Here is a 71,768-nt window from a genome sequence, read left to right as displayed (position 1 = left end):
CGGATTTGACTTGAAGAGCTGCAAAGGTGGCCTCATTAATTAAAGAGCGCCCGCAGCCGGAATCTATGAGAGCTTTGACCCGTAACTGGGGCCCCTTTTATAGTGTTGTAACACTACGTCCACATATACAGTATTTTCGACTTCACTCACCATGACCGGAGCCTTGGGTGTTGCAGGGAAATCTGCAAGGGTCTGTGGGGATGCTCCACTCACCACAGACCGTGTCCATTTTTTGACAGGTCGAGAGGAGATTCCAGATTCAGAGCTGGGGAATTCCAATGACAGTCTTCGTCTGAAGAAGGAGAGCTGTCCCCCAATGGGGCACTTGTAATCCGGGACCCTACGGGGTCGATAGGTGCAGGGAGACTAGATGGTTCCCCGGCATGAAGTCCAGAGGGTGTGGGTCGTCCCGGCACTGCACTGCGGGTGGCCGCGGTGCCTCTGCGTTGAGGTCATCCCCGGGCTCGAGGCGGTACATCGGGTCGAGCAAATTCTGGATGTTGAGGACAAGCTGCTGCAAAGTGGCCCATAACACTGCAAACGAGACAGGCTCCCCTCTGGAATCGGGGCTCGCGATCCAGAGGGAGCCGGGTTGGTCTCCGTGGGTTGGGAGTTGAAGGTTTGGGGGGAGGTTTCTGACCGCCCCTCTCTTTGGTCCGACTCCGGACTAGGGACACGAATCACCGGCGGCTTTCTACTTCCTCGGCCAGTAAAATCCAATCCTCAAGGGTATCTGGGTCGCCTCGCATATAAGACCAGTTCAAAATGTCCGGGTGCAAAGCTTCTAGGAAGTAGTGGATAAGGGTAGCTTCAGGCCAATCCACCACTTTACTCGCAAGTCGTTGGAATTCATCTGCGAACTCCCGAACTGGAGAGGAGCCTTGCCTGAGTTGCAAAAGTTCCGCTTTGGCTCTCTCTCCCATGAAGGGGTCCTCAAAGCGCCTCCTCAAGGCAAACATAAAGTTGTTGAGGGAGCGACTGGAGCGGGACCGCGTATCGAACTGAAGGATCATCCAGCTTTCTCCGTTAACAGGGAGGCAACGAAACGGACGCGGCTATCTTCGGTAGGGAAGAATTGTCTTTGCTCCCTCATATAACTATCCACATGATGTAGAAAACGGGGCAGAGTTTCAACTGAACTGTCATAGGTAATCTTCAACTTGGGTTGTCTCCATGGCATTGGGGGTACAGGTGGTTGTCCAGGAATTGGCGCCCCTGGCAACCCCGGTGCACCCGGTAGCACCGATAAAGCAGGTACGACAGGCACTCCTCCGGGAGCCACGGGACCTCCGCCAGGAGCAACAGGAGCCACGGGACCTCCGCCAGGAGCAACAGGACCCCCGCCAGGAGCGGCGGGCCCCCCGCCAGGAGCAGCGGGTCCTCCGCCAGGAGGAACCACTGGCACAGCTGGTTGATGCGGTGGTTGCTGCAGAGGTTGCTGCGTTGCCACGGGAGCCGGGGCAACGGGCGCAGTTTGGGCCCATTGTAATTGATCGTTGTCCTGAAGTACTAGGGCCAGTTGGTCCTGTAAGTGCGCCACCTGTTCCATAAGATCCAGATTTTGGGACTGCAACAAAAACACATCGTCGCCGGTACGGGATTGGCTGACCCGTAAATTAGAAGCCCAGAGTGATTCCCCACTGTAGAGGTCCTCCTCGTCGGGGTCATCCGGCAAATCGGGCAAAGTCCCAGCGAACCTGTGGGCGCGTTGAACGCTGCACGACGGAACAAAGGTCAAGGAAAACGAGGGGAGTTCGTAGCCCCTGGGTTGTCGGGGGCACGTGCCGGAGCGCGCCCGTTCAGCAGCCGAGCGTTGCTTCTCCTCCTGTTCAGCCCGAGCCTTGGCCGCGGCATCCGCCGCTGCCCGCGCCTGATATTCAGCCCTTTTGCGCTCAGCCAAAGCTTGGTCGGCCTCAAGAGAGGCCTCCTGTTCCAAAACTAAGATGAGTTCAGAGGGGTCGGTCAGATCCAACAGCGGCTGGATCTGTACCGCCAAGGCTGCCGCATCAGCACTGAAGTCGGGGGTCAGATGCTTTGTGATTTCAGCCACCGAAATCGTGGTCGAGGTCTCGCCCTGAAAGAGTGCAGCCACCCGTGTTGCTACCACTTTTGCCTCCGCTTGGCAGAGCTGGGGGGCTGGCGTGGTCGGGGCCGCCATGCCTGGAGACGTAGCAGGACGGATCGGGACCCCTGCTCGATCCGACTGTGAGTCACTGGAAGTTAGTCCCGCCAACAGGCTAGTCAACAACTGTAAATCCTCTGCTGCCAAGCAAGCATCCTCCACCAACCAGTCTAGGGTGTGGAGGTCTTGGCAGGCACTGGTATCCACAACTTCAGAAGTCCAGGGAACCGTCACGGCCAGAGAACGCCACTGAGCCCGAACAAGTCCATTCAGGTGATTAACTTCAGCATCAGTACGAAGTATCTCAGCCAAAACGTCCCGTACTAGGTCGGGGTCGTCATCTGCAATCCCCAAAGGCAGGAACCAAGGATGGAAGCCTTCCAGGGCTCCGGGCAGGAACCCACCACCTGGGCAAACCGCACGGGGCTCCAGCCACGGGTAGACAACTCGGAGAGCACTATCCCAGCTCCAATCCGAGCGGCCGGCGAACCCTCCGGGGCTCTAGCCTGACAGGTGAAAGAGATGTGATTCCTGCCTTAATGTAAGCACTTGGTCCTAGAAATCCAAAAACCACACCAGGAGACTTAGTAGTCCAAAAGAGTAGGTTTACTGGTAACATAAGCAAGCAGAACTTAGAAATCCAAAGGCAGGAATGGAGGGGAAATGGCAAGCACTTGATTATATGAGAACACCATAAAAGCAGCAGCAATACAGTCTATGAGATAATCCCAAACAGTCTTGAAACACCAAGGCTCCCACGGGTACCCACTAGCTTCAAAGGGAACAGGAATGCGAGCAGTTAGAAAAACAGTCCTTGAACGAGAGTCTGTGAAAAAACGAAACCATCTCAGATACAGCGAGCAGGCCTGACAGCTCACTACACGCATTGTATAGTGGTTAAGAGTGGCAGACTCTGCTCTAGGGAACATGGTTCGATTTTCCGGGTCACCATGAGTCAGCTGGGGCTTGGTGGCACTTTCCACCAATAGAGTTACACTGTGCTAAACAATTCCCAAAGTTATTTAGATAAGTTATTAGGGACTGTGGTCTACGTTACTTTAACTGATTGAAACTAGAGTCCTGCTATGTAATTTTTGTATCATTTAATGCCGGGGTGTCAAACTCAATTGTTTTGAGGGCCAGATATGAAACAAATGTCACTTGGCCGGGCCAGGCCATGCCTCGCCAGCCCAGATTGAGAGTGGGGAGGGGGTGGATGCCTCAGCCGGCTCATGGGCCGGATAAGAGCTCTCAAGGGGCCAGATCTGGCCCGCGAGCCTTGTGGTTGACACCCATGATTTAATCTGTCATGTTAAGACTTATGCTTTACTTCAGTTTGATTTTTCGATTTCTGATTGGTTCGACAATCCTAATCCTATTGCATTGTTTATTGAATACCCCATCCTGTCGATTGTATTGACTCACTCTGTGTAATCCGCCTTGAGTCCAAGTGAGAAAGGTGATGATAAATGATGTAAATAAATTAATTAATTAAAATACTGTGAGAGACCTTGAGTTGAAGTTTCATTGTCAAGTCTTCCATTGGGAAGACTTTTGCCTTACTTGCTAAATATTCTCACATGGCAAAAATGCTATGCATATCTGAGCTTTCACCCCTTGTTCTGTAAGAAATCCAGTTCTACATCCCGCCACATTTTGCAAGCCTGGGGAAATCCCTTTCTTTGTGTCTTGCACTTCTTATCAACTCTGCAAGATGAAAAGGAGGCAGCTGCTCTGAAGTTTCCTGAAGGCCCTGTGAGTTCCCTGTAAAGTCACATGATTGAGAAACAAGAGCCCGGGTTACTTAATCTGTACCCTATAAAAGAGAGGCTGAACTCCTAAAGGATGAGTTTCTATTCAGGCCATTGGAGAGCATCAGAAATTGAAAAGTAAGTGATTGTGTGTTTTTTTTTAATTTGTTCCTTAATGATGGATCTTGCCAAGAGATTTATAAATGAAATGTCTCTGAACGGCATTAATGGGAAATTGAAGAGTGTCGCCAGTTACTTCTAAGGACTGGTAAGATTGCACTGCGCTCAATGAATTTGATTAATGTCACCCTGAGTTAGATCTTCCTCCTTAATTCAAGATTCATTGATAAGCGATCTCTTATATTCTGCATCACCGTCTCTGATTTTCACATCTCTCTGCGCTTATCTAATAATTACCCCCAGCCTTAATCGGGAGTTAGTTATAAGTCCAGCATCAATATCATTTGCCAGCATCTTCATCTATTTGTTTAATGGCTTCATTTAAATGCAGTTGGTAAATGGGCCTTTGGAATGTATCATTAGGATAAACTGCTTCAAGGGAAGATGGGATTCCTGCCCCTTTAATATTTATGCAGAAGAAGGAATTCAGGCATGTATAGTTTGTCATTTCAGGGAGAGAAAAGCAACACGGGCTGAAATTTTCCTTCTGCAGAGCTGAGACTCCTTGGCATGTAGTGACTATAATATCATATTTTATTCCACTTTCTGCTTTATTGTCTTTTGGGGCAGTTTCTTTATCCTGCCTCAGGACCTTGCTAGAATGTGAATCAGTCAGAGGATTTCCAGTAGTAGAAAAGAGCAAGAGTCCAGTAGCACCTTAAAGACTAACAAAAATATTTTCTGGCAGGGTATGAGCTTTCAATGAGAGGATTTCCACTCATTGAAAAGCACATAAAATATTAAACATGGTAAAAAACAGAGAAAATTCCAACGAAAAGAGGTGGTTTGCCATTGCCTTCCTCTGCACAGAAGCCATGGACTTCTTTGGTAGTCTCCCATCCAAGTACTAACCAGGGCCAACCCTGCTAAGCTTCTGAGATCTTGAGATCAGGCCAGCCTGGGCCATCCAGATCAGGGTAGGGTAGCAGAATTGTCTTCTTCCTTAAAATGAAAGCTGGTTCTGATTCTCAGGATATGGGTAGAGGGCATGGTATGGTAGAGAGCCAGCATGGTGTAATGGTTAAGAGCGATGGACTCTAATCTGGTGAAGTGGGTTGGTTTCCCCAGTCCTCCACATGAAGCCAGCTGGGTGACCTTGGGCCAGTCACAGTTTTCTCTGAACTCTCTCAGTCCCACCTACCTCACAAGGTGCCTATTGTGGGAAGAGGAAAAGAAGGTGATTGTAAGCTGGTTTGAGACTCCTTTCAGTAGAGAAAATTGGGGTATAAAAACCAACTCTGCTTCTTCATGGGATCAAGCAAACTTGCACATCTGGAACTGGTCAGTGCTGAATGGAAGACCTTCTGGGACTCCTGTGTAAGACATCGAGTTCTGTGATGTAAAAGTGGCAGGATGTAAATGCCAGAAATCAATGTGATTTAGGAAGGCACTTCGGATGCTTGGAATGAACGATAAATGCTAGCTATTGTGACTTAGTTATTGTACATACGTGTCCCAAAATTTCTGAAATACAAAAATTATAAAAGAACAATGCGGGGAGGGGGAGTGTATGATCATTTCCTAGCCCATGAAAGAAATAATAAATCTGTCAACCAAATTGTAAACCAATACTGATATACTATATCTAATTCCAAAACATGCTATAGATCAAGAGCAACACCATCAAACATGTCCATGAATGGCTGGGGTACCTGAACACTGATAGGAAGAAAGTAGATTCCTTTGAAATGTGGTGTTGGAGGAAAGTGTTATGGATATCCTGGACTGCCCAAAAACAAATCAGTAGGTTATAGATCAAATCAAGCCTGAACTGACTCTAGAAGCTAAAATGACAAAACTGAAGCTATAGTACTTTGGTCACATTATGAGAAGACAAGAGTCACTGGAAAAGACAATCATGCTAGGAAAAGTTGGGGGCAGCAGGAAAAGAGGAAGACCCAACATGAGATGGATTGACTCAATCAAGGAAGCTACGGCCCTCAGTTTGCAAGACCTGAGCAAGGCTGTTAAGGATAGGACATTTTGGGGGATGATGCACAGGGTCGCCATGAGTTGGAAACGACTTGACGGCACTGAACACACACACCTGAACACTTAATTCATGTGTAATTGCACTGTAAAGTTTACTTGGGGGTGAGGAATGCTCTGTTGCCTAATGCCCAGAACTTCTCAGACCAGCAGTTGGTGGTGTATCTTTTATCAGATAGAAATTCTTTTATTGCTCAACAAGTAGCCAGATATTTGCTAGCTGCATCAAGAATATGTGGACAGCTTATACATGTTGTTTTAATGCTTTTATAGACGGTTCGGTTTTTGCAATATTGTTTTATAAACATGGTGTGACAAATGCCTAACAAGGGTTATGATGATGATGATGATGATGATGATGATGATGATGAAGATGAATAGATCCACAATTGGAGCTGGGGACAGACACAGTTCAGGCTGGCCCAATCTTACTTCATTTATAGCCATGCAACTGGACCCAATGGAGGCTATTTAACTGGACCAGCTCTGAGCAATTTGGTTAGAGTTTTCTCATGGAGAATCTGCCAAGAAGAAGGAAGGAGGGAAAGCTGAAAACAGGCCAGATAAAGGTATTGGCTGGTGGGTGGGAAGGAGAGAAGTAAGCAGGAAAATAGGAGTAATTATGACAGCTTTAAGGAAAGAAAAAGAGAAAACAGTGGAAAGGGGGTTACGGTGGCAAAGGAATGCCCCCCTGCATGTCCTTGTGGATATCCCACTTGTTGAATACTAATACTCATCAGAATCCTTTACAGCAGGGGTGTCAAAAATATGACCCACAGGCTGGATCTGGCCCCTTAAGGGCACTCATATGGCCCACAAGCCAGCTGAGAAAGCCCTCCCTACCCACGCCCAATCTGGGCTGGCGAGGCATGGCCCGGCCTGACCAAGTGACATTTATGTCATATCCAGCCCTTGTAACAAATGAGTTTGACACCCCTGCTTTACTGTATCCTTTGTAGAATCCTATGCAATATAATCAATATATGTACCTTGGGTGAACTCTTTAAAAAAAAAAAAAAAATACTGCATTTTCCTCCAGGAAAACCTCTTGACAATGCTGGTGCTTCTGACTCTTTGTGCTTTGGTTTCGCAAGCATCCTCAATGACGGATCCGATGCCCCACCACCAAGTGATGCAAAACTTGGATCGGAATGCCTGCTCCCTGGTTGTGTGCGGACCAGCTGAGAAAGGGCTGCCCGGGAGAGATGGCAGGGATGGGAGCCAAGGCCTAAAGGGGGACATGGGAGCTCAAGGTACGGAAAAAAGTTTACTTCCTGATAGGGTTGTGCAAAAAAAAAAAAAATTGGTAAATTGCTTGTTTGGGGTTTTCAGCCCAGTTTTTTTTCAGTAAACCCAAAATAAGCCAAATACCCATACCAGTAAATATGGATATTCGGTTCATTTTTGGGCTTTCTGAAAAAATTGTGCCTATTATAATCAATGGGGATTTTTTCAACGCTCCCGGGAAAGCGTTTTTGGAAGTAGAGTCTCCAAACTTGCAGCATGGCTGCAAGGGACTCTCTTTCAATGGTCACCAAAGTTTGGTGAACTTTGGGACAGGGGGTCCAATTTTATGGGCCCACAAAGGGGTCACCCCCATCCAGAAGGCATTTGCAAGCCAAGCTGTCCATCAGGTTCAAAAGTTCAGCATTGCCAAGGACTGGCTGAAAGAGGCGATTCCAGGCTGTCACCTCAAAGTCTGGGAGCAGTCCATGCAAATTAGCTTCCAAACGGCGACTTAAATGCAAGAGAAATAAGGCATGGAAAACATTTCTTTTGGTGGCAAATGACATCCTGTGAGCACTATTGTGGTCATGAAAAATCAGATTCCAAGAGATGGTCACGGTGCGGGGGAATGATATTGGAGCCAGCCAAAGTCATGACCAAGGCAGCTCATGTTAGGTAGATTGCTCATCCACGCGGGTGATGGAGTCTTCTTCAGAAGGGCCATGAGTAGCTGATGGAAATGAACATTCTCAGGACTGGGTGAGCCCTGTCTTTTAAAGTGCAGATCAGCTAGTTGTCAGTTGGTCAGACCAAGTTGGCTCCGATTACATGACCCCATCTCAAAAGGGCCCCAACTATGGGCCCCTAACAAAACCAGTCCAAAAAAAAGAAAGAAAAGGGGGAGAAAGCACAGAGCCGTGCCTCTGAGCAAAGGCGAATAGCGAAACCTGGAAAAGTCGAATACCTATTCGGCTTTTCGGGAATCACCTATTTGGCTTCGGATTTATCCCCAGGTTTTTGCGTTTGGTAAACCTGAATCCCGAAATTTACCAAAATGGCTAATTTCAGGTTCATTTTCGGTTCGGGTTTATCAATATGCACAACCCTACTTCCTGAAGACTAAAACTATTGGAGACCAGCTTTCTGTTTACATATGAAAGGAGTCACCCAGCAGTGATCACCATACAGTTAAAATAATTTTATAAATGATGTGACATAATTTTTTTCCATGAGGATTTTCAATCATATTGTTAACTGCCAGCGTGATGTAGTGGTTAAGAGAGGTGGTTTGTAGCAGTGGGCTCTAATCTGGAGAACTGGGTTTGATTCCCCACTCCTCCATATGAGCAGTGGACTCTAATCTGGTGGACTGGGTTCGATTCCCCACTCCTTCACATGAAGCCTACTGGGTGACCTTGGGCTAGTCACCTTTCCACACGCAATTTAAACCCATTATTGTGAGTCTTATCCTCCGCTGCCAACAACAGGAACAGCTCCCTGGCCTCCTCTAAGTGACAGCCCTTCAAATACTTCAAGAGAGCAGTAATGTCCCCCCTCAACCTCCCCTTCTCCATACTAAACATTCCCAACTCCCTCAGCCTTTCCTCATAGGGCTTGGTCTCCCTATCTTTCTCTCATCTCCTCTGGCCCTGAACTCAGCCCTCCCCCCCCCCCATTTGATTAACTCTATGCTTCTTTTAATGTATTATTTTAATGTATTTTTTAAAATTTAATGCCACTTTTCCAATTGATCTGAATAGTTACAAAAGTTTAAAATTACGAAATAATTCAATACAAACACATGAACAAACAACACTAGAACCAGGGAGGAGGGTCAAAAACTGTCATTTGGGGTATGCCAAGCGGGGGAAAAAAATTACCCGCTGGCAGAAGACACTGATACAGGTGCGATATGTGAAAGTATGGGGAAGAATATCTATGGATTGGATACAATGATCCACTTGCCCAGGAATCTCAGATTTCCCCTACTTTCCCTCCCCATTAGCAGCCCCTTACAACCTGAGGAAAGTCGAATCTTGGCATTGCAAGATCCATGTGGAGTAGTAGCCATTCAGATTGGTAAACTACAGTGAGGAAGGGGTCTTATTCTGAACATAGGAAGGTATTCATACTTGAATTTTATTCTGGAGAAAACAGACAGCACTTTTGAATAACTGATATAAAGACTACAAAGAGAATCTTCTCTTTGAACAATGCTACACAGTGCATCCACTAAAGTACATGCCTATTGATTTCTGTTGTGTATTTGGTGGCCAGAGACTTTTATGTTTCAGTTATTTGCTGCAGTTTATTGTTCTTTTTTCCTCCGAATCTGAATTTTCCTAAAGTGGATTTATTGATCTTTGAGGTAATTTACTTGTCTTTGTTCAAGGCTTTTGATTACTTTCATAAGATGAAGCTTTAGCACAGTGACTGAATGCCCTTGGAATGACCCTCATCCCCAATTCAATCCTTTTTCAAAAAAAATCTGTAAGGATGGAATTGTCCTATTACCATTTGTTTCAGTGCTCAAAAACAAAATGCCCTGCCAATCCAAGTCAGGGTTAATAAGAATTATTTATTTCATTTATAAATATTAAACCCCTTTCTTACTCACTTGTATGTTCTGCTGTCACTATTTACCACAAACTGTAAATCATTCTTTATTGCAAGCTAACAATATGGAATTAAAATTATGTATGAAATATATTAAGCTAATACAGTTACTTTGCTGGGTATCTGAAACATACTTATGTTTACTTTTTTTAATAGTCCTGGCCTGTATCCAACTAAGCCAACTCTGAAGATGTTGTAAGATGGGGTAGAAATTTCTGCCAATTGCCCTTTTCTACTGACCTCCCCCATTTTGTTCCAGTGGGCAGGAACAGCATAGGAGGCAAGGTGGGAGGGAAGATCTACCATTACAACTGATCTCCAGGCAATAGAAATCAGTTCCCCTGGAGAAAATGGCCATTGGAGTCTATGGCATTGAATTCCGTCCCCTCTCCAAACCCTGCCCTCCTCAGGCTCCACCCCCAAAATCTCCAGGTATTTCCCAACTCAGAGCTGGCAACCCTATGCATTAAATAGTAGCCTTATAAAAGTCTGCTGTGAGAGAAGCCAATTTTTGCCTCACAACATTAAAAAATCTTACCCTTTCAATATATAACAGCTATTCATGCACTGTAAATACTGCCAACATCTTTTACTGAATATCAAAGTTGTTTCCACACAGTGACCACAAATGGATCTTATTTTTCATCCTGTTGGTATTACTTTCTCTGAAATGCAGATTTCGGGCTCTCTGTGTCCTTTTGCTGGTGAAGTAAGAGTTGATAATCAGCACATATAAACAGCACATACAGTTGCCAAGTTCTTCCTTTTCACACCTTCAAGGGGCCAACGAAGGACCTGATTAATGAACAGGGTTGCCAGGTCCAGGTTGGCAACTACCTGGAGATTTTGGAGGTGGAGCCTGAGGACGGTGGGGTTTGTAGAGGGGAGGGACTTCAATGCCATAAAGCCAAATGGCCAAAGCAGCCATTTTCTCCATGGGAACTGATCTCTGTCTCCTGGAGATCAACTGCAATAGTGGGAGATCTCCAGCCACCACCTGGAGTTTGGCAACCCTAGCCAAATCTCAGAGGCCAATCTGAGGTTTCAGGGGATTCGCATTTTTCTTAGAAGCTTGAAGGGAAATATGGGGAGACTCCAGAATCCAGGAGAGCAGCTAATTTCAGTTTAGCTTGTGGAAAAGTAAAAGTTGGTTTCACAGTGATGTGAATTATACAGCTCCACATTAAGAGGCCTGTGCTGATGGTCCACACAATTGGCTTTCTAAGGGGGAATTGGGGGATCCTTTGAGAATCTGGATTACAGAGCATATTAACAGGCAGCTGCGGTTTTTAGCAGACAGGGCAGAGATCATTGAATCATAGAGTTGGAAGGTGCCATAAAGGCCATTTAGTCTAACCACCTGCTCAATGCAGGATCAGCTTGTCCATCCTCTGCTTAAAGACTGCCAGTGAGGGGGAGCTCACAACCTCCCCAGGCAGATGATTCCACTGTCAAACAACTCTTAGCTGTTACTGTTGGCAACTCTGCTGCTAACAGGAACAGCTCTCTGCCCTCCTCTAATTCAAATACTTCAAGAGAGCAATCGTGTCCCCCTTCAACCTCCTTTTCTCCAGACTGAACATTCCCAATTCCCTCAGCCTTTCCTCGTAGGGCTTGGTTTCCAGGCCCCGGATCATCCTCGTCGCTCTCCTCTGCACCCGCTCCATTCTGTCCACATCCTTTTTGAAGCGAGGCCTCCAGAGCTGCACACAATACTCCAGGTGTGGCCTGACTAATGCAGTGTACAGCAGAACTATGACATCTTGCAATTTGGCTGTTATGCCTCTGTTGATGCTCCCCAAGATCGCATTAGCTTTTTTTGTCGCTGCATCACACTGGCTGTTCATATTTAACTTATGGTCCACCTGTACCCCAAGATCTTGTTCACACACACTGCTGCCCAGAAGTGTATTCCCCATCCAGTAGGCATGTCCCTCATTTCTGTTACCCAGATGTAGAACTCAGCACTTTTCTTTGTTGATGGAGAAACCGAAAGGTAGAGTGGGGGGAGGGAGTAACACAGCCAGCCAGACATATGGGCCCTGGACTAATTCATAGGGTTGCCAGCTCTGGGTTGGAAAATACCTGGAGATTTTGGGGGTGGAGATTTTGGGGGTTTGGGTAGGGGAGGGACTTCAATGGGGTGTAATGCCATAGAGTCTACCTTCCAAAGCGGCCATTTTCTCCAGGTGAACTGATCTCTGTTGCCAGTAATAGCGGGAGATCTCTAGCCACCACCTGGAGGCTGGCAACCCTACTAATTCAGCAGCAGTAAAGAATAAAGACCTATGGCTAGAATGAAAAATGGCTTATCATTAGCCTGTGTCTCCTGTTTTCTTATCCTCAAACTCAAGATGGTGTATGGTTACATCCATTTTATTTCCGGTAACTAGTAAACAGAACTTTACAGAACTGATTATTCTATATCTCTTGGGAAAATTTCCTTGTAATTTATCTGTCTTATGTTCTTCTCTAAATACATGTTTTGCTCCACCACTTTAATAATCTGCCTTTTGAATCTCTGATTAAACCTCAGGAATGCCTGGACCAAGAGGGATAGTTGGTCCTCCGGGGCAAATGGGGCTGATTGGACCACCAGGAGAAAAGGGAACCCCAGGGGCGCCAGGAGAAAAGGGAGATCTTGGTGAAATGGGTAAGCGGACTGCATTTTCTATCTGATTATTAATTTTTCCTAGTTTTACAAACCAATAGATTGTAATACTCAGCTCAGTAATGCATTGCACCTAATAAAAACCAACTATTATTTCAAACTTTCCTTTTATATTGGGTTAGATCAGGGGGTCCCCACCATGGTGCCCGTGGCCACCACAGCACCCTACCAGGACCATTCCTGGCGCCTACCAAGTGTCTTTAGAAAGTGGGTGGGGATTTGGCCCAGCAAGGCTTCTGATTGACCATTGGAAATTTGATTGCTTGTGCTGAGTTTTTAAAACATTACATTTCGGCAGTAGCTGCCACCATGCACAACGATCTTTGCTGCGTGGTTGGAGGAAAAAGCTTGAACTGGCAACGCAGAGGTCATTTATGCAGGGGAAATTTGAGTTTGGTTTGCTGCATAGTTTTCTGCTCCGAATTCTCAAACATCATATGCGTGAGGGATCCCCCCCCCCGAAATTCCAGGAGTACCTTGTGATTAATTATGCATCCTCGGTGAATCACGGAGCTTCTGAGTCCCTCCCCCTGAAAACGCAGCCTTGTTGCACTTCACTTGGAGGGGGCGGATCAGCTCTTCAAGGGACTGTGTGTGCTTCTGCTGGGTATTTCTCCCCACCTTTCTTCAACTGCTTCCTGCCAGGAGCTTCCTTCCAACTTTTGCAGCCTCTTTTTGGTGTCTTCCTGCACATTTCATGAAGATTTAACTCCCTTTTTCGTGCTTTGCTTTGAGGGAAGGGGTTGGAGGGGAGGGACAGGCACATGGGAGGGAAAAGCCAAAATGGGCATGGGGAGAGAAACCCAGCTAAGAGATAAGCATGGAAATAGGGGGAATTTTTGTTGCTCTTGCCTCGAAACAGTATTTAAATTTGTTCTAAAACAGGATCTTAGAACTGTGGGGGAAGAATGAGGCCAGAGCGAAGTCACATCTGAAGGGCGGTAAAATCTTGAATAATGCCAAGGAAGCCTTGAAGCAGTCCAGCAGGGACTGCAAACTAAATACCACTGCATAAATGGCCAGAGGCAAATGGTTTCTTTGGCTCACAACTGTTTCTGCCATCTGTGGATCTGGATGCGACTTATTCATTTGCCAGATGAGGAAAGATGATTGAAAGGGACGCTGCAAAACAGTACCACGTGGGCTGAAGGAGCAGAGAAGCCAGTCTACCCTGAACGTGGATCAGGTTTTCTAATGCCAAAGCTGTCTCTAGAAGCTAAAATGACTAAACTGAGGCTACTGTATTTTGGTCACATCATGAGCAGAGAAGAGTCACTGGAAAAGACAATCATGGTAGGAGATTTTTTGGAGGACATTGAGTCAGAAGCGATTTGACAGCACTTAACACACATAAGCAGTATTTCAGTATATTGATGAATAATGTTGAGTACCAAATATCCCCTGAATGTCAACTGGGAGAATTCTGTTCTTCCCAAATCAGCAGCAAGTAGAGACTCCTGAATTTGAAAGGCTATAATTACCACATCTTTAATGAATATCTAACAAGAGGTGCTTCCTATCTTCTCGATTGGAAATGACTCCATCAGCAAAAAGAAAAAAATGCAATAAAATAAATGTCTTTGCACTCATTTGGATTATGAAATGTGATCAGGTGTGATATTTTTAATTTGCACATTTTGATTTAGCTGCTCATCGCCTGTTCACCCTTTGAGCCTACTGGATGCTGTAATTAGGAATGTGACGTCGAATATAGCAGCACTTATTGCAGTGATGTGTTAGGAGGATTAGTAATGGCCTTTCTTGGAAGCCGAATGCTGAGGGTGGAGATGAAGGACCTTGCTTAGAGTAAGCCCTGAGGCTGCCAGCATGTCTGGTATAGCAGTTTAGCTGACCAATGCTGTCCAGGTAACAGCCAATAATTGTGGGGTAGCACTTTTGTGGGTCAACCTCTTGGATAGCAACAAACAGGAAACAGAAGGGGGTGAGAATCAGAATAGGCACAGTGTTCAAAAGGACTCAACTACAAAGCATTCTAAAGACAATATCTTGACCTCTATGCCAGGTATGCAAACACAGTGTACACTCCTAATACATTATTATTATTATTATTATTAGTAGTAGTAGTAGTAGTAGTAGTAGCAGGAGCAGCAGCAGCAGCAGCAGCAGTAGTAGTAGCAGTAAGAGTAGGACTATTACAGTATGGTTGCCAGATCACCCCATGCCACCAGTGGGGGATAGGAGGGTAGGGTTGCCAGATCCAGGTTGGGAAACTCCTCAAGATTCGGGGGTGGGGTCTGGGGAGGGCACAGACAATGCCCTACAGGCCACCCACCAAAGCATCCATTTTCTTCAAAGGAACTCATCCATGTAAGAACATAATAAAGGCCCTGCTGGATCAGACCCAGGCCCATCAAGTCCAGCAGTCTGTTCAAACAGTGGCCAACCAGGTGACTCTAAGAAGCCCACAAACAAGTCAACTGCAGCAGCATTCTCCTGCCTGTGTTCCACAGAACCTAATATATTAGCCTTGCTCCTTTGATACTGGAGAGAATTGGTATGCATCACGACTAGTATCCATTTTTACTAGTAGCCATTGCTAGCCCTATCCTCCATAAGAACATAAGGAAAGCCCTGCTGGATCAGACCAAGGCCCATCAAGTCCAGCTGTCTGTTCAGACAGCAAACCAGGTGCCTCCAGGAAGCCCACAAGCAAGACAACTGCAGCAGCATTACCTTGCCTGTGCTCCACATCGCCTAATATAATAGGCATGCTCCTCTGATACTGCAGAGAATTGGTATGCATCATGACTAGTATTCATCTTGACTAGTAGCCATGGATAGCCCTCTCCTCCATAAACATATCCACTCCCCTCTTAAAGCCTTCCAAGTTGGCAGCCGTAGTCTGGAGATAAGCTGTAATTTCAGGGGATCCCCAGGTCCCACCTGGAGGCTGGCATCCCCTACAGTGCTCCTGAGAGGTTCATGGCATATTTCATAGAAGGATAAAAAGGGCAGCTCCCTGCCCTAAGGAGCTTACAATCAAATGTAAGCCAGTGGAGAGAGGCCAGAGGGAGAGGATAAAGGAATGATACTCATGTGCCATCACATATTTAGGCTTAGTGCAGTTCAAGACTGGCAGTGACGTTGACGTGGGGCCATCAAGGTACACACCCATTAAACTAAACTAGATCAGTAAAAAAGGCAAGTCCCTGTCCACAGGAGCTTACAATCAAAATTTTACTCTTGTGTGAAAAAGGTGGGGGCAAGAGGAGACAGGAAAGGGACAGGCAATTGTTAGAGGAATGAATGTACACCAAATTCAGTTTAAATTATTTATGCTTTGCTTAGGGGCCTAAATGTTTTCCCTGTGCAGCTCCTAGGGTTGCCAGCTCTGGGTTGGAAAATACCTGGAGATTTTGGGGGTGGGGACTGAGGGTGGGGTTTAGAGAGGGAAGGGACTTCAACTCTGTAGAGTCCAATTGCAAAAGCGGCCATTTTTTCCAGGAGAACTGATCTCCGTCGCTTGGAAATCAGTTGTAATACCTGGAGGTTGGCAACCCTAGCAGGTCCCCAGGTTGGGTTGGCAGATGTGTTCTTGGGAGTCCACACCTCCCAGGCATACACAGTAGGGCTGCCTGATCTCCAGCCAATAGAGATCAGTTCATCTGGAGAAAATAGCTGCTTTGGCAACTGAACTCTATGGGATTGATGTCCCTCCCCTCCCCAAGCTCCACCTTTCTCAGGCTCTGCCCCAAAAATCTCCCGCCAGTGGTGAAGAGGGACCTGGCAACCCTATAGGTTGGCACCGCACAGGTGTTTGGGTAGGATTTCCAAACATAGGGGAGAGTAAGTGATTTCCTTCTCTCAAGGAAGTAGGAGAGTTACAGGTAGGGTTGCCAGCCTCCAGGAAATGGCTGGAGATCTCCCACTATTACAACTGATCTCCAGGCTACAGAGATCCATTCACCTGGAGAAAATGGCCACTTTGAAAGGTGGTTTCCCTCCCCAAACCTCACCCTGTTCAGGCTCCACACACACCCCAAAATCTCCAGGTATTTCCCAACACTGAGCTGGAAACTCTAGCAACAGAAGATGGTAGAATTAGGAGAAAAAAGCAAAGACTAGGCTATATCAGGAGGTGAGGATAGAAGATTAAGGAATTAGTATCCACTTGGAATTAATCTTCTATAATAGGATTACGGTTGACAGCCGGCATAGCAAGATTAGCTAGTTCTCATCTTTCAAGCACAGGACATGCTGTACCTACATCACAACAAACATCTATACTAGGTCTTGTGCAACCACAACATGGCATGCTATTACAAATGCCCAAACAATAAACACCCAAGTGCTGTAATACTAGTAGTTAGGAAATACACAGCACACAAACTCAATATTATTCACAATACTCCTACTTTTATAGGTTCAATTTTTCAAAAAAAATTCACACAGTATAAATACTCTCTATGTTCTACTATCAAATAAATATACAGCGTCCTTTTTGAACTCATAAATACCAACTTTCATTGGAACTGACACTTGCGGTCTCTTTTGTCTTACGGACATTGCCACAGTTGAGAGAAATTTTTGTATGGTGTATATTTATTTGATAGTAGAACATAGAGAGTATTTATACTGTGTGAATTTTTTTTGAAAAATTGAACCTATAAAAGTAGGAGTATTGTGAATAATATTGAGTTTGTGTGCTGTGTATTTCCTAATTACAAATGCCCAGGCAATTGGGTTGCCAGCTCCAGGTTGGGAAATACCTGGAGATTTTGTGGGTGGAGTCTGAGGAGGGCGGGGTTTGAGGAGGGGAGGGACTTCAATGCTATAGAGGCCAATTGCCAAAGCAGCCATTTTCTCCAGGGGAACTGATGTCTGTCACTTGGAGATCACTTGTAATAGAGGGGGATCTCCAGCCACCACCTGGAGGTTGGCAACCAGGCTGACCTAGAAGCTTTTAGAGTCCTTCCTTTTCAGGTGAAGCCAATGGGCTGCCTAATTGGGTGAAGTCATTGGAAGCCTAAAGGGCGCTTTCACACATGCTGAATAATGCCCTTTCAATGCACTTTCAATGAACATTAATGATTGTTTGCAAATGTATTTTGTCATTTCGCACAGCAAAATCCAGCTGCAAAGCGCATTGAAAGTGGATTGAAAGTGCATTATTCAGCATGTGTGAAAGCCCCCGAAGAATACAACACAACTAACTGCAGTTCTGGTGTCTCACCACATGGGGCAGCAGTACATGGAACTAAGAGTTCCCACACAATGTTGTAGAGCTGACCTGTTTGATCAATGATTCTCTGCATCTACCCATCATAATTTCTATCTGTGCAGGACCACGCGGAATCCGAGGTTTGCAGGGGTCTCCGGGAAGCCCAGGTCCTGCCGGAGCAAAAGGTGACAGCGGCCCTCAAGGTGAAAAAGGAGTAACCGGAGAAAAAGGTAAGCTGGTTGATTGCATCTCTATAGGTAACTGGGGGAAATAATACCATGGCCAGAATCCCAAAAACTCCATAACTATTTCTGTGTGTTTCCAAACTCTTTAGGTAAACACTGGCCCCATGGTACAAAGCTGTTTGTGATGTCATGAGGATAGGATTCCCAGGTCCCTCTTTGCCACTGTCGGGAAGTTTTTGGGGTGGAGCCTGAGGAGGGCGGGGTTTGGGGAGGGGACTTCAATGCCATGGAGTCCAATTGCCAAAGTAGCCATTATCTCCAGGGGAACTGATCTCTGTCGGCTGGAGACCAGTTGTAATAGCAGGAGATCTCCAGCTACCACCTGGAGGTTGGCAACCCTACATGACGAGATCTATTGCTCAAAGCAAAACAAGTATAAAGCCCAGGACAAAATCTTGTTGTGTATGTCTAAAGTGCTCTCCTGGTCAAGTATGCTAGAAAGTATGCAAGGAACACAGGTTTCACCTGGAGAAAATGGCTGCTTTGGCAATTTGACTCTATGGGATTGAAGTCCCTCTTCTCCCTAAACCCCGCCCTCCTCAGGCTGTGCTCCAAAAACCTCCCGCCAGTGGCGAAGGGGGACCTGGCAACCCTATAGGAACAGGCTTTCTCAGGAGATGGTGGGCTGAGCTCTCGTTCTTTGGAGATTTTTAAGCAGAGGCTAGATGGCCATCTGTCAGCAATGTGAACTTAGGCAGATCAAGAGAGGGAGGGCAGGAAGGGTTGTGTCAGTGCTTGGCTCTCATGGCCCTTTCTTACATGCCCAGGGTAATGCCAATCGCCACTTTGGGGTCAGGAGGCAATTTTCCTCCAGGTGGCACCAGCCAGCATATGCCACTGGGGGTGCTGTTGCCCCCCAGGATTGCCCCCACTGTGCACCACCCACATGCCTGTCCTCAATCGCACCGGGCATTTGGGAGCAGGGGTAAAGACAGGTGGTAGGGGAGGTGCATATGAGTATGCCGACGCCAGCCCTGGATACCGTACTTCACACTACAGATCAGATCATGTTTACTGTATAAGGCCATCGGCCGTTACAATCTAAAACAATATAACAACAAATTAAAATATACAAGACCAGAATCATTAAAAGAATACAAAAATTAAGAAATTAAAATATGCCCATTCGGCTCTATCCAGCTTTACCACCTTGCACGGTTTGCTTCGCCCTGATTTTCTTGGCCGCCAGGCCAAACAGTGCCATTTTTCGGGAAATATAAGGGTCTATATCTGATAACAAATAGATTAATCTGTCAACATCAGATGATAATTGTGACACTGAAAGAATGTCTGCCGAGAACTTGTTCCGGGGCTCAGTATATAAAGGACAGGACAGGACATAATGGGGAAGATCTTCTACTGAACCACCATATATACAAATGTGTTGAGCCAGAGGTTTTTTTTTATTATTATTATTATTTTAAAGGCCTGCTAGGAGCTCTGTGGGCATAGTTTGGAAACGCAGCAATGTCAGGGATGCTCTGAGGCTGTAGTTTGTGATGTCTGCCAGGTAGGAGGGACTAAAATGGTCTTTTTTTTATCAGTTTGGACCATGGGGCAAATTTCGTATGGGGAGCTACCGTACTTCACACTAGGTGGAGGCTCACCTGCTTTTTTTTTTTTTAAAACCATTTTCAATTTTGTAACATAATAATCAATACAAAAAAAATACAAAAACCCCCAAAACAAATACAAAAACATGGATACAAAAAGAATATGGAATACAGCAAATAGAAAAACAGCCAAATGAAATGAATTTTTCCTGAGATTACCATTATAGATTAAATTGGTTTTGCATACTTAAATCAAAATACTTAATCACTATCATCTTTAGCATCATAAATGCCATATTTAGCGTTGTTAATAAACCCAAATTATTGCCCAAATCCCAAATCCCAAACCCAAATCTGTTATATGGATTTCGTAATAAACTATAACACAAATGAAACATTAGTTTATATCTACTATATAATCATAAACTACCTCTTATTTAATTTTTCTTATAATACCTTAGCATTATACAAAACAGCTAATCTTATTTAATCTGCACAATTTAATATCTCGGGTCACGTATATCTCAGGTCACATCTTCCCTCTCATCCCAAATTTTGAGAAAAATATATACAATACAGTTTGTTCTTCCATGTTCTTCCATTTAAAAAATCCATATACATAAAAAAACAACTAAATGACAACTAATTACAATTTTAAAAACAGCAGTATTACAACTAATAATGAAGCTCAAACCAATGCATTCTCCGGGATTGAATAGGGACCTGGGATTCCTGCCTCATTACCAATGCTGATTTCTCCACACCTACTACCCCTCTGCACATCACACCTGATCCAATCACACCTACCTTTAACACACCTTAAAGCCTACCTTTAACAAAACATCCAAATCACAAAGTGATGTGAAAGTCTGGAGTTATTATCAAGTCTTTAAGGTGCTACTGGACTCTTGCTATCTTCTACTGCTTTCGAAAACAAGTATGTCAGGAACGGGTTTAGTCTTCGGTGGCATGCTAGATTTCTGTGTGTGAGGATTAAATGTTTATATGGAGAAGAGCCTGTACCTGCACTGTGATGTGATACAGCCCCGACACAGATTTGCTAAACTGGTGAGGACTGGAAGCTCCCATGTAAACAGGAGGTTCACACTCAAATTTCCTTGAAGCTGTCGTGAACCCAATGCACGGCTGCGCCAAGAAAATAAGCACTGCTTGTTTGTGTGGATGAGTCTTCAGATATGCAGAGTTATGTTTCCACTGATGCTTGCTTTGAACATCTGTGCCTGAAGCAGGTTGGTGCTGCCCTGCTGAGACACCTGCGGTTTTATTTAGCCTTCCATAATTTCATACCTGCTGTCAAAAATTATTTGCATCACGTTTTATTTATCGTGTTTCAATGCTGTAGGCCAACACTTGATGGCAGCGCACGCCAGAATACAAAATATGTTTTTCTTTCCCAGGAATTTCAATATCTCTTAAATACAGACTCTCAGCTCTGCGGAGATGGATCACGAGGGGTAGCCGTGTTAGTCTGTCTGCAGCAGTAGAAAAGAGCAAGGCACCAGTAGCACCTTAAGGACTAACAGAATTTCTGGCAGGGTAGCAGCTTTTGTTTGAAACGGCTCACTTCTTCAGACTCACGAAAGCTCATACCCTGCCAGAAATTTTGTTAGTCTTTGCTACTGGACTCTTGCTTTTTTCTTTTCTTTTTTTCAATTCTGTGTTATGTATACTTGCTAATAGTCAGCGTTTCTTTGCTTCTGCGATGATATCACAAATGCCAAAATAGTCTCGGGAGGGTAATAAGTTTCCTCACTAGAAAATAGAAATGATAAACCAGAATGATTGAATAAATGTTTGACTGTCCATCAAAGACTGTAGGCTGAAACAATGACTGAGGTGAAACTATTAACTTTTATAACTACCTCCCATTTTTGGTGCTTTTTAATCACTAGGGTTGCCAGGTCCCTCTTCGCCACTAGCAGGAAGTTTTTGGGGCGGAGCCTGAGAAGGGCAGGGTTTGGGGAGGGGAGGGACTTCGATGCCATAGAGTCCAATTGCCAAAGCTGTTATTTTCTCCAGGTGATCTGATCTCTATTGGCTGGAGAGTAGTTGTAATAGCAGGAGATCGCTAGCCACCACCTGGAGGTTGGCAGCCCTAACTACCACCTCATACTGAACACATGCCCTGTGCCCCAGGTGCAGCATTTGGGGGCTGCAGTGGAAGACATGAGGGGAGGGAGTCCCATTCTGCTGACAGAAATCCCTTCCATCCATGGAGATTTACTGTGAGAACAAAGCCATGAGCATGGTCTTGTGTATGTTTTCACCTCTAGTTGCAAGTTAGTTTACCACCCCCTGCCTCTCAAAATACCAGTCCGCCATCAAGCTTTCTGAATGCCAAGATCTCAGACTTCTTTCCCTAGAACTGTGTAGTGGTTAAGAGCGGTGGTTTGGAGCAGTGGACTCTGATCTGGAGAACCGGATTTGATTCCCCACTGCTCCACGTGAGCGGCGGACTCTAATCTGGTGAACCAGGTTGGTTTTCCCACTCCTCCACATGAAGCCAGCTAGTCACAGTGCTCTCTGGACTCTCTCGGCCCCACCTACCTTACAGGGTGTCTGTTGTGGGGAGGGGAAGGGAAGGTGATTGTAAGCCAGTTGATTCTCCCTTAAGTGGTGGAGAAAGTCGGCATATAAAAACTCTTCTTCTTCTCCTCCTCCTCTAAATCAATCGATCGCACTATAGGATCAATGGGAGTCACTGGTGCACCAGGTCCCAACGGCATGACTGGCACCCCAGGACCAAAAGGAGACCAAGGGACAGTGGGCGAGAAAGGAGAAAAAGGAGAAGTGGGAGACAGAGGTAAGTGATGTGGATTTTATCCAAAGTACCCCTGAAATAGCATTTTTGTTAAAGGAGCTGCCTGTGAAAAAGACCTGGAATGGTTCAGGAGAGCCAACATGGTGTAGGGGTTAAGAGCGGTGGACTCTAATCTGGAGAACTGGGTTTCTGATATTATATAAGGAAAGTCTTAAGGACTCAAAGGGAAACATTAGACATAGATTTTCTGTACATATTGTTCTTTGATCTTGTTTTTTGATACTAGTTGTACTATGTTCCCCTGTTTGACTATCGCTCACTTGTAGATATTTCCTACACTACTTGTTGTATTGACTGTCTCCTTTTGAATATATGTTTAGAACTGAGCCTAGTGCTGATTATTTTTGCTTAGTCCACTTGTATCGCACCGTGAATTGTTTTGCCTACCTGGAGGTTGACAGCTCTATAATGCAAAATGCAAAAAACTAAAACACCTAATAAACTGTGGTTCAAGTTTGTCATTTATTTCGCTTTTGTTTCCATGCCCATATGAACATGTGAAGCCACCTTCTACTGAATCAGACCCTCGATCCATCAAGCTCAGTATTGTCTACTCAGACTGGTAGAGGCTCTCCCGAGTATCAGGCTGAGGTCTTTCACGTCACCTACTGGTAGTGGCCCTCTAGAGTCTGAGGCCTTTCACATCACCTACTGCCTGGACCTTACAGCTGGAGATGTTGGGGATTGAGCCTGAGACCTTTGGCAGGCAAAGAAGATGCTCTCCCGCTGACCATGGTCCCATGAGTTGTTATGAAACCACAGAACCAAACAACAGATGGCAGAAGCCAACAGATAACAGAAGCCACTCGGTAACTTGCTGATTTTATATCTCTCAACAGGCTTACAAGGAGCAACAGGAATGCCAGGGCCGATGGGGAAAATGGGCTCTCCTGGTCTAAAAGGAGATAAAGGCTCTGTAGGAGAAAAGGGAACAAAGGGAGACAGCGGCATCTCTGGTGAGTAGGTTAATGTTGTTTTAAATAAAAGAGGTTCATTTAATAATGCTTGGGAAAATTTGTTTACTACATTTATTTTACTCGCTGAGATGCAAAGCGGATTACACAGTGTAAATCAATGCAATCAGCATGAAAGGGCATCTAATACACAATGTGCTGGGACCAGGATTACAGAAACCCGAATCAGTACGGCACATTAAGCATGACACAGAGTGCAGATGCAATGCAGGAAAAAAGTAAATCACATCAGTAGAAAACAATGCAGCCATCACAGGGTATATGTGCAGCAAATGCATAAGATGTCCCATCCACAGTAGATAAAAGAGGATAGTTTAATAACGCTTGAGGATATTTGTTTACTACATTTGTTTAACTTACAGAGACGCAAAGTTGATTACACAGTGTATCTCAATCCAATCAGTGTAAAAGGCCATCTAATCAGCAATGTACTAGGACCAGGGTTACCAAAACCTGAATAAGCACGGCACATTAGATATGACACAAAGTGCAGATGTGATGCAGGGGAAAAAGTAAATTACATCAGTAGAAAACAATGCAGCTATCACAAGATAATATGTGCAGCAAATACATAGAATGTCCCATGCACAGCGCTAAGAAGTCCGTAGTCGCTTTCCCTTTATAAAGCACCCTCCAGAACCTTTCTGTATAGTCCTACGATCTTTATAGGAAAGACTTTCCTATGTTCCGCCACCACAGCTTGGCTTATCTGTTCAGTGTTCTGCAGGTGCTATTCTGCCAACAGGCAGGATAAATGCTGCTGCAGTCGTCTGGTTTGGGGGCTTCCTGGGGGCACCTGGTTGGCCTCTGTGTGAACAGACTGCTGGGCCTGGGTCTGATCCAGCAGGGCCTTTCTTATGTTCTTCAGATCCGCAAATGCCTGTACATGTGCATTATCTGCAGTGGCCACAGGAGGGCTTCCACACTTGGGTCATTCCGCAAACTGTGCAAAACCTGGTTGTTTATAGGAGGAGAAGCGCAGGTCCAAACCCCTCTTAACTTCTTGCTGGCCACATTTTTGGCAGAGATGTTCACAAATATTAGACCGGGATCAATTCAAGCAGTATCAATGAACAATTTATTTGCAAATCCGATGAAATCCTAAATGTTTTTTTTTTTTAATCACACATCTCAGATAGAATTTCAGGTGATTGTGTGAAATTATCCACCCTATCATCAGGTCAGCGGATGCATGGCTTTTATGTGCAGAAGCAAAGATTTCTTTAGAAAGAAATCACATTTATGTATATTCACATACATACATACATACATACATACATACATACATACATGTATGTATGTATAGTAGGGCCAACCCCACCATTATGCTAAGTGAGACTACTTTGGGAACTATTAAAGGACAGCAAAATTTAAATTAGTGTTTTTTATTAGACCCATCTTTCTCCCAGAAAACTGTGAGACAAGGTCATAACATCATAAGAAATGTGGGTTGTCTACCTTTATTTTAGGCAGTTGAGCAAGGTGGTGGAGGCCTTGGTTTGGGAAAATCTTTGTTAGAATTAACAATAGATCTCCTCTTTCGCCTACTTTGGGGAAGGGGGTTGCAAAAAAGAGCTGCTATATGCAAAAGCAGCAGTGCCTTCATTCCAAAAAAGTGTTAGTGACATCATCAAATAGCCAAACCCAATTGGCTACATAATGACATAATCAAATCTAGTATGTGGCCACTGATTGGCTGGAATCGCTTGAAGGAAAACAAAGGACAGGAAAAAATAGCTAGGAAGAGTCATGAACAAAAAGCATAAATGAAAGTTTTAGGACAGGGGTGTCACAGGCCGGATCTGGCCTCTTGAGAGCTCTTATTTGGCCCGCAAGCAAACTGAGGCAGCCACCCCCCACTCTCAATCTGGGCTGGCCGAGGCACGGCCTGGCCCAGCAAAGTCACATTTATGTCATATGTGGCCCTTGTAACAAATGAGTTCAACATGCCTGATTTAGGATTTTTTGACTGGGGATTCCCCTATCCTACTGCACTACTTTTTACCCTCAAAGCAAACCGGAAGAATATTCAGTTCAGTCACTCTGAATTGCTATTGTGAATTTGTGAGGGGTACCCTTTGGACTGTTTGCCTCAGGCAGCAAATTTCTTCGTTAAAAAAAAACAGAACGGCATTTATCACCAAACAACCTCCAAGGTATAAGCAAGTCTCCTCTTAAAAAAACGTGAACTTGAATCCCCTGAAGAACAATACTTCTCACTTGAGGAGCATCTGGATAAATGGAGTTCTCTCATATTCATGGCTTGCCATTTGTTTTTTTGTTGATTTAGCCAAATGGGTGCTGTCTTTATCTGTCTTCAGTCACTTGCTATTATTAGTCCTGGACCTCGTAACTCATTATCACCGTATCATTCCTCAGAGGTCAACCTTATGAAAAACCAAGTCAGCACTTTGCAAGGGCAGCTCGCCATGATGCAAGCCAGTCTCGCCAAGTTCCAAAAAGGTAAAGTGCTATAATAGCTGAGGGACAATTTCACTTTCACCAGTGCTGACGGGGCTGTGGCTCAGTGGTAGAGCTTCTGCTTGGCATGCAGAAATGCCGGATTCAATCCCCGGCATCTCCACGTAAAAGGATCAAATAGTCGGCGGTGTGAAAGACCTCTGCCTGAGACCCTGGAGAGACGCTGCTGGTCTGAGTAGACAATACTGACTTTGATGGACCCAGGGTTTGATTCAGTACAAGGCTGCTTCATTTGTGTTAGTATCATGTCACTGTGCACATTATTTTTTTATCTAGATATTTATACCTCCCCTTTTCTCCCCAAGGGAGACCTGATGTAGCTTACAGCCTTCTCTCCTTAAATGTTATCCTTGCAACAACAATTCTGTGAGGTAGGTTAGGCTGACAGAAGGTGACTTGCCTGAGGTCACCCAGCAAGTGCCCATAGCAGAGGAGGGATTTGAAGCTGGATCTCCCAGATCCTAGTCTGAGATTCTAGCCACTATGCCAAGGTCCTTTATGAATGGGTACTTTGACTTATGTTAGCCCCTGGACTGACTCGGTTGTTCCTTGGAGTTAGGCATGAGTTTTCTGTCCCTCAGAGGTGACCTCACACCCATCCCTCTGCAAAACGCAGGCAAAACACGCAGGGAGAGCGAGGCGACCTCCAACAGGTGGAAAAGGCTTGCATCATCAAAAGGAAGCCACAAAGTAGTAGGGCGTGACCCTAACCCTGAATAAAAGACCCTTATCTCTAGGATTATTCTGAGGATAAAATGGAAGAAGGCTCCTTGGAAGTTCAGGGCAAAAATGTGATAGATAAAGCAGTCATTTTCATTGTTCTCTTGGCTTCGCAGCACAACAGCCAACATGGCCATATTTCCCCTTTTTGTTTATTCCAGTTGCGTCATTTCCAAATGGCCTTATTGTGGGCAACAAAGCCCTGCTGACCAGTGGCTATGAAGGCAACTTTGAAGAGCTGAGGCAAAGGTGTCTGCAACACGGTGGCCAGCTTGCTTCCCCCAGGAATGCTGCGGAGAATGCTGCCATTCAACAGATCGTTATTCTCCACAACAAGCCGGTGTTTCTTGGGATAAACGATATCCAGACAGAGGGGAGATTTAAGTATCTGAACGGCGACGCCATCACATACTCCAATTGGCAGCAAGGGGAACCCAATAATGAAAAGGGGAGGGAGAACTGCGTGGAAATCTTTGTGAACGGCAAGTGGAATGACAGGTCCTGTGGGGAGAAGAGGTTAATCCTCTGTGAATTTTAGGCCACCCCCTGCACCATGTTCAATCCAGCTACATAACAAGGACCGCGTGGTTTCAATACGACATTTTGCTTTCTATCGGTAGACATTAAAGCAATCGTGATTTTGTTAATCCAATTGATATGTAGCTCAGTCAATATACACATGCATGCATAATGTAGCAGGTAGCAAGTGCTCTGATCAAAAACTAGTTCCCTTTTGCCGCCGAGATTTTCGCTGCACGTTAATGAAGCATCTCTCTATAGAACTCTTGCAATGTTTGCACCAGTCTCCAGAATAAGGGAAGGGTTCATTTCCCAACACACTGCTTGGAAGTGTGTGGTTCCCTGTCATGTGAATAATGCAAGAAACCGTTGTAGGCTAACAGCAAACACTTTGTTGTGATTGTCTAACAAGATGGCGTTGTGCCAGAGAACCCATAGCATCTGTCTGATCATTTCTTCTATCTCTTTTGAGGCCCTATATCATCACAGAAAGCAGTTCTACCACTTGTTCATATCCCAGGGTGCCATTTCAGGGTTCCTTGACCCCTTTGCATGCAATAGGATGCACTGGTAGGCTCTGGAGGTAGCAGAATTGACTGAACCATTGGTTAGCACAAACCCAGATAAACACCTATTATTTCTGCTACAGGAACTACACACTAAGATCTCTGCAAAAATTAGGGTGGGTACCTCAGGTCTTTAATTGAAGAAATCCCAATCACCAGAGGAGTAAAGCAATGGTGTGCTTCCCCCCACACACACACACACACCGTTTAATCTATATCTAAATGACATCAACCCGAAACTATCTGGCTCTGAGTTTGTTTCTCACTCCTTAGGCTCTCAGAAAATATCAGTCCTTTTATGCACATTTTTGAATGCTCCCCATGGGTGATTTCACACATGCCGAATAATGCACTTTCAATCCACTTTCAAGGTACTTTGCAGCTGGATTTTACGGTGTGAAATGGCAAAACCCACTTGCAAATGATTGTTAAAGTGCATTGAAAGTGGATTGAAAGTGCATTATTCGGTATGCCCCTTGTCTTAACCTTTATTGTTACAGTCAAAGACCAGCATACATACACATTACAGTCAGTAGTTATAAAAAGAGAGACAAGGAAAAAGGAAAGTATAAAATCAGAAACTAAAAAACCTGATTGAATGTATAAGCTAATGATAGGCTATTATAAGTAATGATATAAGCTATTATAAGTAAATTATGTGCACCTCAGCTACAATATTAGTTAGTACTGTGAAAGTCCATGGATCCACCTTCTTACTTGTGAGTGTGTTTCTCTTCTTAATAGTGGAAAAGCAGAATTTTGTCATTGCATGGGATATGGCTGCCTCCTTATCCTCAAGCAATAGTTTTGACCAAGGCTAACTCCATTTGCCCCCCAAAAAAAGTTGCTTAAAACGAGATAGCAGAGGGGAAACAGTATTTGTTCTGATTTCATCATAAAATTCACAGTGCAGCACTATAAGTGTGATTGATTCAACTGTATTGGCTGAACAGGGGCAACACTGTTACTCCATAGGCAGATGTTGAAACTTTCCATCTAAAACAGCGGAAGGTAGGGCAAATGCTCTCCATGTAAAACAGTTCCCTGAGGTTTGACAAGAAAACCCCAGAACAACAACGACCTACCACATCGGGGATATAGGTTCCACCTAAATCCCTATGTACTGCATGTATTATTTTGGCTTTTTGATTCAGGGAAGCCTTGGTTTCCCTACCTCCAGCTGGAAGTGCCGAAGACAGGACTCACTGGAAAAGACAATAATGCCAGGAAAAGTGGAAGGCAGCAGGAAAAGAGGCAGACCCAGCAGGAAATGGATTGACTCAAGCAAGGAAGCCGCAGCCTTTAGTTTGCAAGACCTGAGCCTGGGTGTTAGTGATAGGACGTTTTGGAGGTCGTTAATTCATAGGGTTGCCTTAAGTTAGAAGTGGCTTGACAGCACACACAGAAGGGATGCAGTCCATTTTACCACCTTATTCTGCATAGATCAGATGTAAAGATGTGTAGATCAGGCATTGGATTTTGGGAGTGGGGTTAGATTTCAGCAGTTTTAATAAAGGTATTGGCTTACTGTTCCTATTTGGATTTTTTTTTTTTCTCATGGGCCAACATAGCTACCTGTATTTTTCTGCCAGGAGAAGAAAATGCACATTAGATACTAGAGGATGGGAGGAGCACACAATAGAAGTTATTGTCTGGAAGGCAAATGAAAAACCATGCTGTGATCCAAGTAAAATGAAACCAGGCTTAGCGCTAGGGTTGCCAACCTCCAGGTAGTGGCTGGAGATCTCCTGCTATTACAACTGATCTCCAGCTGGCAGAGATCAGTTCCCCTGGAGAAAATGGCCGCTTTGGCAATTGGACTCTATGGTATTGAAGTCCCTCCCTTCACCAAACCCCGCTCTCCTCAGGCTCCACCCCCAAAATATCCAGGTATCTACCAACCCAGAGCCGGCAACCCTACTTAGTGCCACACTTGTAAACCACAAGAGCTGCTTTGAGTTTAGAAGAAACCAGCCCTGGTCATCAAAGGTACCCACGGCTGTACAAGACAATACCTCAGATTGATGGGGAGCTTAAGGTGTTTTCAGCGCCATGCTAGTGCCAATTTAGAATACACGCATTCCACTCACTCTGAATTCTTCTCCTCAAAGTATTATAGCCTTTCTTCCCTGAATGCCTTCATGAAGACTTTGGCTTAACCCGTTCCCCTACTGAAGCCAAATGTAAGAACATGTAACTAAACCACATTCTTCCTGTTATCCTAGGTTTAACTTCCTCCCTGTGTCTACATATAGAGTGTAAGCTTCTTGGAGCAGGGACCACTATTCTTACCTATGTTACTTGATAGAGTGTCATATATATATGGACGGGGCAGTATTTATGAATAATAGATTGTCACCACTAATTTTCTGCTTATGATGCACGTTCAGGACCAAATGGATGATCTCAGAGAAGAAGGGCTTTGATGCGCATCTCTTATGATATTTGTGGGTGTATTTTGATACACCCAGGATATTTTTATATTTATAATATTTGCAAACTTTTCACTGAAAGAGCTTCTCCTCTAGTAAACAGGAGCCTTTTCCCATCATACGAATAAGTAGTCTTATTCTTAGGAGTGTTTATTTTTGGGTAGCGGTGGGCTAGCAGGTATGTAATCCAATCAGTAGCCAATGATAGATATGTCAGGAACAGCCAGAGAACTCGAAACCTCCTGCTGCCTCCTGAAGGCCCTCATTTTGATTGGAAAATGTTCATAGCTCCCCCAACTTTCCCCTCCTCCCTCACTGGCACTCCCCCTTTGACCTCAGAACTGGTGGTGAAGGGGTTAATTGCCTTAAAGACTTTACATGTTAAAATCCCCACACTGCTTGAGATGTTCAAATCCTCACACTGCTATTAAGCTGAGTGATGTTCGGCCGGCCACCTCTCTTAGCCTCAGAGGGTTGCTGGGAGGATAAAAATGGAGAAGAGATAGGGTTGCCAACTGCCAGGTACTAGTTGGAGCTCGCCTGCTATTACAACTGATCTCCAGCCAATAGAGCTCAGTTCCCCTGGAGAAAATGGCCACTTTGGCCATTGGACTCTATGGCATTGAAGTCCCTCCCTTCTCCAAACCCCGCCTAAGCCCCACCCTCCTCAAGCTCCACCCCAAAAATTTCCTGCCAGTGACGAAGAGGGACTTGGCAACCCTAAGGAGAGAGAACAGGGTTGCCAACTCTGGTTGGGAAATTCCTGGAGATTTGGGGGTGGAGCCTGAGGAAGGTGGGGTTTGGGGAGGGGAGGGACTTCAATACCATAGAGTCCAATTGCCAAAGCGAGGCACACACATTTTTGGGTTTCCCAGTGCATATAAAATTTATGTTTACACTATACAGTTGTCTATTAAGTGTGCAATAGCATTATGTCTAAAAAATGTTCATACCTTAATTAAAAATACTTTATTGCTAAAAAGAATGCTAACCATCTTAGTAATCTTTCTGTTGAGGGAAGGCCTTACCTCGAAGTTGATATCTGTGAAGCACAATAAAATAGGTATGCCTGTATTTATGACTGTAAACCAGTGGTTCCCAACCTTTTTTTGACCAGGGACCACTAGGACTTTTTTGTTCGGTGCAGGGACCCCAAGGTTCAAAATGAAAATTCCGAGAATTTGAAAATAAACTTTAATCATAACTGTGTGAGCACTTGTCCCTGTAGTAATTTTATAAGCAACATCCACAGACAAGTAGTCCAAAAAAGAGTTGATTTATTAAAAAGAACTAACAGGCTTACAGAGCAAACAGGTAATTTGGCACAAATGGGAACTGGTAGCACAGTACAGGGCCTATATGGGAAAGCATTAGTCATAACGAGTCATGGCAACCCCCCTCCTAACGAGAAGCCGTTCCCATGGGACTTAGCGCTGGAATAGGAATGTAACAGTTAGCAGGCTCAACCTTGAGATGCATCTGGTGGAACCGAAACCAAAAACATTCTCAGTCTGACAGGCTGCTGAGAGCAGTGGAAAGCAGGCCTGACATCCTGCCCTCCTTTAGCCCCCCCCCCCCCGCTGTTCAATCTGGTGGCGTTGGCTTGTGAGGGTAGGCAGTATGGAATTGGCAGACCAAACGGGGTGCAGACACATCACGTGCACACACCCACTCATCATGAGCGGAATCGAAATGTTTCCAACGAACTAGATACTGGAGAGACCCATGATGGATACGCGAGTCCAAGACCTTTGCAATCTCAAAATGTTCCTCCCCCCCTACTGGTATTTCAGGGAGTGGTTCAGGATGCCACTCGGGAGAAGGCACATGCGGTTTTAGCAAACTGACATGAAAGACAGGATGGATCCGCCTGAGTGATTTTGGGAGCAAAAGTTCCACAGTCACTGGGTTAATGATACGAGCAATGGGGAAGGGACCCACGTACTTGGCAATGAGTTTATTACATGGGCGGTTGGATCGTAGATTTTTAGTAGACAAGTAAACCATGTCCCCTACTGAGTAGTCCTTTCCTGGTGAGCGATGTTTATCAGCTTGAGCCTTGTATTTACGTTTAGCTCACTCCAGGTTTCGTATCAGCCAAGGCCAGGTTGTCTGAATCGTGTGTACCCAGTCAGTAACACTTTCACCCCCCTCCACCCTGGAGACATCGTTATGGCTTATGGGTCCAAAGTCTTGCCATAGACTTAGGGGCTATATCCAGTGGATTGATGCACAGCATTATTGTACGCATATTCAGCAAAGGGTAACAACTCAACCCAATCATCCTGATGATAGTTAACATAACAGCACAAGTAGCATTCTAGTACAGCATTCACTCATTCTGTCTGGCCATCGGTTTGGGGATGGAAAGCACTTGAGAGACCTTGTTCTACCCCCACTAATTTTAAGAAAGCTTTCCAAAATCTAGCCACGTAGCTACTTCCGCGGTCACTTATCACCTTGCGCAGAAAGGAATGTAGTCGGAAGACATGTGACACAAAGAGGTGGGCCAGTTTTGGGGTGGAAGGGATACCTGTGCAAGGGACGAGATGCACCTGTTTAGAGAACAGGTCAGTGATTACCCAAAGTACAGTTTTTCCCTCGCTGAGGGGGAGGTCAGTCATAAAATCCATTGCAATTACTTCCCAAGGTCTAGTGGGGGTCTCTAACGGTTGCAATAATCCAGGAGGCTTCCCTTGGGACCTTTTAACAATAGCACAGACTGAGCAACTGCGAACGAACAAATCCACGTCAGTTTGCATGCCCGTCCACCAAAACTGCCTTCAAAGCAAATGTAACGTTTTGAGAAATCCAAAGTGCCCCGCGGTCTTGGCCCCATGGACTAGCTGCAGAACCAACTTTCGTAGTCCCATAGGCACGTATAACTTAGAGTCTTTGTACCAATATCCCCCATGTTCAATTAGAGAAGCGGGGAGGGTTTGGGCCGAGAGTTTGGCTTGGCATCCGGAACGAAGAGAGTCCATAAAGGAGTCAGTTAGATCCACCCCCTCTGGCGTTGTGGGCGCTGTGATGGTGGGTGTCAATGCGGGAGGGTGAGCTGGTGGTTTCGAGGGGGGTCGGATGGCTGGATCACCCGAATGGCCGGGCACAGGCTGAGCTGGCGCAAGAGGCGGGGAGGGTGGAACAGTCGGGCAGACTGGTGTGGTTGGGCTTGGAGTTCCCCCCCATGTGAAGGCTGTGGTGGGAGCCGGGCTTGCGATCGAGTTTGGACTGCTAGAGTTGGCAGCAAACCTCTTTGAGCAGGAGTGAACAGGGACTCTGTGGGGCGTTCAACCTTGGTTGGGTATTGGAGAAGTCTGGATAGAGCATCAGCCAGGACGTTCTGTTTCCCTGGTACATGTTTTAAGACAAAACAGAACTGAGCAAAGAAGTCCGCCCAGCGTACCTGTTTCGCGGACAGTTTACAGGGCCCCGTGAGCGCCTCCAGGTTCTTGTGATCGCTCCATACTTCAAAAGGGACTTTAGAACTTTCCAAAAACTGTCTCCACACCATGAGGGCATGGTGGACGGCGGCCGCTTCCTTTTCCCAGATCAGCCAGTTGAGTTGAGATTGTGCGAACTTCTTAGAGAAGTAAGCGCACGGATGCAGAAGACCGTCCCTCCCTTGCTGTAAAAGTGCACCCCCCATTGCCACGTCTGAGGCGTCAACCTGGACTATAAACATCTGTTCAGGATCAGGGTGCTTTAACACTGGTTCAGAGGTAAACAGTCGCTTGAGAGTATCGAAAGCGGTTTGGCACTGGGGGGTCCAATTGATTTTAGCCGAAGGCAACGTGGCAGCACTTCCTTTTCCCTTAGTCTTAAGGAGGTCAGTGATGGGGAGTGCGATTTGAACGAAGTTGGGGATGAACCCCCTGTAGAAGTTAGCAAACCCAAGAAATTGCTGAACCTGCTTACGGGTTGAGGGTGGTTCCCAACTGGTTACAGACTGCACCTTGTCAGGGTCCATAGTGAGACAGTGGTGAGAAATTATATAACCCAGGAATGTCAATTGTTTTTGGTGAAATTCGCACTTGGACACCTTAGCATATAGCTGATTGTCTCTGAGGCATTGCAATACTTCCCTCACCAGGGCAACGTGTTCGTCCACAGTTTTAGAGTAAATGAGAATATCATCCAAATAAACCACCACTCCTCTATACAACATCATGTAGGATCTCATTAATGAATTGCATGAAGACCCCCGGGGCCCCTTTTAATCCAAACGGCATCACTAAAAATTCATACATGCCAAAGCAACTGGAAAAGGCTGTTAGAGGTACATCGCCTTCCCAAATCCTGATTCTGTAATAAGCTTCCACCAGGTCTAATTTAGTAAAAATACGCCCCCCTCCTTTAATTGTCCCAAGAAATCCAAGATCAGAGGAATGGGATAGGCATTGGACTGGGTGACTGCATTGAGTTTTCGAAAGTCGATGCATAAGCGCAAGTCACCCGGTTTCTTGAGCACAAAGAAAGCAGGGGCCGAAGAAGGGGCTGTAGACGGTCAGATGAAACCCCGAGCCAAATTCTTGTCCAAGAATTCATGTAGCACGGGACGTTCAGAAGCACTCATGGGATAAATCTTACTCTTAGGCAGTTTCTCATTTCCCACCACTTCAATAGCACAGTCTGTTCGTCGGTGGGGGGGTAGTACATCACATTCCTGCACATCAAAGATGTCCACAAAGTCTTGATATGCAACAGGTAGTGGAGAGGACGTGGGGGTGTCTGAGACTAATGCCAAGGTCGACGGAGGCACAACAGCCACCTCGTGATGGTGTTGGTCACAATTAGGATCAGAGAACTTTATAGTCCCAGCCCCCCAGTCAATATATGGGCTGTACCCCTTGAGCCAGTTAATTCCCAACACCACTTCGTATCTGATAGGGGCTATGGTGAAGTCAATTTGCTCCCAATGGTGGCCAATGCCCATCGCCACCCCATGAGTGTGACGATCTACTGGCCCACCCTTGAAGTCACTGCCATCCATTTGGGCAAACTGGATGAGAGCTGGCAGGGTTTCTGACTTGACTTTGGCCGCTTTGAAAGTGGCATCATTGATCAGGGAGCGGGCACACCAAGGCAGCCCTCCTGCAACTTTGACAAGGCTCTACACCAGTGTGGGAATTCGCGGACGAATTCTAAAGTCTCGCCAGTAAAATAGTGGACTGGACCGAGGCTACCCGAATACATTATTTCCAGGAAGCCTTACATCTTAAGATATTAAACTGGGCTTATATGCAACGAGACCCAGACACTCTTGAAGAATAGATTTTACTAGCTGAGGAGGTGGAGAGCTGCCACCAATTCATTTCGCTGGCCCGACGTTGGGCCAGGGAGAGGGGCAACCAAAAGCCCCCACCTAAGGCTGCAGCTCCTACACCGCGGAGACACCGTGGAGACCTATGAGTGTCTTGACTTGTAATTGGGGGCCCCTTTTATGGTGTTGTAACACTACGTCCACATACACAGTATCTTCGATCTCACTCACCTTCACTGGAGCTTTGGGTTTTGCAGGAACAGCTGCGAGGGTCCGCGGTGTCGCTCCACTCACCGCAGACCCCGCCCGTTTTTTGACAGATCCAAAGGAGAGTCAAGTATTAAAGCAGGGGGGTCCCAGCCTCTGTCTTCATCCGAAGATGGTGAGCTGTCCCCTCCCAGGGCACTTGTAATCCAGGACCTTGATGGGTCCGCCGGTGCAGGCTCGCTGGGCGCATTTCCGATGTGGAGAGCCGATGGCGCGGTCCGTCCTGGGGCAGCGCTACGGTTGGCCGCGGTGCCTCTTCGCTGAGGTCGCCCCCCGATTCTGGGGCGGCCCATCCAGTCGAGAAGGGACCAACCGGTCTGGTCGAAGCGGGCAGGCTGCAGCAAAGTGGCCCATGGCTCTGCAAACGAGACAGGCTCCCCTTTGAAACCGAGACACGCGGTCTTGCGTGGGTAGAGCAGGTCTCCACGGTGTAGGAGCTGCAGCCTTAGGTGGGGGGCTTTTGGTTGCCCCTCTCCCTGGCCCGATGTCGGAATGAATGAATTGGCGGCGGCTCTCCACCTCCTTAGCTAGTAAAATCCATTCTTCAAGAGTGTCTGGGTCTCGTTGCATATAAGCCCAGTTTAATATCTCAGGATGTAAGGCTTCCCGGAAGTAATGTATTCGGGTAGCCTCGATCCAGTCCACTATTTTACTGGCGAGTCTTTGGAATTCGTCTGCAAATTCCCGCACTGGTGTAGAGCCTTGTTGAAGTTGCAGGAGGGCTGCCTTGGCCTTCTCTCCCAGGAAGGGGTCCTCAAAACGTCGCCGTAAAGCTTTCATGAAATCATTGAGTGAGCGTATGGATCTGGCCTGAGTGTCAAACTGGAGAACCATCCAGTCTGCGGCTCTTCCAGTCAATAGTGAGGCAACGAACCGTACTCGGCTGTCTTTGGTTGGGAAGTGTTGCCCCTGTTCCCTCATATAACTGTCCACTTGGTGTAGGAAACAGGGCAGGGCCTCAACTGAGCCGTCGTAAGTCACCCTTAACTGTGGTTGTTTCCACTGCATGAGAGGGGGCGCTGGGGGTAGCACTGGCAGTTGCCCTGGGGGCGGCAAAACCGGTTGCCCTGGGGGTGTCAGAACCAGTGGCAGAACCGGTGCTCCTGGCAGAACTGGTGCTCCTGGGATCAGCTGAGCCAGAAGTCTTGGAGGCGGCAGGGCTGGTTGTCCCGGAGGGGGGAGAAGTGGTGCCCTCAGCGGCGGAAATTGCGGCCGTGGAGCGGGCTGAGTTGGTTGTCCCGGCACCGGTTGAACTGGGGGGGGGGTTGAGCTCATTGTAAACGTTCATTTTCTCATAGTAGTAACTCCATTTGGTCCTGCAGACGGGCCACGCGATCAGTCAAGTCCCAGTTCTGGCCCCGCAAGAGACACATTTCATCCCCAGTTCCCCCTGCGCGTCGGGACTGGCTGACTCAGAGGCCAGTAGCCCAGTGGGGCTCCTCCCCATACAAGTCCTCCTCATCCGAGTAGTCCGGCTCGATCAAGTGACCCGCAAGCCGACGTGAACGTTGCGAGACGGGCCATAGGTCGGGGAAAACGAGGGGATAAATCCGACTCCTGTGCTGTCTTTGGGACGCACGTTCGTAATCGTTGTTGCGCTGCCCCGAGCGGTGGCCAGATGTTGCTCCTCATCTTGGCCTGCGCTCGAGCTGCAGCCGCATCCGCTGCCCGCAACTGTTCTTCGGCCCGCTTTCGGACAGCGAGCACTTGGTTGGCCTCGAGCTTAGCGTCAAGCACCGTAGTGACGATCGGGAGGGCTTCTTGCTCCAGAAGCAGAAGGAGTTCGGAGGAATCTCTTAGGTCCTATAAAGGTTGAACCCCAACTGCCAGAGCAGCAGCGTCTGCTCCAAACTCAGGGGTTAATCACTTCGTGAGTTCGGCCACCGTGGCTGTGGCCGAGGTCAGTCCCACAAACAGTAGAGCCGTCCGGGCCACTACATCCCATGCTTCCTTCAAGCACAAGTTGGGATCAGGAACGGTTGAGATCGGGACCTCCTCCGCCCATGCTCCCGCCATGGGTCGGGACGGAGCGGGGCTCCTGTTGCGCCTCACATACTGTTAATCCCGCTAACAAGCGGGTCAAGACTGCTAAATCCTCCTGCGCCAGCCGAACGTCCTCCAACAATCTGTCCAGTGTTCGGAGGTCGTGCTGGGCACTCAAATATGCTTCGTGGTTTGTCCAGGGGGTCATTTCGGTAAGACGACGCCACTGAATCCGAATAAGTCCAATTAGGCAGTTGACCTCCGCATCAGTTCACAGCACCTCAGCAAAAACATCTTGCAGCAAAGTAGGGTCGTCAGGGAACTTGTCCAACTCTCCCAACGGAAGGTAACAATGTCCAGGACCCTCCAGGGCTCCAGCCAGGAACCCTCTACCCGGGGAGCACTGTCCCTGCTCCCACCCGGGACCCAGGCGAACCCTTCAGGGCTCCAGCCACAGGCAATTTACTCGGAGAGCATGTTCCCTGCTCCAATCCGAGATCCCGGTGAACCCTCCAGGGCTCCAGCCAGGTAGGTAAAGGTAGAGAGGGATTCGTGCCACAATGTGAGCACTTGTCCCTGTAGTAATTTTATAAACAACATCCACAGACAAGTAGACCAAAAAAGAGTTGATTTATTAAAAAGAACTAACAGGCTTACAGAGCTAACAGGTAATTTGGCACGAATGGGAACTGGTAGCACAGTACAGGGCCTATATGGGAAAGCATTAGTCATAACGAGTTATGGCAACCCCCCTCCTAATGGGGAGCCGTTCCCACGGGAGATAGCACTGGAATAGGAATGTAACAGTTAGCAGGCTCAACCTTGAGATGCATCTGGTGGAACTGAAACCAAAAACATTCTCAGTCTGACAGGCTGCTGAGAGCAGTGGAAAGCAGGCCTGACAAACTGTTAGTTAAACATTAAACTTAGAATAATATTTGAATATATATATATTTTATAATAGAGAACTTTTAATTGAAAATATTAATTTATTATGGGTTTATAACTTTGTTTCGCGGACCTTAATTTAGTTCTCGCGGACTCCTGGGGGTCCGTGGACCCCCAGTTGGGAACCAGTGCTGTAAACAAAGGGGAAAACTTGCATTGCCTCCGCCAACTGGGTCCAGAATCACATCATGTTTCCAAACACTAGAGGGCGCATAAGATTGGCTGACTTGTTTCTCCTAAATAGATGTTCAGTGGCTGTAGTACAATCCAAATATTGAACCACTTTTTTTTTCTGCTTTGGCTTTTCAAACAGGATAAAGCCAGTATGTTGACAGGACAAAAATGAGGGGGGAAATTCATGACACAGCATCCTTCTGCATAGAGGTTTTGTTCCAGTTTGGCATCAAAATGGGAGCACGGTATTTTCCTGGAGCATCCACATATTTTTGGAGCACGTTCTTTGATCTCCCAATTCCTCCATTTCCCAGCTTTCATTTAAAAAGTAGGTCTCTAGTCCTTTTAAAAAGGACCTTCTTTTTTTTAAAAAAACAACAACCCGAAAGCTAGGGTTGCCAACCTCCAGCTACCAGCTGGAGATCTCCTACTATTACAACTGATCGCCTGCCGATAGAGATCAGTTCCCCTGGAGAAAATGGCAGCTTTGGCAACTGGACTCTATGGCATTGAAGTCCCTCCCTTCTCCAAACCTTGCCCTCTTCAGGCTCCACCCCCAAAAAACTTCCCACTGGTGGCGAAGAGGGACCTGGCAATCTTACCGAAAGCTGGGAATTCAGAGGAACTGGGACACTGTGGCAAAAGACCCTTCAAATGTCTTTGCACTATTAAAAAAAAAAAGGTAAAGGTCCCCTGTACAAGCACCAGGTCATTCCTGACCCATGGGGCGACGTCACATCCCGACATTTACTAGGCAGACTTTTGTTTACAGGGTGGTTTGTCAGTGCCTTCCTCGGTCATCTTCCCTTTACCCCCAGCAAGCTGGGTACTCATTTCACTGACCTCGGAAGGATGGAAGGCTGAGTCAACCTTGAGCCGGCTACCTGAAACCGACTTCTGTCAGGATCGAACTCAGGCTGTGAGCAGAGCTTTGGACTGCAGTCCTGCAGCTTACCACTCTGCGCCATGGGGCTCTTTGCTTTGCACTATAGCAATCTGGTAATTGCAGGGTTGCTGTTTTTTCAAATGCCAAAAAATCCTGCAGTGATGAGTGAGGGAATAGTGACCATAGAGGGCTGAGGCAAGGAAAGTGTGAAGGAACTGCCATGGAGATAGGGTTGCCAACCTCCAGGTGGTGGCTGGAGATCTCCCGCTATTACAACTGATCTCCAGGTGATAGAAATCAGTTCCCCTGGAGAAAATAGCCACTTTGGCAATTGGACTCTGCGCCATTTTCTCCAGGTGAACTCTATCGGCTGGAGATCAGTTATAATAGCAGGAGATCTCCTGCTAGTACTTGGAGACTGGCAATCGTAAGTGGTACAGACCATAGTTTCTAGACCTTTACCAATGCAACTTTTCTAAGCATGACCTTTTATCCATGGTTTGTTTCCCTCAGTCACCCCTCCAATGACTGTGGGTCTTTGTGTTGATTATCCAGTCCATTTCCAACTGTCGGAGGTCGCCTCACTCTCCCCCTGTGTTTTCCTGCATTTCCCCGCATTTTCAAATTTGAGATAAAACAGGTATCTCAAAATGTGGGCAAAACACGGGGAGAGCGAGGCGACCTCTGATGGTCGGAAACAGCATGCATAAAAGACCCGTTTCATTACTGTACAGTCCTATTTACCTGTGCAAAAAGCTCTCTTGAATAATTCAATTTTGCTTAGTTTGAGGAAAGCCAGGAAAGTGGGAGCCTCTCTAACCTTATCAAAGAGGCCACTCCATAAGATGTAGATACTGTGTTGCCACAGAGAATGCTTCTGCATTTGTATGTGCAACAAAGGCTTCATGGAGAATTGTCACTTTTTGCAAGCATTCGCAGACCCATAGCAAGCATTAATATATGTGATTTACCCCCTCCTCTTTTCATAAGAACATAACAACATGTTAGAATAGTACAGCCCAACAAAACCCATATTGTATGATTAGCTGCACCGTATGTTTCAGCTCTTAAGCCTGCGTTATGGTTGTAGCGTGACTGCCCTCAAAAAAACTTGAATTGTCTGGATTCCTCTACTGTATACGATACCTCTGTGACAGCGGTGCGCATCAAATAATTTCCACCATGCCATGGCATTCCCCAGAAGAATTAAAGGTGTGCAGAAGAACTGTGTGAAAGAATACTTAAAGAACTGCAGATCCTATGAGCAACCTAGACGACTGAGACGTCAGTTTTTATGGAGCGACTCTTGGTCAGCATGCTTATAAACGCTGCCATTGGTTGTGGCCATCTCTGTATTGTAAAAAATGTTATTGGTTTATGGAGTTATATACTGTTTTGGATGGCCCAGGCTAGCCTAATCTTGTCTGATTTCAGAAGCTAAGCAGGGTCGGCTCTGGTTAGTACTTGGATGGGAGACCACCAAGGAAGTCCAGGGTGGCTACGCAGAGGCAGGCAATGGCAGACCCACCTCAGTCCGTCTATTGTCTTGAAAGCCCCACAAGGGGTTGCCATGAGTCCATTGCAACTTGAAGGCATACAGTTATAATGCCCTGACCTGGATGGCCCAGGCTAGCCCAACCTCGTCAGATCTCGGAAGCTAAACTGGGTCAGCCCTGGTTAGAACTTGGATGGGAGACCACCATGGAGGTCCAGGGTCGCTGAGCAGAAGCAGGCAATGGCAAAACACCTCTGAACATCTCTTGCCTCTAAAACCCCTTGAAGGGGTCACCATAAATTGGCTGTGACTTGATAGCATTTACACATACACACGCACACACACACACAAGGTTTTGGTGGGGAAAGGAAACATGTCATTTAGTGCATTCTTAGTTGTATTCTGAGCTTTTTAAACAAGTATTTGGGCACTTATCAACCGCTCTTTGTTAATTGGGACAGTATGCCCACATCGGTCGCTTTCCTATGGACCATTCATAGGTTGGAATTACCAAGAGATTTGGGGGACAGAGCCTGAGGAGGGCAGGGTTTGGAGAGGGGAGGGACTTCAATGCCATAGAGTCCAATGGCCAAAGCGGCCATTTTCTTTAGCAGAACTGATTTCTAGTGCCTGGTGATCAGTTGTAATAACGTGAGATCTCCAGCCACCACCTGGAGGTTGGCAACCCTAACTATTCACCATACAGTGTCTTCCACCGCACACCTGTGGTCTGTGTAGACTGTTTATGCTCTGGGGGAAAGAGAGGTGGAGTAGGCTGAGGGTTGAGCTTTGTCCCATAAAATTCCTACTGGAAGGTAAACAATGGGTGGACCAAAAAGAGAGAGACAGAGAAAGGAGGGAGCAAGTTGAGTTTGGCCGGTCCCAGCATCGAAACCAAATTTGGAGCGGAATAAGGTAAACAAGATTTTTAAAAAGTTATTTTTCCTATGTTTGAAACAAGTTAGGATTTTGAGGGACAGATGGAGTCACACACACACTCACACACACACAGTGAGAGAGAGAGAGAGAGAGAGAGAGAGAGAGAGAGAGAGAGAGAGAGAGAGAGAGAGAGAGAGAGAGAGATGGTGTTTTAAAAAGTTAGTATAGTAATTTGCTAGATTCCACCCCAACAGTGATTGTATCTCACTTGCAGTTGAAGCTAATCTTGTCTGAAGAGAAATAGAAGGTGCATGAGCATTATGTATATTGGGGATCCAGTATTTCCAGTGCTAACCTCAACAGAGTTTCCGACAGTAGCCGTTTTGGTTTGCAGTAGAAGATCTAGATTCGAATCCAGTAGCACCTTAGAAACCAGCAAGATTGTGGGGGATATGAGTTTTTTTTTTTTACCTTTCTTTAAAAAAATTATTAAAAATTACAAAAATTACAATATCCATCAGATATCTGACAAAGGGAACTTTGTCTCTCAAAACTTTTACCCTTCCACCTCAAATCTTGTTGGTCTCTAAGATGCTACTGGAGTCGAATCTAGATATTATCAACGGAGTTATACCCTTCTAAATCCATTGAGGTTTATGGGCTTAAGAGACTCTAACTCCGCTTAGGATGCTGCTGCAAGTCAATTGGTTAGATGCATCAGTTAGAAACTTTTTCTCCCCTAATTGCCTTATGTTTAATGCAAGCACTTAAACAATGTCAATAGCGGGTGCCATTTCAAAAGAAGCATGCCTTCTCCTTTCTCATGCAAGAAACATTTGTTTGAGACAGCTCAGAGAGAACTGTGGCTAGCCCAAGGTCACCCAGCTGGCTTCATGTGTAGGAGTGGAGAAACAAATCCAGTTCTCCAGATTAGAGTCCGCTGCTCTTAACCACTTCACCACGCTGGCTCTCTAGACCTTGATAAAGCTGGCAAAGTATAAGGCAGCTTCATGTGGTCGAATTCTGTGTTGTATTGTACATCCAGCATCACATAATTAATCTGAACGCATGAACACATGAACCTTACACTGAATCAGACCATTGGTCCATGTAGGTCAGTATTGTCCGCCCCAGACTGGCAGTGGCTCTCTAGGGTCTCGGGTAGAGGGATTTCACATCACCTGCTAACTGGAGATGCACCAGGGATTGAACTGTTATGCCAAACAGAGGGGTCTCCTTTTATTGGTGAAGGTCTGTGGCTCAGTGTTAGACCTTGGCAGAAGGTCCCAGGTTCAATCCCCGGCATCTCCAGTTAAAAGGACCAGGTGATGTGAAAGACCTCTGCCTGAGACCCTGGAGAACCGCTGCCGGTCTGAGTAGACAATACTGACTTTGATGGACCAAGGGTCTGATTCAATATAAGGCAGCTTCGTTGGGGGAAATTAGCTGGAGACTGGTAAAGCTTTGCAATAGGTTGCCATGGGGTATATTGGCACCATTTTTTACCCCAGATGAGCACACGAGTGGAAAAGGTTCCTGATAAAGGGTTTTTTACATTAATTTTAAGGGTTTTATTAAAATAGTCCAATTTGTCTGCACATACACACAAAATTCCCAATACACACAGAACTCAGAAAGTAAAGGTATGAGGGGGTTGAGAGATTGAAGGTTCCCAAGGGAAATTATAGTGACCTTCCAAGGAGCAAGGTTCCAGATAGAGGCAGCTGCTTGGAAACGACCAGTGCTACTTCGAGGAAGGGAAAATGATACATGCAAGTACCGTGGCTCATGCTTTGGATCCAGGCAAAACGCCAGCAATTTGCTATGGCAAATGGGGATGTATTTATACCCAGAGAAGGAGATGGAGGCTAGGTCTCGCTGCACCTAGCAATGACTGGGAACGGCTTGTCATTGCCTGTGGACAAAGGCTTAGAATAATAAAACTGTAGAATTCTACAGTTGGGAGGGACCACCAGGGTCATCTAGTCCAACCCCCTGCACAATGCAGGAGATTCACAACTACGTCCCCCCACACACACCTCCAGTGACCCCTACTCGATGCCCAGAAGATGGCCAAGATGCCCTCCCTCTCATGATCTGCCTAAGGTCATAAAATCAGCATTGCTGACAGATGGCCATTTAAAAACCTCCAGGGAAGGAGAGCTTACCACCTCCTGAGGAAGCCTGTTCCACTGAGGAACTGCTCTAACTGTTAGAAAGTTCTTTCTAATGTTTAGATGGACACTCTGCAGCAGATACAGAGTTGTACCAGATCTAATTTCAACCCATTGGTTCTGGTCCGACCTTCTGGGGCAACAGAAAACAACCTGGCACCATCCTCTATATGACAGCCCTTCAAGTACTTGAAGATGGTGATCATATCACCTCTCAGTCTTCTCCTCTCCAGGATAAACATATCCAGCTCCTTCAACTTTCCTCATAGGACTTGGTCTCCAGACCACTCTAGATTCCTCTAGATTGGATTAGGACTAGATTGGATTAGGACTAGATTGGATTAGGTGAGGCAGATCAGAAACAATGTCTAGGTATTGTGGCCAAGTACCTGAGCATTGGGCTATAGAACTGGAAATGAAGACAAGGCTTGAGAAACTGCCTGGCAGGGTGAGTCAGAGGGCTTGGCTTGCTACTTGATGAGATGATGTGTGTCCATCCTGATTCTCTGAATGGAGTTCTGCAGTTGAGGAGATTTTGGCAAGGTGTGCTGTATCTGCTGCAGGAGAACTAAAGAAATGCTAAAGAGTTGGTCCTTGTGTTGCTTTGTCTGCAAGGAACAGGTGTTCTCCCAAGGGAAAGCGGGTAAACAGCTGGAACTTTGCCGAGTTGACTTCTGGAGCATGGCACAACCAAGATGGATGCCAGAAGTCCCATTTGTCTCTGGCTAGACAGCAGTGTTCCATCCTTGCACGCTAACTCCAGTCCTAAACACTTTGCTGGGTGTACCAGGGTAGCCTAGGGCTATTAGCATACCACAACAGAACCTGGGACATTCTGCAGACCAAGCAAGATACTCTATAACTGTCACAGCCTCACCTTACATTTTATATCTCACCTTTCCATTGCAGTGCTGGAGGTGACTCTAACAATGTGTTACTTGGGTAACATTTGGAATTGTTCTCGGTATGACTGTGCATCTATCCCACTTTTAAGGTTCTATACAACTCAACTTACGTGAATGGCTTTTCTTCGTGCTTTCGGCCTCCTGTTCTTGGCAGTATCATCATGGGGTTCAGCACCCAATGAATGCAGATGTGACGAAAGACCCAATAGCTGCCCTCTCATGCCGGGATTTTCAGGATCTCCAGGAGAAAAGGGTGATCGAGGTACAATAACTGTGGTTTATCAGGAATGTATTTCATGGGTGGACACTAGGGTTGCCAACCTCCAGGCTGGGGATTTCCCACTATTACAACTGATCTCCAGCCGATAGAGATCAGTTCACCTGGAGAAAATGGCCACTTTGGCAATTGGACTCGATGGCATTGAAGTCCCTCCCCTCCCCAAGCTCCACCCGCCTCAGGCTCCACCCCCAGAATCTCCAGGTATTTCCCAACCAGGAGCTGGCAACCCTAGTCAGCACAGTAACAGTCTTCCCTTTGTTAATTGTTGCTCAAATATGGACAGATTACCTTTATCAGGAGGGTCTTTTAGATTTGTACTCGATTCATCAGAAGGTCATTCTGGGGAGGAAGGGAGGAGGCACCTTCATGATGGTTTAAACTCTTGTTTTAATTATCGTATGCTGTGATTGCATTAACTGCTTAATGCGTGTCAATGTTTTGTTGTCTGCCTTTTTAAATTTTCACTTCATTTGTTGCATTTATTTTGCATGCCACCTCCCAAGTCAATTTGACCGAGAGTAACATCATCATAGAAACAGAATGAAATCTGGGCCAGGACATCGATTTCTCTGCTCCTTCTGTCCAAACTGGACTTCGGCATCCTTGTCCTGGCAACATCCTAACTGTAACATCTGCCAAATACCCTTCTTGCTTCTCAGTTGGTAATTTGGAGGCCAGATGGTATCCCACAGAGGTCTAGATTTTCCCTTGGGGGCCACCCATTCTTTAAAAAAGCACAGTCAAGTGTTCTAGCAGATTCATGGCACAGCATGAAATAAGCTGTTGTCCCTTATGAAGAGCTTGGGAAAAAATGCTAATCATTAGTAAGAAGTAAGCTGAAGTGAAAAATGTTGCATTCAAGATACCATTGCTGCATCCATTTATAGTCCCTAGATACAGACAACCTTCTTTGAGCTCTTATGCAAGCTAATCCTGTTATGCCTATCCCTGGTTGAAAGATAGATAGATAGATAGATAGATAGATAGATAGATAGATAGATAGATAGATAGATAGATAGATAGATAGATAGATAGATGTCGCCTAGCTCTCCACACATGTTTCCATATGTTTTTCCTGTGTTTTCCGGATGCTGTTTTATCCAGAATCCGGAAAATGCGGGCAAAACCTGTGGAAACACATGGGGAGTGTGAGGTGACCTCTGACAGTCGGGAAAGGCATGCATAATCAAAAGGAAGCCCCAAAGCAGTCGGCGGGGAAACAGCCCTGCATAAATGGCCATAGTATCTGGGCTAAGATACTTGGGTTTTGATTGGTATCGAATCAAATTTGTAGTCCTTCAGTATTCATATCTTCTCCTTGTTATTTTATTGCTCACCTGTTTTGACAGGAATACAAGGAGCACAGGGACCCCCAGGAAAAGCGGGACCCCCTGGCCCTGTGGGGGACCCGGGACCAGCAGGTGAACAAGGACCAAAGGGAGACCATGGAGGAAGAGGTGAGAACCGATACATACATTTTCCTGACCAATAAGCTTTACTTGCAGCCAAGATGGCAAATTACATTGAAAATTGAGGAGACAAATAATGGATTGTAATACAATTTCAGAAAAAAATACGCTCAGAGTTCAAGCTAACATTTTCATGTAGTGGCCCAAATTACATCCATCTGAATTTCACTTATCCTCAGCTAACAGAGCCAGTGTGGTGTAGTGTTTAAGAGCGGTGGTTTGGAGCAATGGACTCTGATCTGGAGAACCGGTTTGGTTTCCCCACTCTTCCACATGAAGCCAGCTGGGTGACCTTGGGCTAGTCACAGCTCTCTTAGAGCTCTCTCAGCCCCACCTACCTCCCAGGGTGTCTGTTGTGGGGAGGGGAAGGGAAGGAGATTGTAAGCCAGTTTGATTCTGCCTTCAGTGGTAGAGAAAGTCATATAAAAAGCAACTCTTCTTCTTCTTCTTCTATTGTATTTCCTGTGGTTGTAACTGTATTTTCTCCCAAGAGGGTATATTTATATTAAGTATGATTTGTGGGAAATGCCACCATGTAAAATACCATGAGCTCTTTGGAGGAATGGTGGAATAGTCAAAAGGATGGTTGCCTTCTACCACCTGATATATGTGTGAAGACTTCTGCTGACTTTGTGATTCTCCAACACCTTGCCTAATTGTTGGTGTCACTTCCATGGTGAGCTAAATATGCTGTTAGAAGAGGTAGAAGGACAAAATCCTTTACATGCCCCCCAAACCAGTATGAAGCAACCATGACAATTAGGGCTGTCTATTCGGTTCATCCGAACCGAACAAACAGCCGAATTTCCCCCAATTCGGGGGTTATTCGTTCAGATGGAACGACTGTTTAAGGGTATCATGTCATTTTAGTTTGGATGGAACCGAACTAAAAAAAGGTGGGAAAACGACGAGCCCAATTCGGCGAGTTCGGGCGATCACTGGATAAATTCGGCAGGTTCGGCATTCCCTGAACCTGAATTTTCCCGCCATTAAAGACCCCCCCCCCGGTTCGGTTTCCTGGGAGTCCCTTGAAACCGGGTGGGGGGTCTTTATAGGCAGCACGGAGCAGTTTAAAGACCCCCCCCCCGGTCCGGTTTCCTGGGACTCCCGGGAAACCGGGCAGGGGGGTCTTTAAACCGAATTTGTTCGGGAATGCCGAATTTCCCACCAAATTCGGAATTTGGCCAAACAGGACCCAAGTTGGGCCGGGTTCGGCCGAATCTGAACTGGTCCGAATTTTTTTTCAACAGCCCTAATGACAATCAGAATATGGGTGAAAAGTTTCCAACAGTGCCATTCATTTGACCGACCTCGGAAGGATGGAAGGCTGAGTCAACCTTGAGCCGGCTACCTGAAACCGACTTCCATCAGGATTGAACTCAGGTCGTGAGCAGAGCTTTTGACTGCAGTACTATAGCTTAACACTCTGCGCCACGGGGCTCCTATGTGTACATATGTGTGAATCACAAAGTCAGCAGAAGTCTTCACACATGTACATCTGTTAGCCCATGTTAAATGATATGGATTATTATCTCTGTTACAACAGAACACATACACAACAGGATCATGTATGCATAACCTTTGGGGTGGGGGTGGGGCAAGATGGAATCTCACCAGTCAGTTGATAGAAAAGGACCGGACTTTGCTCCATTTCTTGAACACTTGGTTTTGGGAATTCTGTTTTTCAAAAAGGGTTATGTATACAGTGTCTTAGAAGGGAAGGTGGCAGGGTATAGCCCAATCTCATCAGATCTTAGAACCTAAGCGGGGTCTGTACCTGGAGACCACCAAGGAAGGCTCTGCAGAGGAAGGCAATAGCAAACCGACTCTGCTTCTCACTTGCCTGGGAAGCCCCTTGCTGGGGTTGCCATAAGTTGGCTGCGACTTGAAAGCACTTTACACACACATACATTTTCTCAGATGAAAGGGTAGCCCTGATCAGGGCAGAAAGGCATGGTATAAATCTGGCAAATAAATAAATAAAATAAATTAGGCTGGAGAACTGGATGGGATTATCCATCTAAATAGGGATATAGGCATGAGGAGTTGTTTCCTTGCACACATCGCCCCTTGCTAGGTCAGGGAAGTTTTTATGTAAGAGAACTTGACCTAACAACTCGTTTTAATGTTTTTATATGTTCTGTGTTAAAGCATCTTCATTTTCAAAAATGGCTTGGTGTTTGTGATTTTTGGGCAATGGTCCTGCCAGCTGTTCTGTTTCTTTTTTTGGTTTGTATTTTCAAGCAAAGTTATCGAAATGACTGTCTTGTTTTTTTGTTTAGAACTTCTGCACCTTGAAGCCGAAGTGGCCGCTTTGAGAAAACAGCTGGATGACTTAGCAGTCGCTGTCACTAAAAACCAAAAAGGTGAGACAAAGCAGTGTGGAATGGATTGGGTACAGAGTCAGCTAAAGCTATATACACTGTATATAACACCATACAGCAGGGGTGTCAAACACAATTGTTATGAGGGCCGAACACGACATAAATGTCACTTGGTCAGGCCAGGCCATGCCTCGCCAGCCCAGACTGAGAGTGGAAGGGGGTGCTGGCTCAGCTGACTTGCGGGTCGGATAAGAGCTCCCAAGGGGCCGGATCCGACCTGTGGACCTTATGTTTGACACCTCTACTACACAAAGGGTTGCCAGGTCCCTTTTCACCACCAGCAGGAGGTTTGGGGAGGGACTTCAATGCTACAGAGTCCAATGGCCAAAGCAGCCATTTTCTCCAGGGGAATTGATCTCTGTCACCAGGAGATCAGTTGTAGTAGCAGGAGATCTTCAGCAAGTACATGGAGGTTGGCAACCTTATTGTCATTAGAAGGCAACAAGGAGTCATTCACAGCTTTAACGTGCACAAATTACAAAACAGATCCTGTCCAAAATTGACTTAAAGCTAACAAGAAAAAATCTTAATACTAGATTTCAAACCAGGTACAATGTTACACTATTTGGTAACCTTTATTGTTTTCCCCCAACAACTTTTCAAGGAGAATGGGGAGGAAAATGAAGGAGATGGAATAAGCATTTACTCTTAACAAGTAGTTATTAAGGAGTAGAAGGAAATGACATGATACCCTTAAACAGAGATGCATTAAACATGCCAACCTGGTAAGCCAAACCAATACTGGCATTTGGAAAATTCCAAGTAGAGGCACGGAGTGTAGCAAAATAAACATTGTTAAGAACATAATAACATCAGAAAAGCCCTGCTGGATCAGACCAAGGCCCATCAAGTCCAGCAGTCTGTTCACACAGCTGCCAACCAGGTGCCTCTAGGAAGCCCACAAGCAAGACAAATGCAGCAGCATCCTGACTGTGTTCCACAGCACCTAATGTAATAGGCATGCTCCCCTGATCCTGGAGAGAATAAGTAAGCATCATGACTAGTATCCATTTTGACTAGTAGCCATGGATAGCCCTCTCCTCCATGAACACGTCCACTCCCCTCTTCAAGCCTTCCGAGTTGGCAGCCATCACCACATCCTGGGGCAGGGAGGTCCACCATTTATCTATGTGTTGTGTGAAGAAAATACATTCCTGAACATACTGCAGTCCCACTCATATCATGCTTTCTATGTACCAGATAAGAAATGAGGCTCCCAGGCAGAATGGAAACAGAAACGTTTCTGGGAGAGGGCCGCTACTGTGCAGAATGTGTTCTCCTTAACATGTCACTAAATACTGCACATTTACACTAATGGAGTGGAGACAAGGGTTGCCAGGTCACTCTTCGCCACCGGTGGGAGGTTTTTGGGGCAGAGCCAGAGGAGGACAGGGTTTGGGGAGGGGAGGGACTTCAACACCATAGAGTCCAATTGCCAAAGGGGCCATTTTCTCCAGGTGAACTGATCTCTATTGGATGGGGATCAGTTGTAATAGCGGGAGATCTCCAGCTACTACCTGGAGGTTGGCAACCCTGGTGGAGACACGTGTTTTTTTTTTAAGTGTTTTTTTTATTTATAAGATTAGGGGGATACAAAAGGAAAAAATAAGGAGGAGGATAAAACATTGAGTGGAAACAATATAATATATGAAAGCAATATAACAGTTTCCGTTGAAAATAAACTCATCGTGCTCAAAGTATTAAACATTTACAGAACACTATATCTAAATAGAAAAGTACATATAGAAATGTGGAAATCATTCAAATTGGCTATCTATTACACATTGGAAATCTAACGTAAAAAAACCTATAGTTTAATTAACAGTTGGTCAAGCTGATCTTCATTATTTGGTGTAACTGGAATTCATATAAGTGTAGAATGACTCCCACTTTTCATTGAATTGTTCTGTAGATTCGTTAAACTTTGGATTTAAGACGAAAGTCATTTTGGCCATACTAGCGTAGTCCAACATTTTTTCTTTCCAATCCTCTATTTCTGGTATATGCATTTGTTTCCAAGTTCTTGCTAAAACCGTTCTGGCAGCCGTTGTAGCATACTTGAAAACATCATGAAATTTCGAACAGATATTTGGTGGCACCATGCTGAGAAGATAGTATTTGGGGTCAAACGTTATCTTCGTTTTTATTATCATCTGAAGTTCCCGGTGGATCTTTTTCCAATACGTGTGTAATTTGGGAAATGTCCACCAGACATGAAAGTAAGAACCATCTGTATCTTGACATTTCCGGCGGACGCCTTTTTTCCCGGAGGAAGACATCTGAGAGATCATATTTGGAGTCAAATACCATATATAAAATGTTTTGTACCAATTTTCTTTCACTTCTTGGCACACAGTATATTTCAATTCAGAGGTACATAGTTTTTCCCAGGATTCCATGTTAATCATTTCACCGAAGTTTTGCATCCACTTTATCATGTTGGTTTTTTGTTCTTCTTCCGTGTCATATTTCAGAAGGAGTTTATAAATTTTTCCTAATAGATGAGAATCATTCTTAGATATTTTGTTCGAATTCTGTCAATTCTTGAAATGGCCAAGGATATAAACAGTCTTTTTGTAAATTAAATGTCAGTTGAAAGTAGGTCAACCAATTTAATTTTTGAAATTTTTCTTGAAGTTTAACTTGACTTTTGATTTCTCCTGTAGGCTCTATCATATCGTTGTAGGTAAAATGAACACCCAGTTTCAGTTTAACGTTGTCATGATAAGCTTCAGTCGGAGACATTATAGATGGTGGAGAAGGACATCCTTTTTTATACTTTTTCCATACTTTCAATATCGCCTGCTTAATATCGCAATCTTCTGGTATTTTGTCCTTTTGGGTTATCGTTGTAGGGTCCCACAAGACTTGTGAAATCCTTGTCCGAGTTCCGCTCGTTCTAAAATAACGTGTCTGTTTTTTGGATATTTTATCCATTCTGCAATCCAGGTTAAGCAAGCAGCATGGTAATATAATTTGAGGTTAGGTAGTGCCAACCCTCCTCTTTTCATCTTGTAGAACTTTAAATCTAATTCTCGGCTTTTTCGCATTCCACACAAACCGGTTGATTTGTTTTTGCCAATTTTCTATTATTTTATCTGGTATGTCAATCAGAAGAAATTGAAACAAGAAATTTAGTCTCGGCAGTACGTTCATCTTTATCACCGATATCCTTCCTAGCCAGGAGATGTTCATCTTGGACCATAAATTCAGATCTTTCTCTATTTCTCCCCAGGTTTTCAAATAATTCGACTTTAAAAGTGTCTTGTTCTGTGAAGATATTCTGACACCCAAGTATTTAATTGAATCCTTCGTTATTTGGCATCCGTTAATTCCTTTAATGTAATTGTCTTCATTGATTGTAGTGTTAAAAGTCAAGATTTTTGTCTTTGTTTTATTCCATTTGTAACCGGAATACTTTGCAAATTCCATAATATGATGGTGTACATATGGAAACGTTTGTTCAGGATTTTGACAAATTAGCACAACATCATCTCCATAACTTTTAATTTTATGCTCTTCATTTCCTACTGTAAAGCCTTTAATTTTCGGATCATTTCTTATATAATTCGCAAGAACCTCCATTGATAGATCAAAAAGAAGTGGAAAAAGTGGACATCCTTGCCTTGTACCTTTTGTAATGTTAAATTCTGTTGAGAGACAACCGTTTATTAAAAGGCGTGCCTTTTGAGCCGAATATATTGTGTTGAAAACCGTAAGAAGAGTGCCTCCACAGTTCATTTGTTGTAATGTTTTTGAAATAAAATACCAAGAAAGTTGTCAAAAGCTTTTTCTGCATCTAGAAAAATCATGGCGGTTTTTAATGATTTCGACTTTGTATATTTAATTGCACTGAGGATCAATCGTACATTGTTTTTCATAAGTCTCTTTGGGATGAAACCAGTTTGATCTGGATGCACCAATTTAGTAATGTGGTTTTGAAATCTTTTGGTAATTATAGAAACAAAAATTTTATAATCAGTGTTCAACAAGGAAATTGGTCTGTAAGCCTGAGGAAGATATTGATCGGAACCTTCTTTTGGTATCAGAGATATATGCCCTTCTTGCCAGGATGGTGGAATCTTTCCCTGTTCAATTACCTCATTGTACAAAGAGAGTAAAACCGGCATTAGTTGTTGTTCAAAGAGCTTATAAAATTGTGGTGTGATCCCATCTGGACCTGGTGCCTTATCTGGTTTCAAATTATGAATGGCATCAACTATTTCTTGTGATGTTATCTTCTGATTAAGGCTCTCTTGTTCCTCTGGTAGTAACTTAGGTAACTGTGCATCTGATAAGTAACTCGTTAGCCCTTGTTCTTGCAAGTCATCCTTCGCATATAATTGCTTGTAGCAATCAACAAATATTTTTTCAATTTCTCCTTGTTTATTGTAAGTTATGCCATTAACTTTTGCACCGGTTATCTTCCTTTTCTTCTCTTGTTGTCGAAGTTGATTGGCTAAAAATCGACCAGGTTTATTTGCTCTTTCAAAAAATCTTTGCTTGGCATATTTAACTTTCATTTTAATTTCTTCTGTTTCTATTACCTCGATTAGGTGTTTAATCATCTTGATGTCACAAAGGGTGGACTTATCTGGTTTAATTTGAGTTTTTTTCCAATATTCTTAGTTGATCCTGGAGATCTTTAAGTTTCTTTTGTCTTTTCTGATTTTGGAGTTTAAAGCTATCATTTCCCCTCTGATATATGCCTTACTGGCATCCCATACGACAAAATCTGACATGCCTGGAGTCTTATTTAGAGTAAAAAACTCTTTCACATCACGTTTGCATTGTTCAAGTATCTGTTTTTTTCACAGTATTTGGTCATTCATCTGCCATCTCCTGATTCCTATTCTTCCTCTTGAGACAGTCAATTCAATTGGATTATGATCTGACAATATTCTGGGTGCAATCTATCCACACTTGTTATCATAGATCTGGAAATCCAGCACATATCAATCCTAGAATATGATCCATGACGATTTGAGTAAATTGTGAAGTCTTTTGTTCTTGGGTTCTTCGTTCTCCAAACATCAATTAAATTAAATTCTTTCATGAATTTAAAGACATTCTTCAGTAATTTTCCAGATGTACTATTGTGAGATTTGTCAATCATTGGATTTATTACCGCATTAAAATCTCCTAGAAGTATAATTTCTCCTTGATGACAGTCTACAAGATTCTCGAACAATGTTTCATAAAAAATTTCCTTTGCAGCGTTCGGAGCATATATGTGAACCAGCGTAAAACATATTCCATCTAATCCATGAAGAATTAAAATCTGATAGCGTCCATCTGAGTCTGCTCTATGAGTCTTAACAGTTAAAATTTTCTCATTAATATAGGTAGCTAGACCTCTCTTCTTCACTTGGGCCGACGCTAAATAGGGGGTTCCAAGATGGTTTGTCTGTAAGATTTTTTCATGTTCTTTTTTAATATGAGTTTCTTGAAAACAGACGATATCATTCTTTTGCTTCTTTAAACTATGGAAGACTCTCTTTCTTTTATTAGGAGAATTAAGACCGTTAATATTCAATGATACAATCTGTAGATGGTCCATGGTGAATTAACATTCAAATCTATAGCGCTGCTGCTTGGTCTAATTTGTCTCCTTCAGGAGTCTTCTTTTGTATTCACAATTCCCGTTTTTCAAGTGGTTTTTCTTTGTCTTTTTGAGTTTGTTGAGAGGTACTGGAACTTGTTTCCGGGGTGTCCTCCGATTCTTTCAAGGTAGGGTCTTCTGGTGTTTTTAGTTCCTCAAGTAATTCTTCTGCTTGAAGTTGATTGTGAACTATTCTTTTCCCTTGTGGCAATGAGATTTCTAAAGAGTATGGAATAAGCCAGCGGAACCTGATTTGCTTCTTTATCAATTCTTGTTCTAACTCGGTGTATTCTTTCCTTTTAGTTTTATCTGACCGGAAGGTCAGATAAAATCTGTATCGAATTCCCTTCCCAGACTAAGGGATCGTTTCTTTGTGTCCTAAGCAGCAGATCTCTGGTTCTTTTGTGAACAAATCTCACCAAAATGTCCCTGGGTTTGTTATATTTGGTAGCATAAGATGAATTTATTCTATAACAATATTCCAGCAGGGTGTCATCGTCGTCAAATTCGTAATTTTCATGAAGCAGTGTTCTAATATCTGACTCCAAGCTGGTTTTTCCAAATCGTTCAGGAATCCCACGAAATTTAATATTTTTGTCTCTGAACTTTACTTTATGTGCATCAGCTTTAATTGACAGGTCTTGGATTAATTTGGATTGTTCTGAAAGCTCTGTAGTATGTTGCGTTACTGAGGTCTCTATATCTTCTTGCTTTTGTTTGATTTTAACCATTTCTTGGGAGTTAAGTTCAAGCTTTTCGTCAACCTTTGTGATACTTTGGAGCACCTTCTGCTCAGAGTCTTGAATTGATTTCTGTAAGGAAGTTTTCATATCCAGTATCATCTCTTGAGTATGCAAAAAAAATCCTGGTTTTCTTTGGCCATAACTGAACTTTTTTTATGAGGATTCTCTGATGCAGGCTTGAATTTTGCAACGTCAACCTTCTTCAGAGGTCTTCTTCAGAGATCTCAAAGTCTTCTAAAAACTTCTTTTGTTGTTTGCCTTTCAATTTTTGAGATTGCCGATGTGCAAAGCTTGTGAATCTTTTCCTCATAGTAATTAGAAACCTGAAAGAGTATCAGTTCAAATTTCACACCCTCAAAATTGTTGTCCCCTTCACCCTCCAAACCACACAGTACAAAATAGTAGATAAGTAAGTAAAATCAATAAACTAATTGAATTCAATTATTAGTTCAATCTATACAGTCAGTTAATGTAACTTAAAATATAGAATTAATTGTTTGCCAGAAAATCAGTAAAAAAGAAAAAAATGAAATATTCAAAAAAAATTCAAAAGTATGTTTAGTTCAATTAATAATTTGTTCCAAAGTTCATTAATTACCGTTGTTGTGGAGATTATATTCCATAATGTTGAAAAATTGTGTTAAAAACAGTGTTCAGTAAATTTCTCATTGTAAAGTAGCAAACAAAGGCATCAGGTTTTAATATAAGGATGGGAGGACAGTAAAAGTTAAAAAAAGAGCAAAGCGCCTGTAATTAATCCGAGGACAGCAAAGCGTTTGTATTGTATAACTCTCTCAGCATGAAGAAACGAAAGTAACTCTCAAGGAAGTCAGCACCATTTTGTAGGCTCCACTTGTAATTTATGTTGTTTGTTGGTGAAATAAAAAAAATGTTAACAGTAGCAAAAGAAAAATAGCAGATGGGGGCTTGGAGCTAAATCTAATACGGAACGAGGAACTTCGGGGGGGAGGTAAAGGTGAGAAAAACGGAAAGCCGAGGTCTTTGATGGCCGGTACCACTGCCGTCACCGCGCTGCCGCCGCCGCTGTCCTGTCTCCTTTGGCCCACTCTGCACCTGTCCACCCGCCCGCTCCCAGGTGGGCCAACAGCTCAGAGCAGCGGCACAGAGACCGATGGTGGGTCTTGCTGCATGGATAATTTATGATGAAGTCTCAGCCGCACCCAGCCTGAGGAACTCAGCCACGCGAACGAAGTTCCCCCACACTCCTCTCCCTCCGGTCGCTCTGCCGTCTTCGCTCACACGCAGCCCCTTCCAGACGTTTTAGAGACTTAAATTGTTGGAATGGTAAGTTCTGAGTTTATTATGGCCTACAGTTTGTTTTTGGATGAGTTTTGGATAAACTAGAAGTAAGTTCTTAAAAGACGGAAGTGGGGGGGAGGGAAAGTTTAGACGGAGGACCGCCACGGTCTCAGTAGACTCACCCCCAGCTGCTTCCTTCATCACCAGACGCTTAAAACGGCGTTTTGCTGGCAGTTGGACCCCCGTAAAAAATGTGGGGGGGGGCTTTATGAAGAGATTCTTTTATTTGGCCCACTCCCCCCAGGCCTGGGGTGGTCTCCACGGAAGCGGTTGGGAACCCGCAAAAAAATCGCGTCTGGCAAGGCTCAGTCTCCGCCGGAAGGTTTTCGAGACCCTTTTGTTTTTAAGCTTATAGGGAACCCTTTGTGCTTCATGACCTGTGTATTTGCTGGCTAGAGGTTCACTTTCAGGTTCAAAACTGCTTCTGCGGTTTAAATGAATGATCAGTTGGGGAGGGGGAACAATGCAACACTTTCATATACAAAACCTGGGGAACCAAGGATAAAAGACCATCATTCATAAGTGTTATCATCTTTAGGGCCGACCTTTAACGAAAAGTTTCAATGTTTTAATGGAAGATTCTATTTATTAATTAAATTTTTATTTTCAAAATATCATACAAGACATCACTTCACAATACAATCAGTACATACTACTCAGCACAAACATTACAAACGAAAGCACAAGACTAAACAATAAACTCCTGCTCTAACATGCAACTAACAATTGTCCGGGTATATCCGTATCATTTTTTTATGCCTTCTATCTTTCTCAAGGTTGTAGTCTATACCCGCAAAAAAAGGCACTTAAGGAAAAAGGAACTCAACCGTTATTCTACCTGTGCAAACTGTTTTTCTATCTATGTCTGTTACTATGAAAATTATGTAATTAATATATAGTATATAATGCAAAAGATGTATTTTTTAATCAAACATATCTATAATACTCTCTATATCTTCTGTCATGGCTCTCAGAATAAGAGCTATACGATGTATTTAAAGTATACCTTTTAAGCAATCTTATTCAATTTGCTCGCGAAACTGACTTTTAATATTATTACAACTTGACTATTCTATACTTACTTTTAATATTATTACTTTTAATATTATTACAACTTGACTGTTCTATATCATTCAATACCGCTCTTGATCTGTTTAACATCAGTAACTACTCAGAAACTCTCAAAGGTTTTAATGGAGGATTCTTGTGCTGTGGTGGCAACTGCTGATGAAGCAACTTTTGAAAATATGCACTGCCTATCAGATCTCCAATAGCCAGTCAGAAGCCCTGCTGGGCAAAAGCTCCACCTGGTCATGCTTTAGCCTCCTTTATTCCCTGTTTCGAGGAGCCCCGTGGCGCAGAGTGGTAAGCTGCAGGACTGCAGTCAAAAGCTCTGCTCACGGCCTGGGTTCGATCCCGACGGAAGTCGGTTTCAGGTAGCCGGCTCAAGGTTGACTCAGCCTTCCATCCTTCCTTGGTCGATGAAATGAGTACCCGGCTTGCTGGGGGTAAAGGGAAGATGACTGGGGAAAGCACTGGCAAACCACCCCGCAAACAAAGTCTGCCTTGGAAACGTCGGGATGTGACATCACCCCATGGGTCAGGAATGACCCGGTGCTTGAACAGGGGACCTTAACCTTTACTCCCTGTTTCAGCCAGGATTTAGCCAGGATCAAACGAACGTTTGGCGAAACACATGTGTTCGATCCTGGCTGAATCCTGGCTGAAACAGGAAATAAAGGAGGCTAAAGCAACCATGCGTTTTCGCCCAAAGTATAACTAAACAACAGACTGTATTATACAACAACATTGACAAACGCATACAAAAAGTCCTATTTCTTGAGCATGACACAAAGTCACAATATTCCAAGGTTTCCAAAATTCACTATCCTAAAGACAGACAAAAAGACCAACAGATACCAATTCTAGGTGTGTGTTTTTTCTTTCAGGTGTGGATTCCAGGTAAGTGTTACTCAGTCTCAAAGCAGGGGATCAAAAGTGAAGAGGAAGACGGCCGTTTCAGTTCTTCATCAGTTCCACTTCATCAACCTTATATCCCGTTTCTTATTTCATATTAAAGAATCCATATCCAAGAATCCTTCATAAGGTTCCTTCCCCAGATTCCAACAATTTTATTTCTTAACAGTCTTCCAACAGGTTCCTTCTCAGTATACCATATCTGTTGTTTAGCTATACTTTCTATGGTTGATCTGTGTTAGATTTGGAGTAAGTTCTGGAGGTTGGCAACCAGGAAAGGTGTCAGTGGGAACCATGGTGCCCGTGGGAAACATGTTGGGGAGGCTTTGCTGCATAGGATGCCACTTAACAGGATTGAAACCTAAAGGAACTGTTCCGTGTCTTTGTCTCCCTAGCTCACCTGTTCCCGAATGGCAGAAGTGTCGGTGGGAAGTTATTCAAAACGGACGGCTCCCATGGCAGCTTTGAGGCTTCCAAAGCGACCTGCTTCCAGGCAGGCGGCCAGCTTGCCTCCCCGAGGAACGCTTCCGAGAACGCCGCCCTCCAGCAGATTATCGCCCGCCACAACAAGGCGGCATACCTGGGAATCAACGACATGCAGGCTGAAGGCACCTTTGCCTATCTGTGCGGCGATGAGATCGGGTATATGAACTGGGCCGACGAAGAACCCAATAACGCCGGGGGGAAAGAGGACTGTGTCGAAATATACCTGGACGGAAAGTGGAATGACCGGTCATGCACCGAAAAGAGGTTGATTGTCTGCGAATTTTAACCTCTCTCCTGGAGGCCGTATTTAGGAATGCGTAATGAATATACTTCAAGGTAACCAATACCCAATTTGGCCAGGCATAGCAACAGATCCTGGCCATCTCCCTTGGCATCTCAGCTGCTTGATCGCATGCAATATGGGACGGAGGTGAAGGCTGTTTCCGTGAACTTCCCCGCTGTTGAGAACCACACCCGCTTTAGCAGAGCTTTCTTCTCACTGGCCACCTCAGCCATTCATAGGGTTGCCAACCTCCAGGAAGTTGCATGAAACAACAGCACTAGTTCAAACTTCTTATTAACATTGATATACAGTCAAAGAATCAATATATTATAGTCACTGTATTGTGCCTGGTAATTTATATTCAAACAAATCAGGTTAATTCACCCAAAACCAAATTAATGCATTCACCAAAAGTATTATAAGTTCTGATAAGTCAAGGTTACTTCACCAAGAATCATGTCCATAAAGCAAGTTGGCAATTGGACTCTATGGCACTGAAGTCCCTCCCCTCCCCAAACCCCGCCCTCCTCAGGCTCGGCCCCAAAACCTCCCACTGGTGGAGAGGCAACCCTCTCTGGCAACCCTACTCCATGCCCAGAAAATGGGTGAAAAACCCTTCTAGGAATCCTCATGGCGGGGAATACAGGCCCAATATGGTTGCATGTCTTTCCACCCCTTGCCAGGATTTAATGCAGCGGCAGCAGGGGGTCATTTCTGATCAGGGAATGGGTATCAGGGGAAAAGTAATCCCCCCCCATCCCCACCACCACAGCCTCAATCTTTAGTCCACCCATGGCTGCATATTGTAGCAAAGTTACATTGCAAGGTCGCATAGCTGCAGGATCATGCGTTCTCTACACGTGCGACAGCACAGATCGTACCACTTCAGAATGCAGGCAAGCAGGATGATTTCCGCAGACTTCTCCAAGTTTTTTAAAAACCTCTCTGCAAATAAGAACAATGAGCATATCCAACACACACAAAAATCTTCTAGGGCCAGTTATTTTTCCCTGCTGATTAAGTCTTCCACTTGTAGGGAGGATTATTTTCGTTTGTTTTTAATTCAAGGGAAGATTATTAAAAGACTAACCCCCCCCCAATCTAGCATGATATAATTCTTTCTGTCACCAAAGGGCACAAAGGGCTTTATCCATTTCCTTCTTCCTTCTCCTCCCCTCGAGATGTTATTTTTTCACCCTGGGAAGAACAACAGAGTGCTTGCTGAACTGCAGAAATTGAGAACTCGGACAAAAGCCTTTGCAGCTGTTCACATGGGGAAACAGCCGTTTGACCACATGTTGGTTCTAGGACTGCCTGATCGCCTACTATGGTGAGAGAAAAAGAAAAACATTGGTATTATGTACCCCAGAGGTAGGGTTGCCAGGTGGGCAACTGCTCCTGAGCAGTGATCGAGCGCATGCACAGCTGCACGCGCGATGGCGTCACTTCTGATGACGTCAACCCCCCCCAAATTTGGGGGGTTTGAGTTCTAAATTGGCCACTGCAGTGTGACACTTCCAGACATAAACCTGGAAGTGACGTCACCATGTGTGTGTGGCTGCACAGGCACGTGGCTGCCCCAGACCCGCCTCCTAAAACCTCCCACCAATCAAGAGTGAGGACCTGGAAACCCTATCCAGAAGTGACACTGGGTATCTCTAGGAATCACTGGAAACTCTCTGGTTTTACCAGAGAGTTTCTGGCAATCACTAGAGCTACCTGGTGTCACTGCTGGGTTTCCCCAGAAGTGAGACTGCACCTTATGTCCTCCTTATGTCCTCACCTCTGAAGCTTCTGCCAGCAACCCTAATTGGTTCCAATGTGAGTAGACAGAGTCAGACTTGCTGACCCTTCTGACCCTGCTTCCTTCCAACTTACATATCAGTCCTTGATTACCTTGTCCAAATCCTTCATAAGAAAATCAGAAAAGGCCCTGCTGGATCAGACCAAGGTCCATCAAGTCCAGCAGTCTGTTCACACAGTGGCCAACCAGATGCCAGAAGCCCACAAACAAGACGACTGCAGCAGCATTGTCCTGCCTGTGTTCCACAGCACCTAATGTAATAGGCATGCTCCTCAGATACCGGAGAGAATAGGTATGCATCATGACTTGTATCCATTTTGACTAGTAGCCATAGATAGCCCTCTCCTCCATGAACATGTCCACTCCCCTCTTAAAGCTTCTCCCTGTCAACTTTCTCCATACCATGCATATTTTTATAGCCCTCTCTCCTGTGTCCCCTTAACAGCCTTCAAACATTCATACAGCAGATGGAGAATAATGGAATACAAGCCTGAACAACCTAATACAGAGAAATCCTCCACGATTACTATTGCTTGGTTCATAGTTCAGGTTCCTCATAATATTTCCAGAGGAAACGCAGTATCTCAAATTGTGTACATAGCTTGTGTCGTAACACACAAAGTGTTGCAATTGAAGTTGTCTGTGGTGTTTTTTTTAAAAAAAATGCTGTTTGCTTTAAGAAGGAGATGCTTTGCTAATAAATTGGCAGTTCCCTTAGATAATTCTTGTCTTATTTTGCCCTTCTTTCAGCTGTGAGTCATACGTTGTATATTTTGTAGCTAGGTTCAGGGTTTGGGGGATGGGCCTTTGGTGGAATTCCTACTAACAGGAAGTGGTCAGCAGGTAATAAATCCCTTGTATAAGATATGGGAGAGTGAGGAACTCAGATCTTGCTACATCAGACAGAGAAGCCACAACTGCGTAAGGTAAGTCGATAACTCCCCCCCCCATTGCTATACAAATAATGACTTTTCTGTATAAAAGGCACAGTAGCAACATTTTGCCTATTACAGCTGTTTTGTGTTGCTGCTTGTGCCAAAACCTGAAGTACATTTAAGAAAGCTATGAGAAATTCATTTGTGCTTAAAATCAAGAAGACGTCAAAGGGATTCAGAGAACAAGAGAGCCAGACAAGACCGGGCTGCCTGCTTCATTCAAAAGGAGAAAAGACGCATCTCTTCACACACTGGCATATTTCCCCCTCTGAAATGCTACTATCAAAGCAGGGAACCCAGTTTTGAATAGTGAAACTGAGTCGGTTAAGCGTCCTGTACTTTCCAAGCACAGCCCTGAGGCAAATAGAGGCCGTATGAACCTGCAATTAGCATATTATGGTGGGAACAAGACCGGTGAGGGTCCTCTTGTCTTGTGTGTGAACCACGAGGACAGCAGGACAGCCATGTAAAAACATTTCTAAAGCGCCATTGCCAAAACATACCTTTTCTGACAACTCAGAATGCAAAGGGATTTTACATTTTTACATTTAGGTGCTATAACTGGTTACTGAGAGCCACCGTGGTGTAATGGTTAAGAGCGGTGGACTCTAATCTAGAGAACCAGGTTTGATTCCCCACTCCTCCACATGAGTGGCAGATGCTAATCTGGTGATCCGGGTTGGTTTCCCCATTCCTCCACATGAAACCAGCTGGGTGACCTTGGGCAAGTCACAGCTGTCTTTAGAGCTCTCTCAGCCCCACCTACCTCACAGGGTGTCTGTTGTGGGGAAGGGAAGGAGATTGTAAGCTGGTTTGATTCTTCCTCAAGTGGTAGACAAAGTCGGCATATAAAGGTTCCTCTTCCTCTTCTTCTTCTTCTTCTTTTGTTGCTGCTCATCTTGCTGTCAAAGTAAAAAAATGTCTAATATTTCAAAATGTAGTCCACCCACTCCTGTTGAGACTGTACGATCGTTGTATACATTTCTGTGGGGCCAAGAAGTGCTACATTTGGGTTTGGTGCTATTATGGAAACAAAACCTACCCACTACATCTGAACCTGGGGTCCTGGGTCTCACTAACAAGGAAGAAGAGATGCATACAACGTGTCACTGTGCGCAAGCGCACAGCAGAGCCACACTGCAGCTTGGGGGTACATTACAACTTCAAGTGTCCTCTCAGTATATATGCCCCTCAATTGTCATTGGATGGAGTGATGGGCATTTTATCAAGACAAAACAGTAGCTATACCACACCAGCACTATAATGAATCCTAAAAATACAAAAGTATGTGGCTGAGGGACATATACTCATAAATTTAATTTATCATGTGGCGCAGAGTGGTAAGCTGCAGTACTGCAGTCAAAAGCTCTGCTCATGACCTGAGTTTGATCCCAACGGAAGTTGGTTTCAGGTAGCCGGCTCAAGGTTGACTCAGCCTTCCATCCTTCCGAGGTCGGTGAAATGAGTACCCAGCTTGCTGGGGGTAAAGGGAAGATGACTGGGGAAGGCTCTGGCAAACCACCCCGTAAACAAAAGTCTGCCTAGTAAACATTGGGATGTGACGTCACCCCATGGGTCAGTAATGACCCGGTGCTTGCACAGGGGACCTTTACCTTTACAAACATTATGACTACCTATATATACTGACTGAAATACACCCAAAGTTGCAATCCACAATAATTCTAATGGCATAGAATCAAGAGTCCTGTTGCAATCCTTTGAGTTTGTTCTTCCATATATGTGGGTATTTTTTCACCAGCATAGTGCAATGGTTACGAATGGTGGTTTGGAGTAGTGGGCTCTGAGCTGGAAAACCGGGTTTGGTTCCCCACTCCTCCACTTGAGCAGTGGAGGCTGATCTGGTGAACTGGATTTGTTTCCCCACTCCTATGCACGAAGCCAGCTGGGTGACCTTGGACAAGTTACAGCTTTGTTAGAGCTCTCTCAGCCCCACCTACCTCACAGGGTGTCTGTTGTGGGAAAGGAAAGGGAAGGTGATTGTAAGCTGGTTTGATTCTCCCTTAAGTGGTAGAGAGTCGGCATATAAAAAACAACTCCTTCTTCTTCAATGATGCAACACCAGTAGATCAGTTATTTCTACCGATACTGAAGAGATGATTTACAGCTTTATTTAATAACTGATCTACTGTTTGCAATATTAATTCCATGTGATTATTTTCACAGCAGCCTGTCTTGTGCATCACATGGGCATACAGCAATGCATGGACTCTGCTAAAAACCCATAGCAGAAAATCAGGCTTTCTTTTCATTTAGTTGCCATTACGCTTCATTTATTGTGACTGATCTATACTGATTCATAGTAGAGTTGGCCAATGGCCAGCAGTGCCTTGATGCGCAGGTATCTTCAATACATCCTACGAAAAGTTTTTGTACCCGTCTGTCAAAGTAACTCACTGTTGCAGATAGTTTTATTTTATTTTACAGAATTTATATCCCACCTTTCTGCCCCTTCAAGGGCCACCAGGCAGCTAACAAGTTAAAAAATACATAATAAGATAACAATTAAAACCAACCAAAATGCACACATCATTAAACAATTAAAAATTAAAACAATTTCATCTGAATGGAGAGAGGTATTCAGTCGGGTGCCACAGGGTTTGGCTGTGGGCCTGGTACTTTTCAATATTTTATAAATGATCTGGATGAGGGTATGGAGGGACCACTCATTGAATTTGCAGATGACACCAAACTGGGAGGAGCAACAAACAAACCAGGAGATAGAACTGAGATCTGAACACACTGGAAAAGTGGGTGGGTGTGAACAGGATGCAGTTCAACAAGGATAATTGCAGAGTTCTACATCTGGGTACCAGAAATGAGGGACATGCATATTGGATGGGGGATACACTTCTGGGCAGCAGTGTGTGTGAACAAGATCTTGGGGTATGGGTGGACCATACGTTAAATATGACCAGCCAGTGTGATGCAGCGACAAAAAAAAGCTAATGCAACCTTGGGGTGCATTAACAGAGGCATAATAACATCTAAATTGCAAGATGTCATAGTTTCACTGTACACAGCATTGGTCAGGCCACACCTGGAGTACTGTGTACAGTTCTGGAGGCCCCACTTCAAAAAGGATATGGACAGAATTGAGCAGGTGCAGAGGAGAGAGGTGAGGATGATCAGGAGCCTGGAGACCAAGCCGTATGAGGAAAGGCTTGGGAATGTTCATTGTGGAGAAGATGAGGATGAGGGTTGACATGATTGCTCTCTTTAAGTATTTGAAGGGCAGTCACTTACAGGAGGGCAGGGAGCTGTTCCTGTTGGCAGCAGTAAAAAGGACTCGCAATAATGGGTTTCAATTGCAGGGGGAAAGGTACTGGCTGGGTATTAAAAGGTAAAGGTAAAGGTCCCCTGTGCAAGCACCGGGTCATTCCTGACCCATGGGGTGACGTCACATCCCGACGTTTCCAAGGCAGACTTTGTTTGCGGGTGTGAGAGTCCCAGCTAGACTGTGCAAACTTCTAAAAATCACTTGCTCAGACGTGGTACAGAAACAAGGGATTTATTGAAAGCTTCAGACAGTACAAGGCAAACACGAGTTAAAGTTGCAAGTGAGCTGTATTCCAAAAGCTACAGAATATATCTCCTACAGGGCATCAAAGTTCACACCTATGTTATGGGAAGCTAAAAGATAGATGGGCATACTACAGACATCAATCGACCACAAAGAGCTTGTTAGGGCTATCTAGTCTCCAAGGCCGCATCTGGCCAGAGAGGGTGACTACAAAGCAAGCATAAAACACAGCGGGGGAGTGGGGGAGGAATTCCGGCCAGGGCCTGGCAGATATGGCGCCTGAACCCAGGAAATGCCAAACGGTGTGAACTGCTTTTACGAGTTCAAAGGGAAGGGGGGAGCAAGGATCAGAAGACAGCGATATGCAAACCTTCACATTCTGCCCCCCTTAAGGCCCTCCTCCCTCGAGTTCTGGCGGACGGGGCTTATCAGGGTAGGCGGAGTGGAATTCCCGAACCAAGCGGGGAGCGGACATGTGGGGAGCCGCCACCCATTCATCATGAGCCGGGCCCAGATGTTTCCAGCGGACCATGTAGAACAATGTACCCTTCTTCATCTTGGAATCCAGCACCTTGGAAACTTCCAAATGCATTTCCCCCCCCACTACCGTAGGGATTTCGGCCTTCGGGGGGGGGGTGGAATTGAGGAGCTGTAACATAGGGTTTGAGCAGACTGATGTGAAACACGGGATGCACTCCTCAAAGTGCTTTAGGGAGTTTTAACTCCACCGTGACTTCATTGATTACTCGGGTTATGGGGAAAGGTCCAACGTAGCGGTCACTCAGTTTTTTACAAGGTCGGAGTGAGCGCAGGTTCTTGGTGGATAGATAAACCAGTTCCCCCACCTTAAGATCCCAGCCCGGGGACCTATGTTTATCAGCCTGGTCCTTGTATTTACGCTTGGCCCTTTCCAGGTTTTTTTGCAACCAGGGCCAAGTGGACCGTACCACCTGCACCCAGTCTTGGACCTCCTGAATGCCTTCGAGCTCCGGGGAGATGGTGGCGGAGCCAAAGGGCCCAAAGTCTCTCCCATATACTACATGAAACGGACTAAAACCTGTGGAAGAATGGGGGGCATTATTATAGGCATATTCAGCAAACGGTAACAAATCTACCCAGTCATCTTGGTGATAATTAACATAGCATCTGAGATAGCATTCCACAACTGCATTGACCCGCTCCGTTTGGCCATCGGTCTGGGGGTGGTAGGCAGAGGAGAGTCCTTGTTCTTCCACCCCCATGATTTTCAGGAAGGCTCTCCAGAACTTGGCAACAAATTGAGCCCCTCGGTCGGAGAGGACCTTCTTAGGAATCGAATGATGTCTCAGTACGTGGTTAACAAACATCTTAGCCAGTTTTTGGGCCGAGGGCAGTCCTGCGCAAGGGACGAAGTGAACCTGTTTGGAAAACAGGTTGGTAATAACCCACAGCACAGTTTTTCCCCGACTGGGCGGTAGGTCGGTGGTAAAATCCATTGCGATGACTTCCCAGGGCATGGTTGGCGTTTCCAGGGGTTTCAAGAGTCCCGGGGGCTTTCCCATTCGTTTTTTGGCCATGGCGCAGACAGGGCAGCTGCGAACGTACAATTCTACATCGGCCCTCATGCTGGGCCACCAGAATTACCGCCGAACCAAATGCAAAGTTTTTACAAACCCAAAATGCCCCGCCAGCTTAGCCCCATGAACCATTCCCAACACCTCCTTGCGAAGCAGTTCCGGAACGTAGAGTTTGCCCCCCTGCACCCACCAAGAGTCACGTTGTTCTAAGCCCGTGGGAAGGGTACGTTGCTCCGCTTCCCTTAAAGAAGCGTCTCGGAGCCGTTGCTGGAAAACTTCCGGGACCCCTTTAAGGAGGGGGGCTTCCTGACGGTGGGATTGGGACCGGGTGGTCACTGCGAGTCCCGAGACGTCACCTCTCTGTTCGGGGGTAAACAGAGAGTCCACGGGACGGTCATAATCGTTGCGGTACTGGGGGAGCCGCGAGAGAGCGTCCGCCAGGGCGTTCTCTTTCCCGGGTACATGTTTTAGGACAAAACGAAACTTGGCAAAAAATTGAGCCCAACGAATTTGTTTTGCGTTGAGTTTTCTGACCCCCTTTAACGCTTCGAGATTCTTGTGGTCTGTACACACCTCAAAGGGGGTTTCGGCCCCTTCTAAAAAATGTCTCCAAATGGTGAGGGCATGTTTAACAGCGGCCGACTCCTTCTCCCAGATTGCCCAGTTGATCTCGGACTGGGAAAATTTCTTGGAAAAATAGGCACAAGGTTTTAAGTCCCCGTGGTCGTCCCGCTGCAAAAGGGCCCCCCCCCATGGCCATGTCGGAGGCGTCGACCTGAACCACAAAAGGTTTATTACAGTCCGGGTGGGCGAGTACTGGTTCGGACGAGAAAAGCAGTTTAAGCGTATCGAAAGCTTGTTGGCATCCCGGAGACCATTGCAACTTGGCGGAGGGGAGGGTGGCGCTTGTCCCTTTTCCCTTGGTGCGCAGGAGGGAGGTAAGGGGGAGCGCCACCTGCGCAAAGTTGGGAATGAAGTTCCGGTAAAAATTGGCAAACCCCAAAAACTGCTGTAGGTGTTTACGTGTAACGGGGGGCTCCCAGTCCATGACTGCCCGAACCTTTTCGGGGTCCATTTCCAAACCTTGGTGGGAAATGACATAGCCCAGGAAGGTGATAGAGGGTTGGTGAAACTCACATTTAGAAACTTTGGCAAACAATTTGTGTTCATGAAGTCGGAGGAGGACTTCGCGCACCATTCGCACATGCTCTTCCATGGTTTCTGAATAAATGAGAATGTCATCCAAGAAAACCACCACCCCACGAAATAATAAATCATGTAACACTTCGTTAATTAATTGCATGAACACACTCGGAGCCCCCGACAGTCCGAACGGCATGACTAAGTATTCAAGCATTCCAAAACAACAGGAGAATGCGGTTTTAGCTTCGTCCCCTTCTTTTATGCGGATGCGGTGGTAGGCTTCCACCAAATCCAGTTTAGTGAAGATTCGGCCCTCCTTCAATTGTGCGAGAAGGTCTGGAATGAGAGGGAGGGGGTAAGCGTTAGACTGTGTGACCGCATTCAGTCGACGGAAATCAATGCACAGTCTCAAGTCCCCTGTCTTTTTCTTGACAAAGAAGGCAGGAGCCGAGTACGGCGCTTTGGACGGGCGGATGAAGCCCAGTGCCAGGTTGGTGTCCAAATACTCCCGCAAAACCGCCTTTTCGTTGGGACTCATGGGGTAGACTTTCCCCTTGGACAGTTTACCATCCCCCACAATCTCAATGGCGCAGTCAGTCTCTCGGTGGGGAGGTAATTCGTCACATTCCCATACATCAAACACATCAGCGAATTGGGAGTACTCGCTGGGAAGTTGGGGTAGGGGGGTCTCAGGCATGGGGGCCCCCACTAAGGCGGCTGCTGGAGAGCAGAGTACCCTGTCTTTGTCGTGTCGTTCACACGGGTCACTGGGGAAGGTGAGGGTTCTTTTTACCCAGTCTATGGAAGGGTTATGACCTTGCAACCAATTCATCCCCAAAACTATTGGGGCGACTGTAAAGTACAGTCTCTCCCAATGTTCCCCGACGGCCATAACCACCGCGGTAGTGCGGTGGGTTACGGGCCCCTTTTTAAAGTCCCGGCCATCCATCTGAGAAAAGCGGAGAGGCTCAGGAAGGCGTTTGCGTTTAACCCCCAGTTTTTTGGCAACTTCTTCGCTCATTAGGGTGCGAGCACAGCCTGAGTCGACCAGTGCTGGAAATTCTAGGACGGGGCCCCCTTTTGGTAGAGAAAGGTGGACCCTGATATAAACATTGTCTTCTTGAGCGCTTACCATGAGTGGAGCTCCTTGCACAACTTTCGAAGCGGTCTGCTGAGGAGCCCCCTTTACAGCAGACCGGCGGCGTTTTTTGCCGGCGACTCCCAATCCTCCTCTTCGCTGGAGGAAGTAGACGGGGTATTTGTAATCCGTGACTCCGATGAGTCAAAGGTTTCGTTTGTAATCCGCGGTCCCGATGGACCGGTTGAGGGCGAGGTCCCGGCTTGGGTGCGTGCGTGCAGAGCAGGAGGTGCGCACCGACGGCTGGTTGCGCCGCTCCGGCGGCGAGGTTGTCCCTCTGCTGGAGCCTTCTCCGGTTCGGTCGCGGCTGGGCGAGACGGTCCCGGACGCCCTGAGCGAGACGGGCATTGGGAGGCAAAGTGTCCTTTCCCCCCGCAAACGAGACAGACCCCACTCTCAAAGCGTTTGCGGCGTTCGGCCATAGAAGGCCCCCCCGCCTTGGGGACGGGAATCCCTCGGGCCGCCGGGTCTGTCTCCACGGGGTTTTGCGTCGCGTCCGGTGCGTTGCTTGGAGAGGGTCAATAGCTGCCTTCGGTTCTCGATGTCGGCTGCGTGGCGAACCCAGCCTTCGACATCGGGGGGGTTACCTTACATGAAGGCCCAGTGTTGCAGCTCCGGGTTCAGCCCTTCTCGGAAGCATTGCACTCGCATGGCTTCGCTCCAATCCAAAATCCTGCTAGCATACTGCGCCACCGACTTAGTCCCTTGGCGCAGCTGCATCAAAGTGGCCTTGGCCCGTTCCCCTAAGTTCGGGTCCTCGAAACGGTTTCGCAGTGCTACCATGAAATCATCGAGGCTTCTTAGGACTGGGGAGCGTAGTTCATACTGTAACACCATCCAAGCGGCCGCTTCACCCTGTAGCAAGGACGCCACATACTGAACCTGGGCTTCTTCCGAGGTGAAGGTGCGGGCCTGTTCACGCATGAAAATGTCCACTTGCACCATAAAAAATGTCAGTTGGTCCCCTGACCCGTCATACGTAATTTTCAAATCCCGGCGAGCCGGTGCAGGGGGTCGGGTGGGTGGCGCGGCTGGGGTCCCGTCCGGAGGGTCCCCGGCGGGGTTTTGCACTTTCAGAGTGTCCAGTGCGCTGGCCATCTCCAGCATTATAGTTTGCATAGTGTCCATCCGATCGACCAGCCCCTGGCGCTCCTCTTGCCACCGCTTTCGTTCCTCATCCAACTGGTTAAGTAACAGGGCTTCCTTCCGAGCGGGATCCTCCTCGAACCCCATACTGGGAACCGCCGTCCGGCGCGCTCGCGCTTCGGTCCGGGAGAGCGACCACCCTCTGGGAGAGTCCAGCCAGGAATTAAAGGTGGTTTTGGGCTTCGTACCCAATCCCGATCCCCAGTCAGGTCCGCAGGGTACTTTCCCTGTGGACTTACCCTCCGAGAGTTTGGGATCAGGCTGCTTAGGTGACCCGCTGCCTTGCGGGTCCTCTGGTAGATCCGGTGTATCCCCATCGTCTTGCATGGCTGTCCCGAGGCGGTACAGGAGCAGTACGAAGGGGCAATGACTTGCAACTTAATGTGAGAGTCCCAGCTAGACTGTGCAAACTTCTAAAAATCACTTGCTCAGACGTGGTACAGAAACAAGGGATTTATTGAAAGCTTCAGACAGTACAAGGCAAACACGAGTTAAAGTTGCAAGTGAGCTGTATTCCAAAAGCTACAGAATATATCTCCTACAGGGCATCAAAGTTCACACCTATGTTATGGGAAGCTAAAAGATAGATGGGCATACTACAGACATCAATCGACCACAAAGAGCTTGTTAGGGCTATCTAGTCTCCAAGGCCGCATCTGGCCAGAGAGGGTGACTACAAAGCAAGCATAAAATACAGCGGGGGAGTGGGGGAGGAATTCCGGCCAGGGCCTGGCAGATATGGCGCCTGAACCCAGGAAATGCCAAACGGTGTGAACTGCTTTTACGAGTTCAAAGGGAAGGGGGGAGCAAGGATCAGAAGACAGCGATATGCAAACCTTCACAGCGGGGTGGTTTGCCAGTGCCTTCCCCAGTCATCTTCCCTTTACCCCCAGCAAGCTGGGTACTCATTTCACCGA

The 71,768-nt window shown here is 45.6% G+C and overlaps 2 protein-coding genes across 2 annotated transcripts; both read left to right on the top strand.

Moving 5' to 3' along the window:
* The first annotated feature begins 3,990 nt into the window (after window positions 1-3,990).
* LOC130477930 (pulmonary surfactant-associated protein D-like) lies at window positions 3,991-27,101 on the top strand. Its single transcript, XM_056850014.1, has 8 exons — window positions 3,991-4,011; window positions 7,082-7,295; window positions 12,422-12,538; window positions 17,861-17,968; window positions 22,244-22,360; window positions 23,218-23,334; window positions 25,732-25,815; window positions 26,715-27,101. The coding sequence occupies exons 2-8, from the start codon at window positions 7,097-7,099 to the stop codon at window positions 27,089-27,091; spliced, it is 1,119 nt and encodes a 372-aa protein (XP_056705992.1). The 5' UTR covers window positions 3,991-4,011; window positions 7,082-7,096; the 3' UTR covers window positions 27,092-27,101.
* Window positions 27,102-44,715: 17,614 nt separating this feature from the next.
* On the top strand, window positions 44,716-59,591 carry LOC130478390 (pulmonary surfactant-associated protein D-like). The gene is made up of 4 exons (XM_056850530.1): window positions 44,716-44,782; window positions 46,674-46,781; window positions 49,076-49,159; window positions 59,215-59,591. The coding sequence occupies exons 1-4, from the start codon at window positions 44,716-44,718 to the stop codon at window positions 59,589-59,591; spliced, it is 636 nt and encodes a 211-aa protein (XP_056706508.1).
* Window positions 59,592-71,768: the final 12,177 nt, after the last annotated feature.

This window comes from Euleptes europaea, chromosome 5 (assembly GCF_029931775.1).
Source record: "Euleptes europaea isolate rEulEur1 chromosome 5, rEulEur1.hap1, whole genome shotgun sequence".
Lineage (NCBI taxonomy): Eukaryota > Metazoa > Chordata > Lepidosauria > Squamata > Sphaerodactylidae > Euleptes > Euleptes europaea.
Note: the sequence above shows the minus strand (reverse complement) of the source record. Positions and strands in the feature narration are given on the sequence as shown.

Coding starts and splice junctions, on each gene's coding strand:
- LOC130478390 (XM_056850530.1), top strand. CDS start 44,716: ATGCTAAAGAGTTGGTCCTTGTGTTGCTTTGTCTGCAAGGAACAGGTG. Junction 46,782..49,075: donor GGGAGACCATGGAGGAAGAG/GTGAGAACCGAT, acceptor TTTTTTGTTTAG/AACTTCTGCACCTTGAAGCC. Junction 49,160..59,214: donor TGTCACTAAAAACCAAAAAG/GTGAGACAAAGC, acceptor TTGTCTCCCTAG/CTCACCTGTTCCCGAATGGC.
- LOC130477930 (XM_056850014.1), top strand. CDS start 7,097: ATGCTGGTGCTTCTGACTCTTTGTGCTTTGGTTTCGCAAGCATCCTCA. Junction 12,539..17,860: donor GGGAGATCTTGGTGAAATGG/GTAAGCGGACTG, acceptor CTATCTGTGCAG/GACCACGCGGAATCCGAGGT. Junction 25,816..26,714: donor TCTCGCCAAGTTCCAAAAAG/GTAAAGTGCTAT, acceptor TGTTTATTCCAG/TTGCGTCATTTCCAAATGGC.